This window comes from Notolepis coatsorum (genome assembly GCF_963971535.1).
Source record: "Notolepis coatsorum genome assembly, chromosome: 7".
Lineage (NCBI taxonomy): Eukaryota > Metazoa > Chordata > Actinopteri > Aulopiformes > Paralepididae > Notolepis > Notolepis coatsorum.
Window position 1 is genome coordinate 47,727,348 of NC_140171.1, and position 72,089 is coordinate 47,799,436.

The window sequence follows — 72,089 nt, forward strand, 5'->3', positions numbered from 1 at the left end:
CCCTGAGGACCCGTAAGCCCACATCAAGGGGTGCAGGGAGCCCTGTCACCCCATCCTTCCTAATGAAGGGGGGGGCGCAGTCAACTCCACCTGAGTGCGAACAAGAGGGAACTAGAACCCCTTGAACACACAGCACAGGCGGAACCACGTGTGGCCCATACCCACACACTCCTGCTACCCTACCAAAGGACGGGAAGCAGGAAAGGCCACAGACCCCAGAACCGCCTGGGAGACAGAACCCCCGGTCATGTCCATGAGGTAAAACCTTACAAAGGGGCCCGGGGAGGACCATGAAGCTGCAGCACAGATGTCCTCCACCGAGGCCCCACCCAGGAGAGCGGCAGAGGCAGCCACCCCACGAGTGGAGTGCGCCCTGATGCCCCCAGGGTGATCCTGCCCAGCCAATGTGTAGCAGAGGGCAATGCCCTCGCACAACCAATGGGACAGGCGCTGTTTCGACAGTGCCTTACCGGCACGAGAACCACCGTAACAGACAAAAAGCTGATCGGTAACCCTGAGGTCCTGAGTATGGCTGAGGTAAATCCCCAAAGCACGGACCGGACATAACAGGTGAAGGCCCGCATCTAACTCACTAGTGTGAGGAGGAGGACGAAACCACAATGAACCACAATATCCCGGGAGCGGAAGGAACTCCGGATATTCTTAGGCATGAAAGCAGGATTAGGTTGCAGAGTGGCACCGCAATCGGCCCGAAAAGACAGGCACTCTGGACGTACCGAGAGAGCACAGAGCTCACCCACGCGTTTAGCGGAAGTGTCAGCCAGCAGGAACGCGGTCTTGAAAGACAGCCGTTCCAACGGCGCCTGCTCGAGCGGCTCAAACGGGGCCAAGGACAACCGACCGAGGACTAATTGAAGATCCTAAGTCGGAGCCAAGGAGCGCTGCACCGGCTTAACGCGTCGAGCGCCAAGCAGGAAACGCTTCACAAGAGGGTGGCTGAACAAAACAGTCCCCTCAATTCCCTCATGATAGGAGGATATAGCCGCCGCATATACCCTCACCATCGAAGCCGACAGTCTACCAAGAAGAGACTGGAGATAACTCAGGACAGCATCCAGGGGCCAGGAGACTGGGTCCCAGCCCCCCGCCTTACACCACTCTTGGAACGCACACCATCTGCCCGCGTAAACCGCGACAGTGGAGGGAGCATGTGCACTCCAGATGGTCTCAACCACCGAAGGGTCCATTCTCTCCAGACTCACCCTCCCACCAGCCACACCAACAGCCGTTGGCCCAACATCGGAAACTGGAACAGTGACCCGTCGTGCTGTGAGAGGGCCGTCGCCGACCAAGGAATGACCCAAGGAGGAGCGACCAGAAGCTGGATCAAGACCGGGAACCACACTGACTTGCCCCGGTCCGGCGCGACCAGGATCACTGTCCTGCGCTCCCTCCGTATCCGCTCCAACAGCTGACTCAACAGCTGTACAGGAGGAAAGGCGTACAGAAGACCGGGCGGCCATGGAAAGGTCGAGATGGCATCCACCCCCAAGGGGGGATGATCTGCTCGACTGAGCGAGAACCACAAGGGGCACTTGTGAGAGCGTCGGCACGCAAACAGATCTACCGAGGCCTCCCCGAACTGATCCCAGATATGTCTGACTATGTCGGGGCAGAGTTCCCACTTGTCGTAATGAGGACCGCCCAGAGACATCATATCCGCCCCCATATTCTCTGTACCAGGAATGTGGAGCGCCCTCAGACTGCGCAGCCTGCGGGATGCCCATAGCCAAAGTTCGACCGCCGCCCGGAGCAGGCGGATGGAACGAGTCCCACCCTGCCTGTTGATATACGCCGCTGCCGTCATACTGTCTGTCCTGACCAAAACGTGTTCGCCTACCACCAGGTGGTCGAACCGTTTGAGGACCAGGAGGACCGCCTTCAACTCCAACACATTGATATGCGGGGTAGCTGGGCCAGCATGACCCGTCCAGCTGCCCCCCACTGCGTGGGTCCGACACGTCCCTCCCCAACCCGTGAGAGAGGCGTCGGTGAAGACCGTGACGTGTGAGCTCCTGCTGCCTATGGGGACCCCAATGGTGAGGATACCCAGCCTCCTCCAGTGGGCGAGATCTCCCCATATCGACAAAGGAACCATCAACCGTTTCCCTTTGTCCCTCACCGGATCTATTCTCATAGAGAGAAACCACCTCTGTATCCTCCTCATGAAGAGGAGGCCAAGAGGAACCACCGTGTGAGCAGATGCCATAATGCCTAGCAGACGCATCACTTGCAGCGCCGTGACCGTCCCTCCCAGACGGAAACCCCAGAGCGCGTGACGGAGAACCACCCGACGCTGCTCCGAGAGGGTTGCAATCATGGGCCTTGACCTCAACGTCAAGCCCAAGTACTCCACCTGTTGACTGGGAAGAGGGGTACTCTTCTTCCAATTCACAGCAAAACCCAGGCTGGTGAGGAATTCCACCACCAGCCTGGTATGAGACCTGGCAACCTCCTCCGAACGACTGAGGAGTAGAATGTCGTCGAGATAGAATAGAACTCGTAACCCCCGACGACGTAAGGGCTCCAGCGCAGTCGCCACGCACTTGGTGAATGTGCGGGGAGCCAGAGAATAACCGAACGGCATCCTCTGGTACTCGTACACTACGCCCTGAAACAGGAACCGTAGGAACTTCCTGTGAGGAGGGTAAATGGGGATGTGAAAATACGCATCCTTCAGGTCTATGGAGGTGAACCAGTCTCCCCTCCTGACAGCAAGCAGAAGGAGTTTGACGGTCAACATTCTGAACGGTCTCGCTACAATCAACCGATTGAACGTGGACAGATCCAGTATAGGTCTGACCCCCCCTGTTTTCTTGGGTATCAGAAAATAACGGGAGTAGACGCCTGACATTGTGTCCTCTCTCGGAACCACAACGACGGCCTGCTTTGCCAACAGAGATTGGATCTCGTCGGCCAGGGCTGTCACTGCTTCTGACCCTGACAATAGGGTCGGCACCAAACCTGAGAACGGAGGGTGGGGTTGTGCGAACTGCAAAACAAGCCACTCCCTCAACGTTCCCTCTATCCACCCATCCAGACGGCATTCTTGTCGCCATATGTGAAAATAATCCCACAGCGCACCCGCCGTCAACTGACGCTGGGCCGCAAGGAACAGTAGATAGTTGGCCCGGTCCCTCCCGCTGTGCGACGCACCCAAGGGGGGACCCTGACAGAAAGGGCCGGTTTGATACGGGAGAAGCTGTCATCAAACTGGTTGACACCCCCCCCCCCCCCCCCCCTGAACACCCCTCTAGCGCATGCTGAGTAGTTGTTCCGCAGCTAGACACGCAAGGCATGAGGACCCCATGGGCTCCTACATGCCGAAGCCCTGCAGTGATATTGCTACCACCCAAATCACGCTCGCCTCTCCTTTACAGACCACTGCCGCTGTGACGGGAGTGGGAGGCATCAGCGCGATACCCCGCCTGGCGAAGGCGAAGCCGGGGTAACCCTTGCTGTGCATTCAACAGAAGAGGCCTCGAGTCCCCCTGCTGACCACTGTAGCTAGTGGCAGCTGTAACACCAGGCTCATCCAACACACAACGTGTGGTGCAGGAACCACGCGACGGAACATTCTCACGGACAGACCCAGGCTCAGCCATCAACTGGGTGTCAGCCCCTGTCCCCATGAGAAGTGAAGAATGGGGCCGCATACGCTTCAAGGAAGGTTCGCGGCCCGCAGCCAAAGGAGAACGATCAGAGCCCCGCTTCCGTGGGTAACAGAGTGAGGATTGAACGGGGAGCGGGCTGCTCGCGGCAAAGTGATGGCGGCTTGTTTTACCAAACTCGAATTCACCCAAAATGGCCGATCCCTCAGCCGCCAAGGCTGTCGGCCTTGTGGTACCCTGTTGACTCTCCACCCAGGGCACCACTGGCGGGGGAAACATGGCCGCCTGTCGAGGATCTCGCCACAGTCGTTGACGAGACCGTGCTCCCACCTCTGGCTGCACAGGACCCAGATCAACAACCGCCTGCGCCTCCACAGAATGCCCAAAAAGACTATCTGTGGAAAAAGGAGTCGTGAGGAGAGAAAACCTATCCTCTTCCCTAAGAGGAGATTGCTCCAACCAAACAACCAATGTTGATAGCATCCTAATCCTCCCCGCAGTTATAGCTTGCGACTGAGTCAAGATCTCCATAACACCACAAACATGAACTATGTTTACAATGTCGGCTGGACCCAAAGTCCTACTACCCGACGCCAATGTGGATAGGAAACTAGCCAGCTGAGCCATAACACTGGCCGCCGCCAAATACCATCCTGTAGTGTCGCTGAAACATGCTCCGAAGATGCCAGGGAAAAGCAAACCTCCGGTAAGCTTTCAACATTACGAACTTTCGAAGAAGTGGTGGAGAAAATAAAAGCTAGCATATAATGGTAATGTCTGGTTAGGAGCGAGGGAAAATGGATGGATTATCCAATGGGGGGTTTATAGTGTCAATTGACAATGAGAATGGACAGATAGCAATAATTTTGTATATAGATTTAGCTCTACAAACACTCTCACGCATAGTTAAAACGTGTTATGATAATCTGGCTTTATAGAGTGGGGCCCGTCTAATCCACGTGGACGTCAATGTGTTAACATCCAAGGGCCCACATGTGGGCCCTCACGAGGATGATTTGCGATGCCACTTTGCCGACCTCTAGCGGCTCGGGTGTGCATTTCCTTTAATACAATATATAGATAGAATTAAAGCCCTATTTGTTGCCTGTCGATTGCCCTTTCAGATGACAAGATCCGTTCAGCGGTTCTCGAGTTACATGTGAGGTGTGCCCCAAAGTACGCAAAAGTACACATTACCACCCCGACTCCTGGGGCTCTAGTTCCGTCAATCATTTGGCGATCTCGTATTTCTTTGCACAGGGTTGTAGCCAATGAGTGTGGCTTTCCAATGATACCCCATCATATGATAATTGGGGATCTAATACGGTCTCTATTGATCGATTTATGATAAAGAAAAGCAGGGTCCCCCAATTGGGGGACTTTACGGCTTAACAGGTTAACAGGAGCACTTGGATTGGTCCCCAGGCGCGGCCCATGCCGCAGCCCATGTCTGCTCCCGACTGCCCTTGGGGGGAAGGAGGACGGTCAAATGCAGACACATTTCATCGGCGACTCAATGTACATACTGTGTGTGTGTTCCTGTGTGTCGCCCATCTCGCATGTGTGTGTTCATCTGCATAACAATTAAAGACTTCTAGGTTACCGGGAGCAATGTTGTCATTCCATATGATCATAGAATCCTGCACCATATTTTGCCTTATACTGTAGATCTGTGTTTCTGTGTCAACAACATGTGCTATGCACGCATGCTATATTATAATTGTCATCATCGGGCGTCATCAGGTCATGCTCCATCTCAATAACCAGTCCTCTGTGACACGGCCTGATGGGGTTTCAGCAAACAATAGAGGTGCTGTCGAACCCTCATCCTGCTAGAGTTACAGCGAAACATGAATGTTTGCCTGTCAACATGTAATTTTCTCTCTGTATTAGGCTTGGGCGATAAGATGATATTATCGTAGTAGGAAGACTCGCACAGCTAGCCTAGTTCCCAACAGTCACAGCACAGGGATTTCACGCATCATCTGAAAAACCCTGCTAGCTACTAGTCACAGTTTTATTGACGGAAGTTACAACAGGGCTTTTCAGGTGATGTGTGAAATCACTGCGTCCAGGCAGCAGTGGTTCGGCAAAAAGTAGTTCAGAGTATCTGTCATGGTTTTGGCCTTATTTCACCTTTCTGTGAGGGACAGCTGTTTAGTTCGTCTCCTGTGAGGGATAGCTGTCAATCACTGGCCTCTGTGGTTAATTGCCTCTTGGGTCGGCAGGTGTGTGGGCTTGATTGCACCTGATTCAGTGCAGCTGTGCCTATGGCAAAGCCGAGTCTATTTAAGTTTGAATTTTGCAGGGTTAACTGCTTTTTCATTTCCTTGTGTTGGCTATCCTTTTGGTCAGGCTTATTATATTAAAGTGTAGTGCTGCCCTATTCAGCATGTAGCCTTCTTTGTAGCCATCCTTGTTTTGGGCTACTGGCTTATTTTACACTTTATTTTATAGAGGCTGAGCCGTTTATGGTAGTGTTTTCTTGTGTTCTTTTGGAACTGTCCTTTGCCTATTATGGCACATAAACTCCCTTGGTTGAGGTTTATTGTTTTATGTTTTCAATATAAACTCTGTTTTTAGGAGTTGCCTTTGTGGCTTATTTATTTTTCTACAATACCTCTGCAGTACAGTATTGGGTGTTGTCCTGTTTTTTTGACTTTTCTTATTTTCTTAAATACTCACTTTGAGGCTTCCACCTGTAAATGTTGTTTTTTGTTGTTTGTTTTTCCCCTTCTCCTTGATGTCTGCATAAGCAGTTTAGTGGTTATTCATACACGGATAACTTAAAGAGTCCCTATTATCTGCTTGTGACCCACACACACACGCAGCCCTTACAGCAGTGGTTCTCAACCTGTGGTACGTGTACCACTAGTGGTACTTGGGCCCCCTGCTGGTGGTACTCGGAGGGATCCCTGGAATCTCAATGTTTTTCAAAAATTAAATAAAACCAGGCGGCTGGGTAGCGCAGCGGACTAAGCGCCTGCCTACCACCGCAGAGACACTGGTATCGAATCCAGCTGTCAGCGGGTGTGTATCCTGGTAAACAGCGCCTCCTACAGGTCGGTTGGGGTGCCTGCTCAGCGAGGAAGGGAACTGGGGGAAGTAGTGTGATCCTCCCACGCGTTACACTCCCCCAGTGAGAGTCCTCGCTGTCAGGTGAAAAGAAGCGGCTGGCTGACTCCACATGTATCGGAGGAGACATGTGATAGTATCTATCAACCCTCCCTAGGCCGGCAAGTGGGAGAAAAATGCGCGCAACGACCAGGAAGGGAATTGGCATAACGACTAAATTGGGATGGGAAAAAAATACAGAAAAAGGGGGAGAAAAAGTAGATAAAAAAAAGAAAAAAATTAAATAAAACTTTAAAATCAAAATACCAATACTACAATGAATGAAAATTAGCTTGAGATAATTGAAATTGGGGTTTAAAATAAGTTGTACATTTATTTGGTTGTTTTTAGATTTAGAAACAAAATAAATGTTTGTTTCTGAGTCTGATGTTGTTTCTGACGGACACTAGTACCTGTGGCGTGTGCACGATTAGCTAATGTTACAAGCAAGCTAGTGATGACTAGCCGAGGGATGTCGCAAAAGTTGCTCAAAACGGGAGATAATCGAAAGAGAATAGTGGAGAATATTTTTTTAACCAGAAGATTTCTTCACAAGAAAACGTGATGCACTGAATAAGCGCAAGTCCATGATTCAATCCTGCTGTACAACCACAGCCAAATCACAGGAAGCCTTGTATCGTGCCAGGGTGCCAGCATCCGCATAGCGAAAGCTGGTAAGTAGCCACACACTATACACACACAACGCCTCGACTACTGCAACGCACTGCTCGCTGGCCTCCCGGCCACTGCCACTAAGCCTCTTCAACTCATTCAGAACGCAGCGGCCCGCCTGATCTCAAACCTACCGATGTCGGCCCATGTCACCCCACTTCTTAGGGACCTGCACTGGCTCCCCATTGCTGCACAAATCCGCTTCAAGGCCCTCGACCTAGCATACCGTGCGGCAAAGGGAACTGCTCCCGCCTACCTCCGGTCAATGGTCTCTAACTACACACCCTCAAGACCCCTACGCTCTGCATCTTCTGGCCGCCTCAGACCTACTCCTATCCAAGCTCCGGGAGGGTCATCAAAGAGAAGTCGCCTATTCTCAGTCCCTGCCCCACAATGGTGGAATGAACTACCCACCCCAGTTAGGACAGCCGAAACACGTCCAATCTTTCGCCGTCGACTAAAGACGCACTTCTTCAACCATTATCTGAATTAAAAAAATTAAAATTAAAATCTAACCCTAACTAACCATACTGTCATGCACTTGTCCTAATAAACTAACCTACACTGTAGCACTCAACACTTTGATGAACATTGTTACTCAGCTGATAGAGTTGTGCCCTTCCTGATGGCTTGTCGTACAGAACTTGTAAGTTGCTTTGGATAAAAGCGTCAGCTAAATGACTAAATGTAAATGTAAATGTATATCGAGTGACTGAACACTTGTTTCTCAAAGCCGTCCGTCTCTTCTAAAATGGACTACAAGTGTTTTGTTGATTTACATCCACATCACTATTCATTCATCATTATGCTGTTACTGCTGTCGGATTAGACTTTATTTGATTGGAAGAAGATCCCTCGGGAAAGAGTCGGGATTTGATGCAGGATATCTGCAATATTATGGTAATTTTTTTTAACTAACCCGGCAGCAAATTACCTGCAAACAATAAAATATTTTTGTTTGATCGCGACGGCGGTTGACCGCAGGCACTCGCCCACTATGGATCAGCCCGCGCAAAACTAGTGTGTGTGTATGTGTGTGTGTGTGAGAGAGACAGAATGAGGGGGAGAGAGAGGGGGAAGAGAGAGAGGGAGAGAGAAAGGGAAGGAGAGAGAGGGAGAGAGAAGGAGAGAGAGAGAATGGGAAGGAGATAGAGGGAGAGAGAAAGAGAGAAGGAGAGAGAGAGGGGGGAGAGAGAGATGGAGAGGGAGAGACACAGTGGGGGAGAGAGAGAGAGAATCTGACAGACAGAGAAAGAGACACTTATTTATTTGTTTGAACTGTATTATCCCTCGCCTATTTGTGCATGTGTGTGAGAGAGAGAGAGAGGGAGAGAGAGAGAGGGAGAGAGAGTGTGTGTGAGAGAGAGAGAGAGAGAGAGAGGGAGAGAGTGTGTGAGAGAGAGAGGGAGAGAGAGATGGAGAGTGTTCATTCAGAGAGAGTGTTTGAATGAAGTACATTTGCTGAAATACAGTTAATTAATTTTCTCACTTGCTATGTGAGAATGTTAGTTATTATGTTCTCAATGCCCCTTGCATTGTACAGTGGCGGCCGCTGCCGCTGGTGCCTTGTGGGTCGCAGTTCACGTTAATAGGTCGAGTTGAAAATGTAATGCTCTGAGATGCTCAATGAGCAATCTCTCTCTGTCTCTCGGATCAATCAAATCAAATAATTAACACATGTATGTTGTCATTTTAAACAACTCACCATTCATTCATTATGCATCAGCAGCAGCTAAATAAATGTTATAGTTCACAACACAGCAGCGCGTTTTGAATCGCCAGCCTATTATCGTCTCAGCAAGCACAGTCAATACTTTTTTCCGTAGCCGCATTTCGCGGAGACAGCTGTAGTGTGTATAGCGAGAGAGAGAGAGAGAGCGAGAGAGAGAGAGAGTTACGTATCATGTATTAAACTAGAGTTAAGATCGCTAATCTACCTTGTTGTTGGCTTGTTGATAAAGTATATCCACTCTATGGCATTGTCCATCCAGCCTGTGTTGATGTCCATCCATTGTGCGCATCCATATAGCTTGTTGTTGAGTGAAGAGCTGTGTCTTTGTCCATTTCCGCCTCGAACAGCCTGCAAACTACCTGGCGTTCTATCGCCATGCTCTAAGACAAACTCTAACCATAACCAACTTTGAAAGAGTGCCTAAGCTTAACAGTCTAAAGAACTTGCAGTCACGGTACGCTCGTCTAAGACAAACAGCTGCCTGCATCATTCTCACAACAACACTATCTCCACCGATCACCAACCTAGGAATAATAACCTAGAAATTGGATTCGGCCAATGATTTGTCCGTCTTTCAAACGGTGTTGATTTGATGGATTTAACAGAATTATCCAATTCCATGGTGGTAGCTTTAGCTAACTATAAATCGAAATGAAAATACTCAGTCCTTGAATAAACCTGGCGCATTCTCTCTCTAAGCAAGAACCCGAGAAATGCGGCTATGGAAAAAAACTGGCATCGCGTCGGCCAATCAGAGCGTCTCCACGAAAATGCGGCTATGGAAATTCTTCACGGAAGTTCACGCTGCTGGGCTAGACCGCTTCAAATTGCGCTCGGATTCCAACATAATAGTCATATTTCAACGCACAACGCCGTATGCACTGATTGGCTGTGACGGAGACAGCGATCAAACTGTGACGCGCACTCAGAGCGCGATCGCTTCTAGCCCTCGGGCGAGAAATACGAAAAAATAAAAAAAACGTCACTTCCTGCTCAAGAAAACGATGTTTTTTTAATTTAGATAATAACGTTATATTGTGCATTGGAAATACAAACATACTTAAAATGAGTAAATAGTATTCATTTTAAACATGTTTATATTATTTATAGGGCTATAAAACACAAAAACGAAAAAGTTTTATTGTCTTCTTCTCTGATTTAACAGCAGCTGGCCAGCAGGTGGGTCGGCGCCCTTGCGCCCACTAGTGGCGAGCCGCCACTGGTGGCAGTGTAGATTAGTGTCGTAGGTGAAAATGGTCACAGGTGCAACAGGTCTACATCAAAGGGCACTGGTCTACATCATCATGGAGAGAAATCATCGTGGAGAGAGAAAAAGAAACCCTTCCATATGGTCAGTATTGATCACTTCTTAAACCATATACTGTATATCGATATTAACCCAGAGACATACAGGAGCCCCTTTGGAGCAGGAAAGACAAACAAATAAACAAGCACACTACATTGTTAGAATGTTAATTTAGCTAAAGAAAAACTATTTAGGAGCTATTTGGTTCCGGACAGAATTGCGTTCAGAATCAAGAAAACATCACACAAGTTCAGTTCACAACACAAAAGTATCACTTTTATGAATCACGTCCCGCCTGCCGCCCACTCCCGTTAAATTGACCCCCGTCCCGTGGGAATCCCGTGTCCCGCGGGATTCCCGACCAAATGTCAAGCCCTAGTCCACATCAAAGCCTTAGCGCGCCCCCACTTCCCCTCTAGCCATTTTCATTTGGAGGCAAAGAAACATGTATCAATATGACAGGGTTTTATAGTTTTAGCATTATGCAATACCTCTACAACAATTGACTTTCAGAATATACATTTGTACACGGACCCCCAAAGTCAAGCGCCTCTCTTTAAAAAAGAGGCACGTCGAAGTCGATTGGCGATTTAGCATCAGTTTCAGCTTCACAGGTTTGAGTTCAAGTTTCTTTATTAGTCACGTGTATGTTGTTAACACAAAGTTCAGCAGTAGTTGCACTAGACGCATTTGAGCACTAGTCATACGGTAAAATAAAGTAAGTTTTACTTTTGATTACATACCAAAAAAAACACGTATATGAAAATTAGGTTGTGTGTGTGAAAGTGACATTTCAAGTGCATACAACAGTTTTGCACAAGTGGAATTGGATATGAGAGAATGGAATGATATTTTAGAATGTCGCACTATATAAATATATGACAATGAGGATTTGTGTGTAAAAGTGACAATATACATCAGTATTGCACTTTACGTAAACAGTGCAGACATCAGGTAAGCAGATGTGCAAATTAAATTGGACATCTAGGTTTTTGAGTTAAAACTGCTTTGTTATGGGTGGCTGTGGTCCTTGGTGATGCTGTGAGCCTTTCCATGATGAGGCCCAGGATGGTTTGATTGATTGAAAATGTTATTAACAGATTGCAGAATGGGTACAATACAGTACAGCTCAATACACACAATTATTAAGGGGATGCAGACCAGAGAAAGACTTTTGTCTTGTTTACATCAGGGTCCCCCATTTTCAATTCATCATAACTGTAACTGAGGGGTACAATTCCCTGACTGTATTGTTAGATATGATATTTAATACCACTACCTCATGTACTTTAACTTCTGGCCACCCAGTACAAGATATAAGTATGATGAACACTTTCCCACCTGATGAAACGAATCCACACAAATGTACCAAATCGAAGGTTTAATACAGCAAAGGGTGTATACAACGATCACTTAATTACATTTATGATTTGAAATATGAAATATGCACTTTTATGGCAAATGAGTATTCGTAGGTAAATCAACGTTGAATGTCCAATCTCTGGTTACGCAGGGAGTAAGTATACAACCTGGAATATTTAGGAAAACGATAGCGATGGTACTTAAATGATTATAGCTGGATACACTAAGGGGGGGGGGGTCCCGCTGGTTGTAAGACAGTAGGAGGGGGGGGTTAGAGAAGCCGCTGGCGGTATCCCATCTGGCCGACGGTGTCTTGGGAGAATCCAAAGTCTTGGACACGGTGCCCACAGAACCTCGGACCGCAGACGAATACAGCTGGACCCTCTGTGGACGGTAGCTGCCGGTCCACAACGGAGAGACGTGAGGCGACCTCACTGGTGTCGAGCGCCGTCTCACCTGGAGTCCTCTCCGGGGGGTAGTTCCAACACTCCGCAGTGTTGGCCTTTATCCATGGAATAATCAAAGCACACAAAGCATAATCCAAGCCGTGGAAGGCTCGCCGTCGTCCGGGTAGAGTAATCCAATATACAGGTCCAGTCGCTCTTGGCCCGGAGCTCCTCGGATGCAATCACCACTAGGGGTCTGACCAGCCTGGTTAAGCGTCCAGATAACGTCAGGAACGATGGGGGTACTGATAACTTTAGAACTCTAACCGAACGATGCACCATACATAAATAGACTATTATTAGCTTAATAGAATACGTCCAACTCGACGGTATAGTGCCAAACTATGACTATTCAACTATTAATCTACACGATATCTCAATGCCTATTCTGGGGCCAAGTAGGCCTTACTACACCGCACGTGCGTCGTGGGGAGGCTTTGCGTCTGTCACTCTGTTGGAGTAGGGCTGGGCGATATGACGATATTATATAAATATCGGGTACAGTTCATTAACGATACACTTTTTAAACGTATCGTGGATATCGTGATGTTTTGCCCAAGAGGCTTGTGTCGCGTCAATCTGGTCCACACGTTGACACTTTTGAACAGCGCCGCCCCACACACACACTACTGCATCAAAAGTGACTACTTATGATAACAAAGGCATTCGTTTTGTGGCATTAACGTTATAATAATAATAATGCAGGACCTGTTCAGAGGTCTCTATATAGTTACACTTTCAATAACATCAGCGTATTTACATAGTGCCGACCGAGGTCGACCTAGATATAGCAAGCTCGTTCATATCTCAGCCCGTGCTGACTCAGTTGTGCCCATTCTGCGGTCTGTTAATAAAGTTTTCAATCAGACAGATGTATGGAAATGCTTTTATTATAACATCCGGAGTAAAATCATTATGCGTCCAGTCGTTTAGTCCTTCTGCGGAGCTAAAAGCTAAACATCGGCCGCGGCGAGCTGCCATTGTTATTGTCATTGAGCTCTCCAACGGCGGAAGTAAAAAATGAATACGCGCTTTCCGATTGGTGCTAAGAACAGCAGGGCGGGTGCAAGCGATGTGACGTAATTGGCAGACGCGACTGTCAATCAAAATGATTCTGTTTGCCGACTGAATGAATGAGAACGTTATTAAAAGATTGCAGCAGGGGTACAAACAATACAGTACAGCTCAATACAACAACAGTCAACAGCGGACTGGAGGATGCAGACCAGAGAAAGACTTTCGTCTTGTTTACATCAGGGTCCCCCATTTTCAATTCATCATATTTCATATCTAAATCATATAATATCTCATTGCTAAATATAATGCAATATATAATCTAATAATCCAATAATCTAAATCTAATATATAATATAAAAATGCTAAATGCATGGGTATTTTATTTTGTCTTTAATGTTAGCTTGCAAACTCAAATACTGTCTTGGTAAGCCTCATAATGAATTTTGGGGAAAAAAAGAAAAACATCGTGATGCGTATCGTGTATCGCCGAAAGGTCAGAAAATATCGTGATATCATATTTAGGCCATATCGCCCAGCCCTATGTTGGAGGGTAAAGAACTGGACTAAAAGAAAGTTCTACTTTACTTGCGCCATATATATATGCGCTATGAACAAATAGTACCACTCGTATTTCGCCCGACATATTCCTGCGCGGAACCGGGGCTTGCCACGACATGTTAGGCGGCTAAATATGAAAGGGATATTCAATGCATATTGTACAAGGAATATACAGGGGATATCAAACGATATACAAATACAATTAAATATATATATATAAATAAATATACATATTCGGTTTAATCTGATCCTTCACAACAGCCGCCCCCTAATTAGTCCCACCTAATTAGCTAAACAGAGACAGATTAACCGCACTGTCTACCACTCAAGGTCCGCTGTAAGGGTCAGTCAACTCACAAAGTCATGGGGTCATGGTCATCATCGATAGTATCTGGGAGTCGGGGCAGTTCTATGAGCCTCGCCACGGGACGTGTGTAAGTGCGCCCTTGGACGAGTACTTCAGCTGCTCGGACCTTGCCATCGGCACCGGTGATCACTTTGCTTACGCGGCCAGCCGGCCACATAGCTCTGGGTAGTGACTGGTCAATAATCATGACGACTGTTCCTTCTGTCAAATTGTCTCTCTCTTTTACCCACTTCTGGCGGGTCTGTAGAGACGGTAGGTAGTGAAGTAGGAAGCTGCTCCAAAACTTGTCAGCTAGTACTTGGCTGTACCTCCACATTCTTCGGCCGTTCGCTTCTTCAGGCCTGTACATTGTCTGGGGTAGCGCGGGGTCCAGCCGCCCCATTAGGAGTGTGTTGGGGGTGACTGGGTCGACATCTGCTACATCACTGGAGACGTAACCGAGGGGCTTTGAGTTCAATACTCCCTCGATCTCCGTGAGGACTGTCATTAGGACTTCCTCCGCCACAGTCTGGGCTCCGAGTACGGCGTACAGGGCTGTCTTTATAGAACGTACTTCTCGTTCCCAGGTTCCACCGAAGTGGGGTGCGTTCGGGGGATTAAACTGGAAGTCAATCTGGGCTGGAGCGAGGTGGGTCTTAAGTTCTGGGCCCATAGCTTGGAAGCTCTCTCTCAGCTCTCTTTCTCCGCCTTTGAAGTTGGTCCCGTGATCAGACAACAATGTAGACGGTTTTCCTTTCCGTGATGCGAATCTCCGGAAGGCCATAAGGAATGAGTCTGTGCTCATGGTCGGAAGGAGCTCGATATGTATCGCTCTGGTGGTCATGCATTTGAATACAATACCCCACCGCTTCTCGGTGCCTCTTCCTTTCTTTATATACAACGGGCCAAAGCAGTCCATGCCTGTGGAGTGGAATGGCTTGTCGCCGATTCGGAGGCGACAGGGGGGTAAGTCAGCCATCCGTGGTATGCTGGGCTGCGCGCGCCACTTACGGCAGTCTAGACAGGTTCGCTGGAAGCGCCGTACTGCTTCTCTCCCTTGCAATATCCAATAACGACGTCTGATCTCCGCGAAGACTCTCTGCTCCTGCGTGGTGTACATCCTCGTCGTATTTCTTTATGATCAGCTCTGTGACCTTGTGTCGGCTGTTCAAGACGATCGGGTACTTAATGTCATCTGGTAGATCGGGGGCTCTCCGCAGGCGACCACCCACTCTGATGAGATTATGGGCGTCACTCTCTGGTGCCAGGTGAATCAGTCTGCTGTCTGATGGGACAGGGTTTCCTCCCTGTAGACAGTCTAGCTCATCGGGGAACGAGTCTCTCTGGGCTCGTTGTAGTAGAAGAAGTTCTGCTTCTTCGTAGTCAGCTGCTGACATGTCAGTGGTGGACTGAATCTCTGGGTGGTGCCGCAGGAATGTTCTTTGCTGCGCACTCTCTAGGGTAATGCAGTCATCTATGTTGGGGTCTGTGGAGGCGACAGTGCTCAGTCCACAGAACATAGGTTTCTTGTTCTCAGCCTCCTCGTTACTTGCTTCCCTCGGGGTGGGCGTAGGCCAATCTCCTTCCGGGAGCTTGAGGAATGCTGGTCCGTCACTGTAGATGTTGCGACGGGTTAGGTCATCCAGAGACATTCCCCGGGTGATGACGTCAGCTGGGTTGTGTTTGGTGTCCACATACCGCCAGCTTGCTTCTTCTGTTAACTCTTGAATCTCGGTGACTCTGACTCCCACGAAGACTTTGTATCTGCATGAATCAGACTTGATCCATGTGAGTACTGTCGTGGAATCTGACCACAAGATTGTTCTATGCACCGGAATGGTGAGTTCACGTTGGATTAACGTGGCTAGATGCGCTCCTGCGAGGGCTGCGCAGAGCTCTAGACGTGGGATAGATTGTTGCTTACGTGGGGCTATTCTTGAGCGGGCCAGGATGAAAGCAGTGTGTATCTTTCCTCCCATCTCTTGGGCACGCAAGTAGGCCACCGATCCGTAGGCTACTTCGGAGGCGTCGCTGAAGACGTGTAGCTCAATCTCGCATGTCTCTGGCCTCACTGTGGATGGGAAGTAGCTGCGGCGTATATTGACACCTGGGAGTGAGCGGAGTTCCGTCTCCCACTCTCTCCATGTTGAGGCAAGGTGTGCGGGTATTGGGTCGTCCCAGCCCTGGTCCTTGTCCCATAGTGCTCGTACAATCATCTTTGCCCTGGTGGTGTAAGGTAGAATACATCCCAACGGGTCATATTGTCTGGCGAGTGTTCTGTACACACTCCGTCTGGTGCTCGGTATCGCAATGTATGACGCCGTGGGTGGCGGATACATCGGCGAGCGTTGGGGGAGAGGCCTCCTAGGCGAGTCTCCTCTTGCGCCTCTCTGTGGGCTGGTACCGGCAGGGCACCATAGCCAGCTGGTCCAGGTGCTATTCCTCGGGGCTGGTCGTGCGTCGTGCTCACCCGTGAATAGAGTCGGGGGTCTGTAGCGCAGCGCCGCGGGAGTATCGCCTGGGCTGTCCTGGACCTCCTGGTCCGGTGGAGTACTGTGCTGTCGTCGGGCTTGGTTCTCCTCCTCTCCCTCTTCTTCCTCTATCAGATCTTCCAGATCCTGTAGTGGTTTATCTTGCTTCTCCGCAGTGTATGCCGCTCCTTCCTTGTAGCTGGGTCTCGCTTGGACCGGTCTGGGAAGGGGGTCTGCGGGGGGTATAGGCTTTGTCTGTTGGTCAAGTTCAGGGTCGCTTGCTCGTTTAGGAGGCGCTGCTCTTGACTGTTGTCTCGACGAGTTCCTTGAACCCCTGGTGGAGGGAGAGGGTGTTGCCCTGGGGATCATCAGCCGCTTCCTTAGCTGCGCCATTAACTTGTCGCGCTCGGCTTCGCGCTGGATGAGATCTGTGTTGCGCTCTGCTTCTCTTTGGGCATAGTCAGCGGCGCGCTGGGCTTCGGCGGCGGCGCGCTCTGCTTCTCTTTGGGCATAGTCAGCGACGCGCTGGGCTCCGGCGGCGGCGCTCTCTGCTGCGGCGGCGGCGCGCTCTGCTGCGGCCCGGTCTCTTACCATATTAATTTCCGTCTGAAGGCGTCTCATCTCCCGGCGTCTCATCTCCCGGCGTATGCGCTCTTCTTAGCTCCGTCGCTGCGCTTGGAGGCGTTCTCTTTCAATAGTAAAATGTTCGTGCTCGCTAAGCGCCTGTGCTTGGAGACGGTCGCGTTCACCCTGAAGTCGATCGCGTTCGGTAGAGGCTGTCAGGCTGACGAGGAACGCCTGTCGTAGCATCCTCGCCGCTTCTCTGGGGGAAGGCGGTTGTGGAGGTGAGCCGCTCCTGCGTGAGCCGCTCCTGGGGGTACTCGTTGGGGAGTCCTGGAGCTCTAGTTCCTCGGCGCTCTCCTCCTCTTCTTCCGTGCAGAGTTCTCTCTCTGTAGGGTTGTCTTCCTCCCGGGGCTGGTCGGGGACTACTTCTTGGGTAGTGGCGGGGGGTAAAGGCATGTCAATTCCCTCCTGGTCCCCACCGTGAGCTTGGTCAGTTACATTAGGACCTACTAGGGCCTCTGTGGTCGGGGAAACCTGGTCGTCAAGGTCAGACATAACTTCACTTTCCACTTTCACCGCATCTACCGTTTGTCGAAGGCTAGGTAGTTGACTGACAGTGTAAGCCTCTAAGTACTGAGGTGTCTGTCGTCTGCGCCGCGGGCGTTCTAGGTTAGGAGGATCGTTTCGTGGAGTGTTCATCATAGGCCATTTCGATATTAATAACACTATATTAATATTACACTAGTTACCATCCGGCTCGAAGGACCAATTGTAACTGAGGGGTACAATTCCCTGACTGTATTGTTAGATATGATATTTAATACCACTACCTCATGTACTTTAACTTCTGGCCACCCAGTACAAGATATAAGTATGATGAATACTTTCCCACCTGATGAAACGAATCCACACAAATGTACCAAATCGAAGGTTTAATACAGCAAAGGGTGTATACAACGATCACTTAATTACATTTATGATTTGAAATATGAAATATGCACTTTTATGGCAAATGAGTATTCGTAGGTAAATCAACGTTGAATGTCCAATCTCTGGTTACGCAGGGAGTAAGTATACAACCTGGAATATTTAGGAAAACGATAGCGATGGTACTTAAATGATTATAGCTGGATACACTAAGGGGGGGGGGGTCCTGCTGGTTGTAAGACAGTAGGAGGGGGGGGTTAGAGAAGCCGCTGGCGGTATCCCATCTGGCCGACGGTGTCTTGGGAGAATCCAAAGTCTTGGACACGGTGCCCACAGAACCTCGGACCGCAGACGAATACAGCTGGACCCTCTGTGGACGGTAGCTGCCGGTCCACAACGGAGAGACGTGAGGCGACCTCACTGGTGTCGAGCGCCGTCTCACCTGGAGTCCTCTCCGGGGGGTAGTTCCAACACTCCGCAGTGTTGGCCTTTATCCATGGAATAATCAAAGCACACAAAGCATAATCCAAGCCGTGGAAGGCTCGCCGTCGTCCGGGTAGAGTAATCCAATATACAGGTCCAGTCGCTCTTGGCCCGGAGCTCCTCGGATGCAATCACCACTAGGGGTCTGACCAGCCTGGTTAAGCGTCCAGATAACGTCAGGAACGATGGGGGTACTGATAACTTTAGAACTCTAACCGAACGATGCACCATACATAAATAGACTATTATTAGCTTAATAGAATACGTCCAACTCGACGGTATAGTGCCAAACTATGACTATTCAACTATTAATCTACACGATATCTCAATGCCTATTCTGGGGCCAAGTAGGCCTTACTACACCGCACGTGCGTCGTGGGGAGGCTTTGCGTCTGTCACTCTGTTGGAGGGTAAAGAACTGGACTAAAAGAAAGTTCTACTTTACTTGCGCCATATATATATGCGCTATGAACAAATAGTACCACTCGTATTTCGCCCGACATATTCCTGCGCGGAACCGGGGCTTGCCACGACATGTTAGGCGGCACGATTGAACTTGGACCTAGGGGTATGGCAACCTGGCGCCAGGTTCTCGTCCAATGGTAGAATGAAACTATTATGGGCTGTTTAGTAGACTAAAGGGATATTCAATGCATATTGTACAAGGAATATACAGGGGATATCAAACGATATACAAATACAATTAAATATATATATATAAATAAATATACATATTCGGTTTAATCTGATCCTTCACAACAATAACATATATGACATACAGATAGATAGTACTGCTACTGTACATCTAGACATTTATGACATACCAGATCTACAAATACAGTACTGTTTGTGATACAAAAAGAGTCTAAGAAAGAGAGTATATACATTTGAGGGGGAAGAAACTGTACATTGGAGGAGGTTGGGTCAGGGGGGGGGGGGTTGTTGGGTAGGTGGGGTCGAGTTTAGAGGGAATGATATAGTGTTGAATGTTGAGCTGTAATCAATGAAAACTTTGAAAAGCGTTCTCACATAGTGTGTTTGTCTTTGTCCAGGTGAGTGAGTGCGTTGTTGTGTGATGCCAGGGAAATGGTGTCGGGAAGAGAGGAGCAGATGTGGGTTTTGACTGGTCGCTTAAAGCACTTCATGATGACTGATGTCAGTGCGACAGGATGGTAGTCGTTTAGGCGGGAGGCCATTGGTTTCTTGGGGAGGGGGATGCCAACTGCCAAGATGGATTGATGGACTTCTGGAGGTCATATCTGGCTTATTTGTAGGTTTCAGGGTCGCCTGATTCCTTTTACCAACGCGTTCGTGTTTCCGGGTTCCCGCTTTGCGCTCTGATTGGCCACGCACGTTTCTGGGCGTGTGACGGCAAGTTATTTCCACGGTTAAGCTTAGGCACTCTTTCGAAGTTGGTTAAGGTTAGAGTTTGTCTTAGAGCGTGACGGCAAGTTATTTCCACGGTTAAGCTTAGGCACTCTTTCGAAGTTGGTTAAGGTTAGAGTTTGTCTTAGAGAATGGCGATAGAACGCCAGGTAGTTTGCAGGCTGTTCGACGCGGAAATGGGCAAAGACACAGCTCGTCACGCTATTGGGCGCACATGTCACATGACCAGAACGATCAGTGCAAAACGGGAACCCGGAAACACGAACACGTTGGTAAAAGCATAGATGCGTCAGGGTCACCTGAGTTGAAGGCGGTGGTCCACAATACAGGTGTATTGTACTATTTTACAGGTCTGAGTTACGGGTGTATAGTACTATTTTACAGGTCCAAGTTATAGGTGTATATACTATTTTACAGGTCTGAGTAACAGGTGTATAGTACTATTGGTTATATTTGTTGCTTTAATTATAATGCATTATTCCCTCAAGCAGTCACTGACACTGTCAATCAATTATCATTAGCTAGTTAGCCATTCTCCTATGCAGAGAGTTGGACGACGTTCCACTGTCAAACATCTCTGCCCAAAAAGGAGTAAAGTAAACTAACCGTTGCTACCTTTACTCGTATTAACTAGCTAGCTGAATGAATGAATGAATGAGAACTTTATTTAACAGATTGCAGAATGGGTACAATACACAGTTACACACAATTGTTAACACATTGGGCGCCAATAACGTCGTACAACGTGTTTCAAGGCCATGCTAATTCTGCCATTCCACGGCGTACGACATTATTGAGATCATATTTCATTTTTTCGCCATGGTGTTCATAATTCCCTCACCCAGCCTCGGCTGATACAGTGGGAGCCTGCACAACTCTGCAACGCTTCAATACTGCCGCCTGGTGGATGATCGGCGAGTTACAACCGGAAATGGATCTCTGGTGATCTCCGTGCATCTGGGAAATGCGTCCGGCACTCACATATTGTTGCGGGACTCTAGACACACATCCGTGTATATGGATCGCTGCCATAACTCAATAATCGATATGATTTGGGCGTTTATTATTATTATACAAACCGGAAATGGATCTAGTCGATCCACGTCAAATAAGTGGGATCTTTTTCCTCCAGTCTCATCGGCGAACGGTAAGAGGACGCTGACGTCATTTTCAGCGTGATTGTTTATTATTATTAATGCAAACTGCTCTGATCAATATATCACCCATACTACATAAAGCATTTACTGACGATCACGGAATTATAAACGACCCCCCCGCTCATCCGCGCATGATGAGTCATAACGTTTAGGATCATGTACAGTTGAAATTTTGTATATAGCGTGTATCGGCAACAAACGGCAGTTGATAATCTATATATGCGTTTATGCCTATAACTCACGTTCTAGGAATTACTGCAGAAAACGATAAAAACATATTTATATTCTAGACGGTATTTTCGTATGAATCTATGAATGAAAAAGTATAGCGTTCCTACATCCTGAACGATAGATAATCGATGTTGAATGGGCCATAGTAATGTCAATTTAGCAATACAATTTAAAAAGTTATAGCTAGGCCTGTCACGATAACACATTTTGCTGGGCGATTAATTGTCCCAGAAAATTATTGCGATAAGCGATATTATTGCGGTTTTGAGATTTTTTTTTGAGAAATGTATTTCCCGAAAGTTTTCAATTAACCTTTTTATTTTTTTTACTAATATAATAATAGCATAATAATGCAAGGAAACAGTTTCAAAGTGCAATAAACCTTTATTTAACATTGGAAGACATTTTAAATATCCTAAATAAAGAAAAATGCTCTGTTTGATTGTTTATTATAAAACAAACTGAAACTGGAAACAAGCCCTCTGTCTGGCTTTTTGTGTCATCCTTTTAACATGTACATGTATTATTAATGTACCTTGCGGTACCATGTACAAAATGTTAATATAGTATGAGAAAAAAACTGTGGAAACGTAATAAATAAAAAGGCAGTGAAACAATAATCAAATAAACACCGAAATATATACCATCTCTATTGGAATGGAGACTTCAGCACAGGATAAACTAGGGATGGGCAAAAATAATCCAGATCGGTTGATCACATGATGTACTCGTGGAGGAAAACGCTGTACAAAATAAATGTCTTTTCCGGTGTTTTAGACTTTTATTTTGAAACCCACCGACCGGAGCAAAAGTATTGTCGTTATTATCCTAGCAGAACGTATGAGCGGACAATTTGTCTCGTCCGGTTCTGTGTTTTTGAGCTAATGATAAAACAAATGTTGAGATTGTTGGTGAACAACTAACTTTAGGTTAGTTTTAACGTTAGCTACTAACGTTAGATGCAGCTACTACAGGCAATCAACGATGAGGAGGAAGCCCTCATCGCCCTGTGGTGCGTAGGCACGACTCGAAACTACCTGTTATAATAAATTAATTCATGTTTAACTTGTCCCCGTGTCCAGTCCTTTGACTAGCCCCACCCGTTCATTGTAAACAATGATGCATGTAATTGTATTAACGTTATTGTGTGTTGTAGCTATGCTATACATTGTATTTCGTTTGTTAGCTATTTAGCTAATGTTGATGGCATTGAATAGCATCAACGCTAGATCTTTAATCTTTATTTAGCAGTCCAGTTTCTACGGGCAGTAGCGAGTAACTACTTGGGTCTAAAAATAGCTACACTACAAAGAACGCTACTTGGTTAAAAGGAGCAACACTATTGAGAAATGTAGTTAAGCTATGTGGCGTTGCCCCCACGGAGCTCCCGTGCTGTACTCTGTAGTAACGCCAGCGGCCCCCCACACGGAGAGTGACTGACAAGGGGTACTGGTTCCGCCTCATTAAAACAAACGCGCAAATAGCAATTAATCGCGCCCGTCAAAATCATTGCATTAATTGTAATTATCGCGCTGATTAATCGATTTATTGATTATCGCGGCAGGCCTAGTTATAGCCCTGCAAAGAAGGTGAACATCTCCATAGGCTTAGAGTGGTGGCAGAGAGTGGTATGAGACGGGCAAACTCTGTGGCAGTTAATGTGTTAAGGGGATGCAGACCAGAGAAAGACGTTTGTCTTGTTTACATCAGGGTCCCCCATTTTCAATTCATAGTGACATTTATGACATACACAACATGCATGACATTTATGGCATAGGGACATACATGACATACAGGTATTTAGTACTGTTACATTTGTGACATATACGATATGCAAATATACAGTACTGTTACCCATAGATCCTGACAGAGTATATACATATGAATGATGGGGAGGGGACTGTACATTAGGAGGGGGTGGGTGGGTGGGAGAGAAATATACATACGGTGGGGAGAGAATATATACATACGGTGGGCAGGAGACTGTACATTAGGAGGGGGTGGGTGGGTGGGAGAGAATATATACATGCGGTGGGGAGGAGACTGTCTATTAGGAGTGGGTGGGGGTGGGGGGGGTTGGACATTTACGGTGGCCAGTTTCAAATTGCAGCCTCCCGTAGGTGCTCTTTAAGAGCGGTTTTGAATGTGGGTAGGGATTCACATTCACAGCTAATTGTTAACCAGTCTACATTAGCCACATTTCCCATTTGTCAGTGTGGTGAGGTGCTTGAATGGTTGTTAAAAGTGATAGATATTCAATGGGTTATCAGCTAACAACATCAATTGCTAACTTATAGCTAAGTGAATTGTCTAGCATTGTTTACCAAACAAAAGAAAGTTTAGTTAAGGTTCATTTAATATTTAGGGTATGCAAGATTGTATTCCAAAACAAGACATTGTTGTCCATGAAGGGTCCTGTTAAATTAAATATTGATACTTGCTGACTGTGAATGTATTGATATAATATTAGCACACAAAATATTGCGATATATTGCTGTATACACCCCCCCCCCTACTAATTATGGAATCTTTAATATGATTTTTTTTTTCACCCAACAGTCATACATCAAAAATCCTCCAGCATTATTGGTTATTAGTATTACCACTAGTCCAATGCCACAGACCGTCAGCAACCCCCTGGGCAGAAGAAGAGGGTACCATGATGAATACATGAAGCCAAACGGCGTGGTTAGTGATCACACCACAGCCACAGCTTTGCTTAATGGAGCCTGTGTCAACAGAGCCTTTCCAGCTGTTGACAACCCACCTGTTGGTGAAGTGAATGGTGCTGAACCATGCAGCACGGCCAATGGTACCAGGCCAGCCATGCACATAAGAGAACAGCGCTGCAGAAACATGCACATGGGTAAGAGTACAGCGCTGCAGAAACACTGCTAGGAAATGAGAGAGAGAGAGAGACTTTGACTTTTGATATTCTTTATTAAAACATCTCCAGTAGAGACAAAAACCTCATGGCATTTTCATAAAATCAACTCACACACGCTCGCTCACCTATCCTAACATTTTCCTTCAGCACACATAAACACACTTGACAGTCAAATGCATATCCTCAGCCCCCCACAGTACATAGTGCTGCATTCCCCAGTCCCCAGGCAAAAATACATGAACTCCAACCTAAGGCGTGCAGAGATCATTCCCCTCAACATAGGCACTGATTCCATAGGACCAACGCCCCTGATCCTATTCCTCCGGGTTAGCCAAATGGCTAACTTAGCCTGACCATATATAAAGTTCAGTAATACACTTACAGCCTTATTACGTAATGAATACGTATGCCCAAGGATGAAACTCCCCACACAGAAAATATCCCCCAGTTTCACACACAACCCTTTGAGGAAACAACACTTTGACTATTTGGCATTATAGGAAAGCATGGGTAACCTCTTAGGAACTGGCTGCTTATAATAATAAAAAAAACTCCACCTGAAGCTTGCAGTGCTGCCATCACCCAGCACCCCCTGCCACTGATGCTGACTGACGTCCTGCAGGGACCTGATGTTCCTGACCTTCATGCAGGTTATATACAGAGCCTTGCCACATGCCAGGCTAAACTGCCCCAAGCTGGGGGTGGTAAATGACAATAACCCCCCGCCCCTCCTGCGCTGCCAGACTCCATTCTCCATAAAACCTTCCAGCAGTCTCAACGATGTCAGTCCAGTCTGAAAAGCAAGCTCCTGGGGGGTCTTCCTATCCCCTCTCTCTGGTGACAGTAGATGTGAACGTTTTATGATGCCCCCTCTCATGAGCCGCTGTCTCAGGGTGGCGGAACACACCGACCCCAGGGGAAACAAAATGTTATAGAAGAGAGGCTCCTTCCATACCCATGGTCCTTGTGCTACATCCTCCCCTCATGTCTTTCTCAGCAGCCGCCAAGCCTTCAGCACAGACAGGTAGAACGCTGAGATCCCTGCAGTGTTCAACTCCTCCAGCTCAATCAGGAACAACTGGAGGTCCAGCCCTAAACCACCAACCTTCTGCAGCAGTGCACATGCTGGTCCCCTCCAGCATATATCAGTACTATATTGCAGCTTCTGTGCTGCCTGGAGTCTGAAAGCAGTCATCCTGCTCTCTAGGTCAATAAGGCCTTGTCCCCCTTCCTGAACCGGCAAATAAAGGACTGCGGCCCTCAGCCAGTGATGTCCAGACCAGAAAAAAATCCACCAGCTTCCTCTGGATGTCTGCCAGGAAGCCTCTGAGGGGGTTAAGTACAGCCAGCCGATGCCACAGGGATGAAGCCACCAGGTTGTTTGTTAATGATGAGCACCCTCCCTCTGTAAGATACCTGCGGTAGCAGCCACTTCCACTTCCACCTCGACAACATAGCCACCAATGGACCATGTGACGTGTCCATTGGGTAGATGCAGACAGCGCCTCTTTTGTTTTTCCTCACATATTTTCTTCTCCAGGCCAAAGAAAAAAGAGCTAGGAGCATCCATCTCTCTCAGCATGGTGAACCTAGCTCTCACAAGTGCACCACTTGCTCTGTCCTGGAGGAAAACCCCCAGGTCCCTGTGTAGCTCTGACAGAATCTCCCGTAGCCCCCCACTGTCACCCCCACTAGCTCAACCTCCACCTGTCGCGTGCTCTGCTCCAGAGCCTCCAGGGCCCTCCTGTACTCGGCTGAGGAGAAGGCGGTGTACTGTTGACAGAAAAGCCTTATGTGTGCTTTACCTGTATCCCACTATTGCCTTAGAGACTCAAACTCTCCCTCTCTCTGCCTCACCTCTCCCAAAACTCCTGGAAACTAGAGCAAAAGGTGGCATCTGCAAAAGCTTTACATTCAATTTCCAGTAAGCAGAGCGACGAGGCCCTGATGACATGGCTAGATGTGCTATTACAAAATGGTGGTCTGAGAAACCACTGTCAAAGCTTCTTTCTTTCACCATAGGTTTGAGGCCTCTGCCAAGAACCTTTGCAAACTGCATGCTACCATGTCCTCCCTCCTCACTCCCACCCCCTCCCCCCTCATCTCTCATCAAAAGCTGTCAGTGCTCGCATATACAGCATACAAGCTCTCCCTAAACTTCACGGTGAAACTCACATTTAACGTTTTGGTCTGCGTTCTTTAAATACATAAACACTTGCCTACGTAACAAGAGTACATGTTTCAACATTTTATTTTCTCCCCCACCACACATATTAGGATTGGAACAGAGATTCAATAAGAACCAGATTCGATGAGCAGAATCGAAAATAATTACGTTCCCAAAATGTTTCACTGTGCTCCGAATTTTTTCATTTAGGAGTGGCCATGTGCTCCTTGAGAAATAAGCATTCTAGCATTTCTTTATATCGAATTTTAGTATTTGGTAAATTCCTATTTTAGTCTGGTATCACTTCTATTTTACTCTGGTATCAGACCTGTTTTAGCCAGGTATCGGATCTATTTGAGCCTGGTATCAGGCCAATCTACGATACCAGTATCAATGCATCCCTACTTTTAACAAAAATGTAAGAAGGTAAAGAAAACAGAATATAAGGATATCATAAAAGGAATCTTTTAGTTCTATTTACATTATATTTGTGAAAGAGGATCCACCATGAAACACTGTGGCATCGTAAAATGTGCAAAATCACATGGGAGTGAATGTAGAGGGGAAAGAAAGACATCTTCATTCTCCACACAGAGACCACAGAAGCTACTGGTGAAAGTGAGTGGTAGTATATGGAATGTTCTACTAAACGTCCATATCGCTTTAGGTGTCACTACTGGCTGTGAGGCATCCGTACAGAAGAAGAATAGGAGACGAGGAAAGAGGTGCTTTTGGAAGAACAGGTGCATCCGTTTCATCATTGAAATCACTGAAGCACCATTTGTTCCCAATAGTGTTCAATCAGTACCAGGCAGCAAATATAATCTAGCCAGTTAGCGAAGATATGTCTATTAATGCTCTAAAACATTGGAACTGAATATCTTGCTGTCATAGGAACAAGGCTTTCACCTGCACACCACCGCCACCTGAAGAGAACCCTGAGGCGGAGAACGTGGAGGTTCCACCTGTTAAATTGGGACAGACATCTTATGGGACCAAACCCTATGGTAAGGAATAAAGGTGGAGCAAACAATTTGATAGTCAATAATACACTGTAATAATTCACTTCACGATTTTTTGAACACAATTGGCAGTGTTAGGGGTGGGAAAGCTGGTGGGGTGGGTCCTGGTCGTTGTAAACAGCGACTCCTACAGTTCGGTCGGGGCGCCTGCTCAGCAAGGAAAGCGCCTGCTCAGCGAGGAAAGGATCTAAGGGGCGTAGTGTGATCCTTCCACACGTTAAAAAATGGAGTTAAGAGGTTTTGTCCCGCCAGCAGCGATATAATCTGTTTAGGTATGGAAAATCACATTAGATAATCCATCTGATGCTTGTCATACTGGACTGCAGGGTAATGGACAGTGTGATGCAGTATAAAAAATAAGCAACTAATTTTCAATTGACATTCTTGAGAAATCTGACTTAATATTTGCTTATCAGCATTTATTTAGACAACAAAATTGTGTATCACAATTACAATATATATAAAGAAATAAACGTTAGCTAACACAGTAAGACGGAATTAGATCAACTTGGGTGTAGAAGGTGTACAATTTTCTCCATGGTGGACATTCATAAAGCTGTTGTGATGTCATTCAGGGTTTCCAAGCCTCTAATCCACCCCAAAATGCAATGTGTGGAGCACTTCTTTGGTGGTATGATATTGTCCATATCTGCTTTTGCACCTACTTAAGTTGATGTAAACATTGTGGTTTTTAGAGCCAGTTCTAAACACCACATCATGTATATTCAACAAAGAAACAAGAAACAAGAGGCAATATGAATCCTAATACGGAAGGGAAAATCATCCATCATTTGATGAGATGTAAGGACAGGAAAGAGTTAAACCATAGCTGGAGACGGTTTTTCATCCTTCATTGGCAAAAAAAAAAACAGTATAGGCAACAGAGTTCTGGGTGGGGGAGGGGGCGGGGGCGGGGGGTGGTGGTAAATGGCTGCATTTATATAGCGCTTTACAATTTGTTCCTCACATTTTTACCCATTCATTCACACACCGACGGCAGAGGCAACCATGCAAGGTGCCAATCTGCTCATTGGGAGCAATTAGGGGTTAAGTGTCTTGCTCAAGGACACATCGACATGCTGCCCGGGAGGAGCGGGAATCGAACCGAGAACCTCCGGATTGCCAGGTGACTGCTCTACCTCCTGAGCCACTGTCGCCCAGGGGATAGTGCCCGGGGCTGGGCTGTCTCTGTGGTGCAGAGTTCAGCATGGACTTATATCAGGTTAAGGAACATATACCGTCATGTTCTATGTTCTACTAAACTTCCATATCGCTTTAGGTGTCACTACCCCATCGACAGCTGCCGTGGTGAATGGTCGTAGCGTTCCAGGTGAAGTCTTGGCAAACGCTACCATGGCTCCAGGTACAATTGGTTTGCCCAACAGTTCTGACCTGGCGGCACCAGAGAAGACTGGCTGTGAGGCATCCGTACAGAAGAAGAATAGGAGACGAGGAAAGAGGTGCTTTTGGAAGAACAGGTGCATCCGTTTCATCATTGAAATCACTGAAGCACCATTTGTTCCCAATAGTGTTCAATCAGTAAATGTTACCAGGCAGCAAATATAATCTAGCCAGTTAGCGAAGATATGTCTATTAATGCTCTAAAACATTGGAACTGAATATCTTGCTGTCATAGGAACAAGGCTTTCACCTGCACACCACCGCCACCTGAAGAGAACTGCGAGCCGGGGAACGTGGTGGTTCCACCTGTTAAATTGGGACAGACATCTTATGGGACCAAACCCTATGGTAAGGAATAAAGGTGGAGCAAACAATTTGATAGTCAATAATGCACTGTAATAATCCACTTCACAATTTTGACAAACTGATACCAGGAATCAATGAATGCTTGAAATAGTGCTTAAAAGTCGGAAAGATTGTTGAATTTCATGTAATGATAAATGGCATCATATGGTAGCAGCAAATCACAATAATGTACTGTGTATCACAAAACTTTCAGATTCACAATGCTATTATATTATGACCCAAATATCACAATTCAATAGGAGCTCTCAGACTATTTCTTTGACTATTTAGAAACTGAGACATTCATCGTGCAGCATGGCTAGATCAGATTAAAAAGTAATGACCTTGGGGGGGGGCAGGTGGCGCACGGAGATTACGTTCGTCACCAACACCGGGAGACACTGGATTCGCCTGTTCGAATCCAGCTCCCGGCGTTGCTATCAGCTTGGCTGGCCTCTCACACTGATACAATTGGCTGTATCAGGGGGTGGGAAAGCTGAAGGGGGTGGGTCCTGGGCGTTGTGGACAGCGACCCCTACAGTTCGGTCGGGGCGCCTGCTCAGCAAGGGTTGGAACTAAGGAGAGATAGTGTGGCCTCCCACACGCTACACTCTCCCCGGTGAGAACCTGCGCGGCCAGGTTGGCCTGCCCCAGGCTGCACATGCGTCGGAGGAAAGCATGTGACAGTCTCCGGTCTCCCGGACCAACAGTAGGGGAAAGTACACAACAACCAGGAAGGGTGGGATGGGAGAAAAATTGGGAAAAAGGAGGGGAAGAAAGATATAAAAAAAAAAAAAAGTAATGACCTTGATTAAGTTGCCTAATTTGTTCTTCAGCAAACTGTAAGTAGAATTGAGTGATATGGAGAAAAATAAATTATCACAATTATTGCTGTCAATCGATAAAAAAATGTAATCTGATTAATCGCATGATTGTCCATAGTTAACTCACGATTAATCGCTAATTAGTCGCATTCTTTTTTCTTTTCTAAATATACCTTAAACAGATCTTTTTCAAGTTTTAATACTCTTATCAACACGAGTCAACAAATGATTGCTTTATGCAGCCATTTAACACAAAAGGATGACCCTCATGCATTGCAAATTTGCATCAAATTCAAAACGGAGTGATCAGTGATGCACAAAATAACTTAAAAGAAAATAATAATTTTTTTTTTATCCACTTTTTCTCCCATTTTCTATATTTTTCTCCCATCCCAATTTCGTATCATCCAATTCAACCCTCCCCTGTCACGGACGCTGTTTCTTGCCTCCCACAAGCCGGCTGCAATGTGGACTAAGTCATACATAGCACAAGTCCCCTCCGGTACTTGAGGTAACAGCAGTCGCATCTTTTCACCTGCGCAGCTCGATCTCTCAGTGGCGAGGAGTAACGCGTGGGAGGCTCACGCTGCCCCTGACACTTCCTGATTCTACTGCGCAGGCGCACCAACCGACCTGTAGGAGTCGCTGTCCACAACGCCCGATCCCCACCCATCAGTTTCCCACCCCCTAATACGACCAATGTGTATTAGTACGGACGACCAGCTAAACTGAAAGCAAATGTGGAGCGCTGTGCTCGAACTGACGAGCCCAGCGTCTCCAGCATTTTATGGCGAGCGCCTTGCCCACTACGCCACGTAGCCGCCCAAGAAAATAATAATTTAAAACAATGAATAAAGTGTGCATGAAATAATAGGGGAAAGCAAACGTTAGGAACTTGTTAAATTCACCCACACAAGGGCTGAGGACCCTCTCTCTCGCTCTCACACACACACACACACACACACACACTTTGAGTCAGAAACAAACATAGTATCAATGAGAGTATCAATAATACACCTGAGTGAAGTGAAAATTTAGAAATCTGACTTAATATTCGCTTATTAGCATTCATTTAGACAACAAAATTGTGTATCGCAATTCCAATTCATATAAAAATTAAACATTAGCTAACACAGTGAGACTGAATTAGATCAACTTTGGTGTAGAAGTTCTAAAAAGCTGTTGTGATGTCATTCAGGGTTTCCATGCCTCTAATCTGCCCCAAAATGCAATGTGTGGAGCACTTCTTTGGTGGTATGATATGGTCCATATCTGCTTTTACGCCTACTTAAGTTTATGTAAACATCGTGGTTTTGAGAGCCAGTTCTAAACACCACATCATGTATATTTGACAAAGAAACAAAGAGGCAATATCGATGGCCGAAGAACAAAACCTCTTATCTGCATAAGAAAAGTGGGGGAAAACCTCATATCTGCACTTTGCGAGGCACTAATACCTGCTCGGTATTATTAAAACATAATAGTCTAAAAACAGTGTATTGTATTGGGTATCCTGCAAGAAAACAACACTTTCTCAAAAATGTGCATTTTTCAGATAGGAGTAGGGATGCTCGATATTGGCTTTTTTACCGATATACCGATATTGTCCAACTCTTAATTTCCGATACCGATATCAACCGATACCGATATATGCAGGGTTTCCCCCCCCCCCCAAAAAACGGAATAATTTCAGGTAATTAACATTACATATCTCTTGTCGTGTAATTAACACACATTATGCATACTTTGACCATAAATAAAATAATAATTTGTTCTTACTTGCTTGCCTGGGTAAATAAAGGTTAAATAAATGCAATGTTTTTTTTGAAAACCGATACCGATATTTTCCGATATCACATTTTTATGCCAATATCGGTAGGCCGATAATATCGGACATCCCTAGATAGGAGGTTTTGTTCTTCGGCCGTCGAATCCTGTATCAAGCGGCTAAAAGCCCCTAATATGGAAGGAAAAATCATCCATCATTTGATGAGGAGATGTAAGGACAGGAAAGAGTTAAACCATAGCTGGACACTGCATTCATCCTTCGTGGGCTAAAAAACATGAGTCAGTATATTATGGACTTATATCAGAGTATGGAATACAGTCGAATGTTGAAGTCTCAAACATATGAAGTCTACAGAACTTCCATATCGCTTTAGGTGTCGCTACCCCATCAACAGCTGCCGTGCTGAATGGTCGTAGCATTCCAGGTGACGTCTTGGCAAACGGTACCATGGTTCCAGGTACAATTCGTTTGCCCAACAGTTCTGACCTCGTGGCACCAGAGAAGACTGACTGTGCGGCATCAGTACAGAAGAAGAATGGGAGACAAGGAAAGAAGTGCAACAGGTGCATCTCCTATGTTTTATCATTGAAATCACAATAGTGTTCAATCAGTAAATGTTACCAGGCAGCAAGGGAAGACATATTATTTGAACAAAATGGATTATTTCAGGCTGTCCTGAGAGTAGAGGGTTGAATCGGAATCTATTCATTCAAATCACCTTTTAAATGGTAATTCATGGCCTGGGGCACTACAGACTAGTCCTGCAGCCTGTCCTCCCCTGCCAAACTACTACTTATGAAGAAAAGCACCATATACCACACACAAGTCAAATCGTCTCTAATAACAGGTTATTAATATATCAAAACCACAGTAATATCATAATAGCTGAGTCCATACATTTCTTTGTTCAAATAACTTTCAGTCATATGAGGTTTAAAGTAGGGATGCAGGATAATTATCGGGCCGATAATTATCTGGCCGATATCAGCAATTATGACGTCATCCCGATAAACCCGATAACGTTATTGATAGCTCCGATAATATATAATACATTTTTTGGTTAAAAGAAATCCGGTGTGGGTGGATTTGGATGAAGGGCGCTTGTTTTTATTATAGCCTCCTCCCGTTTTGCCAGTACTGTGGTACGACTGACAGCGTGTGGTTTAGGAACAGGGAGTTTTTCACAAATCCAGCGCTCCCTTTCTTGGCTGTGACGTAGTCACGTTACATTTGGAGGCAGACAGTTAGTCACGTTACATTTGGAGGCAGACAGTCGATCTGCCAATTACGTCCCACCACTTGCACCCACCTCTTCTTCTTACCACCAATCAGAAGCTCTCGTTCGTTTATTTACCTCCGGATTGTCGGCCATTATTCTACTCGGAGCTCAGGCTAATAACGTTAGCTCCCCGCCAGCCACATTGACAAATACCAGCGCTTATACATTACTGGCAAATGTCTTGTTGCACTTGTGGCAACGAGCGTTGTCAGCATCGACTTTAGTAAAATAGACCCAGACTTTTGAACGTTTCGTTCTGTCCGCCATGATGAGAGCAGAGCTGTCTGTACTCGGCAGCACCCGTGTGTGTGTGTGTGAGTGAGTGTGTGTGTGAGCACAGCCCCCTCCTCGCGCAGGCAGAGACACCGAGGCAGGAGAGATATAGAAAACGGCCAACAAGATTAGTTTGCGACGTTTAAATTCCTCAAAAAAAAATCCATAATTTCTCGAGTACCGATAGCAGTACCGATGATGTCGGAGCTTATAAATACTAAAAAAAAAAAATTGATAAAAAAAAAATATATATATATACATTTAAAAAAATATATATAATACAATAAATATCGGATATCAGTTATCGGCTTGAGGAGCATAAAGTTATCGGTATAGGTGTCAAAAAATCAATATCGTGCATCCCTAGTTTAAAGTAGGCTTGTACTCTGCAAACTGCCATGATTATAAAAAGTCTTGAATTTAATCATCAGAATTTCAGGCCTTACAATAAAAAAATAGGGCTAGGGCTTAACTCTTTCAGCGCCAGCGAGTCTAGCCATCTTTGTTCCTACTGCGCCACCGCTCTAAGAGATAGGGATGCGTGGCGGTGTTTGCAGGGCTATATCTATATTCTATATTATAGCTATGGAGACAATACTATGGCTCATTTGACATCAACTATCCATCGTTCAACATGTGAAAAAGAATAAATGTTTTCATGTATACGTTCACGTGTTATATTGTATAGTTTCAGAGTGATCCTGGCTAATTCCTGAAAACGGCGCTATGGAGCAATACGTGAATTTTGCTAAAAGCGTTGGCGTTGCTCGCCTGGACACGCTATTATTTCCAATTCAAAGGTATATAATGGGTATTATGTTTCATCATGAATGCATGAAAGAGGGGGGGGGGGGGTCATTTTTTGACCAACGGCATACGTTTTGGAGTACGTCACATATGATCGTTGCGATCTATGTGAAATCATGGTTGGATCAAAGTAGGTTTGATGTCATATAGTCCTTACCTTTACTAGGAGGTATCCCAAAAAGAATATTCCAATTGTCTGATCGCGATTTCCAGTATTGGTGTTCATTGTCCCCAACATAATCCGGCACAACACATGCATCGAGGGGCATTGGACGCGTTTCAATGTGATCGGGTGAACCGCTAGACTTGCCTGAACCAAAATACTGCGCCCGGAGGGAATTAAATGTAACACCCGGTGTGAAAAAAGGTTTCAAAGGGTGGGTGATAGGGCGGCTAGGTGGTGCAGTGGGCAAGGCGCTCACCTCCAATGCTGGAGACGCTGGGTTCGAGCCCAGATCTCCACATTGCTTTCAGTTTGGCTGGTCGTTCGTACTAATACATTTGGCAGTATTAGGGGGTGGGAAACTGATGGGTGGGGATCGGACGTTGTGGACAGCGACTCCTACAGGTCGGTTGGTGCGCCTGCGCAGTAGAATCAGGAAGCAACGGGGGCGGCGTCCCTCCAAAGCGCAGACCCCTGACGCTGAAAGATGTGCAGGTGAAAAGATGCGACGGCTGCTACCTCGAGTACCGGAGGGGACCTGTGCAATGTATGGCTTACACGTCCACATTACAGCCGGCTTGTGGGAGGCATGAAACAGCGTTCGAGATAGGGGAGGGTTGAATTGGACGATACGAAATTGGGATGGGAGAAAAATAGAAAATGGGAGAAAAAGTGGATAAAAAAACAAAGGGTGGGTGATACTGCCACCTAGCAGGATGCGGCCGGTGTTGCACTCTAGCAATCTCAGAATAATTTCCTATGGTAACCCCGAGGTCCGTGTGCCTGAAATGAATAAAAAAAATCGATTAAAAGAAATAACAATGAAAACCCGACTATACTCTGGTATGGCGCTCAACCGCTGGCGAGATAACCCGACTATCCTCGGGTCTGGCGTCCAATGAGTTAAGAGTTTAAACTAGGGATGCTCGATATTGGCTTTTTTACCGATATACCGATATTGTCCAACTCTTAATTTCCGATACCGATATCAACCGATACCGATATATGCAGGGTTCCCCCCCCAAAAAAACTGAATAATTTCAGGTAATTAACATTACATATGTCTTGTTGTGGAATTAACATAACATTATGCATACTTTTGACAATAAATAAAATCTGAATTTGTTCTTACTTGCTTGCCTGGGTAAATAAAGGTTATAGAAATGTATAAAAAAAAAAGAAAAAACTATACCGATATTTTCCGATATCACATTTTAATGCCAATATCGGCCGATAATATCGGACATCCCTAGTTTAAACAAACTTATTGTTACCAAAAAACCATTACAATAACAGTGTTGTGATCGTATAGTATGCATTAGTTCCCATTACGGTTTCACCCATGCAATACAATGATAGTTCTGCACACAAAAACACAGAATATATTTCCAATCAGTTACAACGGTACAATCAAATACAAGGTAATGTTTTTGGATTAAAGTTACAAATCACAAGCCTTAACTCATTCTGCGCCAATCATGAAAAAAGTCGGGTTATCTCACCAGTGGTTGAGCGCCAGAACCCGAGAAAACTCGGGTTTTCGGTCGTTTTCATCGTTTTTTCTTTTATTCGCTTTTAATATTCTATACAGTCTCACGGACCTCGGTGTATCATTGGGACTCTTTCTGAGACCTCGAGATTGCAATGCAGGCCGAATCCTGCTAGGTGGCAGTATCGCCTACCCTTTGAAACCTTATTTCACACTGTTACATTTTATATGGTCCGGGCGGAGAAATGGTACCCGGGCGCGTCTATGCCTTCTACAACGCTGTTCGGTTTCCGGGTTCCTCTGATTGGCCACTAAGCCCACGTGACCCTACGCTAGCACGCCCCCCTTATCGCCGCCAGTTATCGCTTACATGAGCTGCGACAAGCCCCTTCAATGACAGAGCTCTCATATTTGCCAATGCATAAACTATATCTTAAATTATGTGTCTAATATGGCCGTCGCTTATCAATAACTTGTTTTGTTTACATCAGGGTGAACGCTGTGGTATTCGCTGACCTTTGGGAAGTATTTTGACATGTACATGGGTACCTGGGTGGTGTAGTGTATCTTGTAGACCAGGCCCATTGCAAGTTGCTGTACTCTGTCGTCTACTCCAGTGGTTCTCAACCTGTGGTACGTGTACCACTAGTGGTAATTGGTGGTACTGCTGGTGTTACTTGAAAAAATTAACAAATATATATATATTAAATATATTTTTTTTTGCAGTCAGGCCACTGAACTTAGAAGCAGGCCAGTGTTTCTAGTTGCGGCGGCGCGATAGTTAGATAACCTAAGTGGGGAACAACCAGGAGATCACTGTGACTGAGAGTAATGCAGTCTAAACAGTCATAAATCTTTTATTCAACTTCAGCCCTGATCATAACCATTTTTATTTTTAGATTTTTTTTGTAACGTCAGATAAAAAATGAAATACTCCCACTTTTCTGAAAAGAGTTGTTAAATCTGACATTACACAAAACAAAAAATCCATCAAAATCTGTGTTGTTGCTAATCATTTACATTTACATTTACATTTAGTCATTTAGCTGACGCTTTTATCCAAAGCGACTTACAAGTTCTTTACGACAAGACAGCAAGAAGGGTACAACTCTATCAGCTGAGTAACAATGTTCATCAAGTGTTGCGTGTTACAGTGTAGGTTAGTTTATTAGGACAAGTGCATGACAGTAAGGTTAGTCAGGGTTATATATATATATATATATATTTTTTTTTTTTTTTTTTGTGTGTGTAATAAATCATTTCAGATAATGGTTGAAGAAGTGAGTCTTTAGTCGACGGCGAAAGATTGGACGGGATTCGGCTGTCCAGCCTAATCCCGGCTGACACATGCCTAGCCTGTAATAATCCCCCCCAGAAAAATGTACTTTGCATTTGATATATTGAAAATATTTTACTTTTTGTGTTTTTTTAACAATAATTTGTGATGCCATCACACAAACTGGCATTTAAAGGGTTACAATTCGAAAATGTTGTGTGTGTGTGTGTGTGTGTGTGTGTGTGTGTGTGTGTGTGTGTGTGTGTGTGTGTGTGTGTGTGTGTGTGTGTGTGTGTGTGTGTGTGTGTGTGTGTGTGTGTGTGTGTGTGTGTGTGTGTGTGTGTGTGTGTGTGTGTGTGTGTGTGTGTGTGTGTGTGTGTGTGTGTGTGTGTGTGTGTGTGTGTGTGTGTGTGGGGAGAAGGAAGGAAGGACACTTGCTTGCTGTGTGAGAGAGAATTAAGTACATTTGCTGAAATACAGTTATTCATTTTCTCACTTGCTATGTGAGAATGTTAGTTATTATGTTCTCAATGCCCCTTGCATTGTATGAGTTGTGTGGAAGAGTTTGCTAGTTCTAGTGCTACCCCTTTGTACATTGTGGCTGTGTCTGACAAAAGTTAACAATAAATAATGGTATTAGGAATACATTTGCCTCCTGCGTGAACTGTGCATAGCTGAATAGACTGTATTTTAACATCGGTCATATGGTGGTACTTGGAGAGCCAGCTACGTTCTCAGGTGGTACTTGGTGTAAAAAGGTTGAGAACCACTGGTCTACTCTATGCTATCCTAGGTTGTCAAAGTGGGCAGGGGTGAGGTGGGTTCTAGGAGTAAGGTCGAGCAGTAGTCTGACCAGTTTGTTTTGAGATGTTTGTAATTTTGTTTTTAGCGCCTTTGAGGCATAGTCATAGTACCCTTGAATGAGTGCTCCTGCCAGAGTCAGGGTATTCTTGTTTACCAGAGAGGAGATCCGGTACAAGAATCTAGTTCGTTGGTTGACTTTTTTGATTACATTGGATGCTATTTTGTCACAGGAAAGATTTGCCTCTAGGATGGAACCCAGGTATGTAATTTCATCTTTCCTTGTGACAATATTGTCACTAGGGCTGTCTTAAATACTTCGAAGCTTCGAAGCTTCGTTCGATGGCATGAGCTTCGAACATTAAAAAAATAATCGAAGTGTAAAAAAATAAATAAATTTTTTTTGCCTCCAAAATGCATCTCCAAGGGAATATCCCTTGGAGTTGTACACGACGGCGACGCCACACAAAAGATTAATAAGGCTATGCCTATGCTGCTATGACTAATGTGTTACCAAGTTGGCTAATTTAATTGTAATCATCTGCTTTTGTATGTGCATTGTCTGATATAATTATAAATTAAATATAATATAATTGTTTGCTTGATAGACGAAGGTTGCAACATAATTATGTAATGTCATGTCGTTGGCTGTGAGAGCAGCCCCACTGCACCCAGGCGCGTCTATACTTCCCACAAGCAAGTTGTCCTTCCGCGTTCCCGTTTTGCGCTCTGATTGGCCACGCACGTTTCTGGTCATGTGACATGTGCGCCCAATCGCATGACGAGCAGTGTCTTAGCCCATTTCCGCGTCGAACAGCCTGCCAACGACCTAACGCCTAGTTTATCACTGGTTAAGCTTAGGCGACTCTTTCGCAGTTGGTTAAGGTTAGAGTTTGGAATCAGGGCTGGCGTTCTATCGCCATGCTCTAAGACAAACTCTAACCTTAACCAACTTCGAAAGAGCGCCTAAGCTTAACCGTCCAAAGAACTTGCTGTCACACGATTGGGGCGCACATGTCACATGACCAGAAACGTCAGTGGCCAATCAGATTGCGCAAAAGGACAACTTGCTTGCGTAAAGTATTCACGCCACCCAGGCAGCGCAGCCGAGTGAAACCTTGTTGGCTGCGTCACAGTCACGAAAGGGGCTACTTAATTAATTAATCCAATCCACTTTATTTATAGAGCACATTTAAAAACAACAAAGTTTACCAAAGTGCTGTACAAGTCCCACAACATAAGATAAAAAAAAATATATATTATAATAAAAAAAAAAAAAATCTCTTAAGCTTCGAATTAAAATCGAAGCTCTGCCCCGAAGCTTCGATTGCCAAAAAAAGCTTCGAAGGTCAGCCCTAATTGTCACCCACTGTAACTGAGAAGCCGTCGGTCTTGCTGAGTTTGTTGTTTGAACCGAAGAGAATGGACTCTGTTTTCCCCAGGTGTAATGATAGTTTGTTATCAGCGAGCCAGGTGCAGATTCTGCCGAGTTCCGAGCTGAGGGTTTTTTTCCACCTGTAACTTGTTCTTGCCAGAGACCTGCAGGGCTGAGTCGTCCGCGAACAGGAACAAGTTGCAGTCACAAGCGGACGACATGTAATTTGCATAAATTAGGAAAAGTAACCGAGTATGCTTCCTTGTGGAACACCACAGCTCACTGAGAGGGGGGGGGGATAGGGTACCGTTTACCTCCACCATCTGTTCTCTCCCCTCCAGGTAGGATTGCATCCAGCTCACTGATAGACTATCTAAAAGCATGTCAATCAGAATGGAGTGATTGACAATGTCGAAGGCCTTTTGTAGGTCCAGCATGACCATGCCGCAGTATTTGCCCGCGTCCACCTCTTGTTTGATGTGGTCGTTCAAATAGAGAAGGCATGTGTCAGTGGAGTGGGATGTTCTGAAGCCAGATTGGAATTCGTAGATTCGATTTTTTTCCGCAAGGTACTTTTCGACCTGTTCGTATACTATTTTTTCCATGACTTTCGAGATGGAGGTAAGAATAGAAACAGGGCGGTAGTTGCTTGGGTCCAATTTGCTGCCCTTTTTGTGCAGGGGGGTTACTCTCGCAATTTTGAGGTCTTTGGGTACGTGTCCCTGTTTTATGGAGAGGTTTATTATGTGTGTGATGACTGGGGCGATGGCGGCTGCTAACTCATGATGATGCCTTCATGATGAAACATACCTATTATATACCTTTGATTTGGAAATAGTATCGTGTCCAGGCGAGCAACGCGAACGACATTCGCAAAATGCACATCGTGCTCCATAACTCAGCTTCCAGGAATTAGCCCGGATCACTTTGAAACTATACCATATTCACCACGGGATAACACGCAAACGTATACATGAAAATTTTTACAATTTTTTACATGTTGGACGAGAGATAGTGACTGTCAAATGAGCCATAGTATTGTCTCCATAGCTATAATATAGAATATATATAGCTCTGCAAACATCGTGATGCACCGTGAAAATCTTTTAAAGCGTGGCCCATTGACAGCAGGGATGGGGATACACGCTGGCGCTGAATGAGTTAATGAATCTGCAGAATATGCCCCCCAGTCAAGGCTAGATAAATATCCTTCCTATCCCACCATGCCTATAACCATCAGTTTCAGCGAAGATGGAAGGAAACACAAATAAACTGAGCTAAAGCACACAGGTGTGTGTGTGTGTGTGTTAATAATTTTTTTTATAAAATCACTGACCCCCACCCTACTAAGAAGAAATTACATCCTTCTCTCTTTCAAAATAGCAAAATAGCTTCCCTCGCTGAGCCAGTCCAGTTAGCCATTCTGTTTGTAGTTTTCGATATTAAAAAAACGTTGTCTCTTACTCCCTTTCGTCTGAACAATATACAATTGCGGTGTCGGCCTTCCATTTTCTTAAATTTTCAATTGTTGTTCAAAATATTAACTTCATGAAATCGTTCACTATCAGAAACTCTACATCAGTACATCTCCGTCCCCATCCATAGTTTAGAAGCTAGCTAGAACGAAGGCTATGATGACGTTTAGCTTTTAATGCGATTTGATGGGTCTGAAGCCAAATCTCATCTGCTTCCCTTGGTGGGTGTTTTGATGTGCACTGGCGATGTGGAGGCATTGGTGGAGGTGTTTCCTGTTTCATAATAAAAGTTCTCTGTGCTACGAATTTCATAATAAAAGCGGCCGCTATTGTCATAGGAAAAAGGTACATAGTGTTAGATCCTGATCAATCTGGCCAGTATTTCGTCTTCTTGTGTTATCCTCTCTCCATCCACTCCTCTGCGTTGTGTACTTTTAATGGTCCTGACGTCTCATATACTGGCTGATACAATCCTTATCTCTCCCCGTTAGTGTGATCCGCAAACCATAATAATTCTCCACCTTCGTAAGAATTCGACACTTCGACAACGTACTACCTTACAAGGAAAAGCGTTGTTTATTTCTATAAACAGAAACCTCAGCTCAGATGTTAACAGATTGTATTGTCCTTGAAAAGTCTATTCTAATGATCTTTTGGTGTGTTCAGTCTACTCAGTCCAATGGTGGTCAGGCCTGGTCGTAGCCAGAACCCTTCTCCCGTTAGCCGAAGCTAATGATGATGTGTCATTCCTCCCCCCCCCCCCTCTCCGTGATGAGAGGAGAGAGTCTCTCAGTCCTAGTCAGATTGTAGTCTGCCCTTAGCCGCTCTTGGTCTGCCTTACACCCGGAACCACTGTCCGCTTTATAGGATCTTCGTCATAGCAACGACGCCCCGCCCCTCTTCTGGTTGTCATGCGACGTGCTGTCATGACAACGGCTAATAACCTTTCATACATTTCAAAACGTTTCATTACTGTCAAAACCTCCCATCGCGCTCTGCCTCTGTGTCTCCTGCCACATTATCTTTGTTGTGTCTTAGATCGGAATTCAAAACATTCACCCTGCTCGGTCAGTGTGCTGCTATTCAGTGACTCCTGCTCGCTCTGAAACCTCTGGTTCCACCACCGTCTTTATCATCCCGTGATGATAATGGTATTACCCTCTTAAAGCGTCTCTTTATATCAGTTTATAAACCAAATATACATTGAAAAACCACCGATTTCCCTCAATAGTATGTTTTCATTTTCCGTGTTTGATTAATAGAACTTTGCAGAGACAAATAAAAATTCCCCACATCAGGCCCGGGGGCCGCTTATTGGGAACACCTGATATACAGTATACATATCATACATAGAAACCGCCAATAAATAATGTCTGTTTTTTTTTTGTTTTTTATCTTTTTCCCCCTCCTTTTTCCTCCGATTTTCTCCCATCCCAATGTTAGTCGTTATGCCAATTCCCAATCCCCTTCCTGGTCGCTGCGCACTTACCCCCCACAGTCGGTCTGGGAGAGTGGAGGCTATCACGTGCTTCCTCCGACACACGTCCAGCCAATCAACCGCTTCTTTTCAAACGGCAGCGCAGACTCTCACTGAGAGGGTGTAACGTGTGGAAGGATCACACTACCCCCCTTAGATCCTATCGGCGCTGAGCAGGCGCCCCGACCGAACTGTAGGAGTCGCTGTTTACAACGACCCGGACCCACCCCGCCAGCTTTCCCACCCTCTAATACAGCCAATTGTATTAGTGTGAACGGCCAGCCAAGCTGGTGACAACGCCGGAGCTGTGAGCTGGATTCGAACAGACGAATCCAGCGTCTCCGGTGTTGGTGACGAACGCAATCTCTGCTACGCCACCTGACCGCCTTTAAATAATGTCTGTTTAAAAAAATATATATATAATAATAATAATTTAAACACGAGAGGTTGGGCGGCCCTCGCAAGTGGAGATAGACCGGCCCGGCCCACTGGGAACATTCCCAAATTTCCCAATGGCCAGTCCGCACCTACCCCTCACTTACTCATTCACCCCTTGCTCTCTCACTCACTTACTCATTCACCCCTCCCTCTCTCTCTCACTCACTCATTCACCCCTCCCTCTCTCACTCACTCATTCACCCCTCCCTCTCTTGCTCACTCATTCACTCCTCCCTTTCTCGCTCATTCATTCACCCCTTCCTCTCTTGCTCATTCATTCACCCCTCACTCACTCATTCACCCCTCCCTCTTACTCACTCATTCACCCCTCCCTCTCTCTCACTCATTCACCCCTCCCTCTTACTCACTCATTCACCCCTCCCTCTTACTCACTCATTCACCTCTCCCTCTTACTCACTCATTCACCCCTCCCTCTCTCTCACACTCATTCACCCCTCCCTATCTCACGCACTATCATCACTATCAATTGAAAAAAAGTGGTGGCTGAATGAGATTCTCAGCTGGTTGGTGTATTTAATGATAAACTAGTTTGAGAATTTGTTAGTTAGTGAAGGAGTACATTGTTGTATTAAATGATAAAACTAGTTTGAGAATTTCCTAGTTAGTGAATGCTTACATTTCCTGGAGAGGGATATTATTGTGTAACACTACTGAAATAAATTGGTTGCAGTTCAATTTGATCACATTCACAAATCGGATCAACTCACTCACTTAAAAGTGGTCCTTTTTTCATGATTCGTCTGTGAATCGCACATTGCTATATGTAATGTAGCCAGTTAGCAGAGTTATGGATATAATTGCTCAGTGACTTCAGTTTTAAGGAAGTAAAACATTGGAAACTTGAATTGGAAACCACTCTATATTTTTGCTCCCAGAAAAACGAGGCACACACCACCACGACCTCAAGAGAAGGAGGATTGGGATGCGGAGATTGTGGAGGCTCCACCTGTTAAATGGGAAGAGATATCTTTTGGGACGGAACCCTACGGTAAGGAATAAAGATGGAGCAAACAGTTGATGCACAATAATAAACTGTAATTCCTTAATAATGAATTTTGTATTGACAAACTGACATCAAGAATCAATGAATGCTTGAAATCAAATCAAATCAAATAGTGCTTGAAAGTCTGAAAGTTCTTGAATTTCAGGTAGTAATGATAGATGGCATTATGTGGCAGTATCAAATCACAATACTTAGTGTAATCAAAAAACATTCATATTCCCAATGCTATCGTATTGTGACCCAAATGTCATAGCACAATGGGGGTTCTTAGGCTATTTCTATTGCTAGTAAGAATCTCAAGCTCCAGCAGCATGTCTCTTGCCCCACAAGAGGAGACAAGATATTAGACCATGTTTACACCAACATAGCTGGGACAATCTGACCACCTTTGTTCCTGTTACCCAAGTAGACCCCAATCGTAAAATGTGTGAAACCATCGGTTAGAACAGCTTAAATATGACCTGAGGGGGCAGACTCTGAACTGCAGCACTGGTTTCAACACACAGACTGGAGTACATTTGCTTTGCCACCCGGTTCACCCTGGACTCCCACACAGATATTTCTACACCCTCCTCGGTTTTGGACTACAGCAACTCTAATATGGTGTGACCACCCTCAACCGGGTTACTACATTCTCCAATTCAGGAGCTGTGGATGAGTCACCACAGCATAACGTTTTGATTTTTGCATCAAATGTAGCTTTTTTTTTCTTTTTATCTGATTAATCGAACTAATAATTGATAGATTCATTGATTATCAAAATAGTTATTAGTTTCAGCCCTAGTTCAGTTAGCTTTCACACTGCATCTTGTCAAGCGCACTAAACATTGTAAACAAATGTGAAATGGATGAAATGGTCGCTTGTCTATTGGACAGAATATCCCAGTGAAACTCGCTGACACTTCCTGGTCTCAGAAATAATGGAGCATCACATATTTATGCGGCCTTGGGGTTTCTGGTCTTGATGTACGTTTACTCGTGTTGCCAGGATGTGCAATAATATTTAAGTATAGTTTATGAAGAGGATAAGACTGTTTCGCAATCTAATCTGGCAACACATATCCTCCATCCAAAGTCTGATTTCATTCATGTCACTATACAACCTAGATAAAAAAAATAACATTTTGGTAAACAGGAGATTATATATGTGGACAAAATACATCATGTGACCTCCACCTTGGCTTGCACAGGCTAAGCTACCGTCACCTGATTTATGCATGCAAGGTATTTGTTTAATATCACAACATTATTTGGCTATTTTTTACCAGCTGTGAAATTAATAACATTATCATGATGAAAAATCACAGATTTTGAAATATACAGGAAATGTCAACAGAAACATCAGTTTTCCTGCAAAAACAAAAACACTATCATTTTCAAACAAGAGGCTACTAGAGATTAATGCAGTTTGATCAGCTTGAGCATAGAAGGTGTGCAGTTTTCTCAATTGAACTGAATTATCAATAGCAGCCACATTTTACATTTAGCTGACGCTTTTATCCAAAACGATTTACAAGTTCTAGTACAGGTCAGCAGGAAGGGTACAACTCTTTCAGCTGAGTAACAATGCGACAGCTACAGTATATAGTTTGTAAGCTGTCCTCGGCGGGTCATGCTTGATATCTAACATCCCAATACTTGACATAGGTTACATGGACCCAGATGCATAAAATCTCTCTTTGAGTTATCTCAGCCCATGTCACAATTTACAATGCAAACCATATCTGAGGGTTTCAAAACTGGCCATGGCAGTTTGGGGCACTGCACTATTGTGTAATGACTACTCCAAGTTGCAGGCTCAAGTCCAACTCTTCCCTATACCTCCTCCAGGTCCAGAGGACAAGCTGGGCTTTGTCCCACAGGGGTTGGAACTGTGCCACATGGTGGCCATTCTTCCACAGACGGGTAATTACACCCCGGCCTGGCACCACCCGCGTCCCATCGAGTGGTCCCGCAGGCTGCGCATGCGCTCTGAGCCACACCAGTTTGCAGAAAGAAATGAGCAAAAGACATGATGGTGTTTTCCCGAATGCTGGATAGGCAGGTATGGTCTCCCTGCCTACAGGACCTGGCAGCCCACAAACTGTTAAATAGAGATTTTCTTTTGTATTGGTTTCAATATATGAGTTCCTGTCTATCCGGTTTAATCTCAAGCTGATTGACGGACTGAGCTCAGCTGAAAATGAGTTTCACATGTGTTCTAGTGTGTAAAAGGTTTGTTCACATTGGTAATTGTTAAAAAATATATGTATATGTTATTAAATTGGTAATTGTTAAAAAATATATGTATATTTTATTAATTTTAGTTAGTGTTAAAAAAATATTATTTATTTTTTATTCTTATATATATTTTTTTAATCTTTTTATTAAACTATAATCATTTCAAACACATGTATCCATCGATTTGTGTGTGTGTGTGTGGGGGGGGGCGTTATAATAAAAGATAAATGAATAAATAAAATACAAAAGGAAAAAGACAAGAAAATTATAACGTATATATAAAAATACTCTAAAAAAATCTAATTGAATCGTGGCCCGAAAAACAAAAGTCAAGTTTCTATCAAATAGCTTGATTGGCACCCGCTGTTTGACGTGAAAAGTGCACACAGCGTTTTAAAGGAGAGTCACCAGAGGGCAGAAGGGCACTAAACTGTACTCTCTAACCCTTTATTTTCTCTTTCCGACGGTGTGAAGGGGAAACTGCAACTGCAAATCATTCTGAACAGCTTGTTTAGGCTTGTTAATCTGAAAATGTCAAACTGTGGCCAAAAAGCAAGTAGTATCTGTAATTTCCCCCAGCACCTGAATAATATTTCACACTGCCAATCCATACAGTACAAAGCCCATTTTCCATAATATGTCCCCTTTAAGAATTTAAGAATGTTGTGTGGACAGTCCAGTCAGCCAGGAAGTGACCATACTGTACATCCAGGAAGGTACATCAGACAACCTCTTCTGGCTCAGTGGCATTCCCCTTTAAGACTCTTAACATGTTTCCGGTCATTAATGAAAGCCATCACATTATAGCAGAATTGTACTACTCTGGAAGTTAATTTACCGGGCTGAGGCTTTTTAACTGTTTTAGTTCCAGAACCATATGGTGGCGTTTCAACTAATGCCCTCTAATTCCAATCACACTGACTCAGCTAAATCTGTTTCCTTTCCTCTGTTCACCAGATGTGATCAATTGTTTTCTTGCAGAGCACCCACCCGAGAAACAGCATTATGCCAACTATCGAAGCTCAAATTCTGGCTCTGGGGGTCGGGCCAAGACACAGTTTGAATGTCAACCAAGCTAGCCTACTTGGATGGCTCTTGTGTGTCACATTGCACCAGTTTGACCTCTTTGTTTCGTTATTAGGTTAAGAAACAATGCGTTTGTGGCCACAAGCTTGTTGTTGACAGTACTGTAGCAAACTGCCAGCTATTACCACAGGCTTTAACTGTGCTTTCTCTGTGACCTGTCACCCAAAACCCTTTACCCTGGCTGCATTCGGACTGGGTCGAGCGACAATAAAAGGAAACCAAAGGAACCTTTTTTAGGACTGGTACTACTGGAAAGAAATGGCACCGGTGAGACAATGAAGCACGTAGCAGCGTATGTACGCTGTGCCGACATGTTAAGCTAAGACCAGACTTTATTAAACGGCAGACACTGTCCACCATTTTGAGAATGCTAGGAAGTGTTTTTAACTTATTACTGGCAAGTTCCCGTAAACAAATTCACTGCTCTAGATTTACTGTGTCTGTGTGAGGTAACATTTCCAAAGGCGTTGTAACAATGCTGCCATCAGCTATTTTCAACATTTACATTTTGTACATTTACATTTTGTCATTTAGCTGACGCTTTTATCCAAAGCGACTTACAAGTTTTGTACAACAAGACGGCATTAAACTGGAGAGGATCATTCTGCCATTACGGGAATCCTTCCACCCCTGTTACTATGTTTTTGTTTTGGTTAACTCCGGCTGTGGTTAGCTAACCACAGGCATCTTCCTGTAGCCTGCCAGCATACAGTACCATTACCATAACCATCAGAGGGCTAAACACAAAATGACCGGACACAATGAACACAGATGAAAAGGCCATAGATGACTGTGATTCATGGAGGAGAAATGTGGACCTAGCTCTTATCGGAGCTGGATATATAGTCCTCCTTGTTGGCACACATTATTGTATGCTTTCCCCTGTTAAAAGGGAACTTCACCAAAAAACTATGCTGAAATATTTTGCACATAATCTCACGCTCATCCAAAAACCGGTTTGCATTAGTTATTGAGAGTAATATTTTTTTTAATATGGCCACCAGTGGTGTCATCGGGGACATTGAATCCTTGTTTTGTGTTAATTACAGCACCATGAATCAAATCAAAATCTATTTGTAAGGCCCGACAACACACGTTAATGTCCCCATGGGCCGGACACGTCTTCTTTAACACTTTGAGCGCCACTCACGGCTAATCTCAGGTTTACGATTGTGACGTTGAAAGCCACGTCACAGCTTTTCTCGGATTTTTTTATTTACATTTTTTTATTAGCGATCTGAAATCATATTGCATCACGCGAGCCTACCGTTGGAGATCCAGGGGCCGCCGGCGATCAGATGTGAAAAAAGCGCCCCCTATCGTCTCCCAGATGGTAAATCACCCTTTTGGAATGGACTCAATGAAAATGGATGGGGGGAAAAAAATATTCCAGTCCACATTTTACTTCTCACCCATGCAGCCGGAGTTCATTCTGGAGCCTCTGAGCCGCGGCGATCATGGGTTATACTGTACACACGTTGGATCAATATACTTATCGATTTTTTCGAATGGTGATCAGGAATTGGAATATACCATTTGGATACCATCTGATGTCAGGTAAGGAATCTATGTTATCAGTGTTAGGATAATCAGACTCGTTTTCATGGAGATATAAGCGTTTCCACTATATGTGATATGGCTGTTTCACTGTAAAAGCCATGAGGAAATAATAGCAGCGATTATCAGCGCACGGCACGAGCGTGCGTGCGCACACATATACTATCGACCATCTAGCGTTTATTTGAAAACTATTCATAAATAGAAATAGGAAATGAAGCGATAAAAACACAATCTGCTTTGCCAATGTTGACTGGAAAATGATTATTTGATAAGCGATGGGCAGATTAGACACATAGCATAATTTAAAACATAGATTAGGCGATATTAACGTTAACATGGGCCGTGTACCGTGGCATCAAGGGGGTAAAAAGGAAAACCCGGCGTGGTGCTCAAAGTGTTAAACAAGTCAAGAAGAAACATAACAATAAGTCAAGAATAAAACAAGAACACCATAAGGTCCAACTAATTTAAAATAAATGCAAATGAATGAATGCAAGCACTCCCAGACATACATGAAATGATGTAGATGAAAAAATAAGAGCAATACCTCATCTCATAGGGACTACTACCTTATAATTTAATTGAGCTGTAATTAAAACACAGATTTGATGTCCCAGATGATCACTGGTGGCCATATTCAAACTAATTTAATTAAACTTTTTGGTGAAGTGCCCATTTAATATATTTCAGTGAATAAAATGGTTTTACTGGTCCATCACCCTCTTGTACTGATGCCTTGTATCAGAAAGCCTACTGATCTGGAATAACTAATCACCATTGGTGATCTCCATCATTAGGAGCTAACAGGCTAACCTGATTTTATGTCAGCATTCCTAAATCTGAGACTCGGTTTTGATAATTATGAGCTCTACAATGGCTCAGTAGATTGCTGGCAAATTTGGTTGCTCCTTGTAAACTCATAATTGTGGTCAACTTGTATGTAGAAGGTGATTGCATTCAGGTGCTTCTTTTGGTCAGACAAGTAAGGTGACACGTGTATCTGCTTTGTCTGGGTACATGAAAGTTGAATCCCTCTTTGGGAATCACAGGCCAATATATTATAACTGAGGATGTTTTACAATAATTTTAGCAAATTTGCCATCACACAGTAAGAAAGGCCCAGTTACATGTTAGTCAGGTCTCATGGAACCAGAATTTATCAGCTGTAATTATGACTTGACTGGGCAATTGAATGCAACTTCCAATTGGTAAACCTTACCAGTGTCGTAAATTGAAGTCTTGTAGCTAACTTGTTGTGGTAATTCCTACGGCATGGAGGTCTGGTTTTCAGAGCAACAAGCAGGAAGCTTGGAGCAAATGGTCTGATGAAAAGATGATTTAGTCAGCAGGCAAAGCAAACAGCAGGCTCATAGCACAGCAGAAAAAGGTCCATCCTCGACACAGCCTTGACTAGACTGAGTCCCCAGCAATGGTCAATCATGGTTGTTATATCTAAAATGTTGACCCCTATTTTCATCAAAATGATCTGGTCCAAGTCACACGTATTACAAAGGTTCTTTTGATAAACAGGTTCTAACAACAATGGTCTTGTGACCAGGGGTGAATCGGGGCTCCACCACAGATGGTAATTTGGCTTTAGTCTAGAGCAGCGGTTCTCAAACTACGGGTCGCAACCCCAATTTTTTGCGCATTGACAAAAATAAAATAAAAACGCCGAAAATCCGCGAGCCCAACTCAGATCGAGTTTTCTACCTGGCCACTGTGTGTATTTGCCATGTCTCGCCCCTGCATCAACGGAGGCACAGTATTCCAATACACATCTCATACATCAGCGCAGGTATAATCACTGAGGCCACGTCTGGTCTTTTGTCTTTTGTGAGGAGCGCAAAGTGCCGCGACGTGCATGCGCGAGCGTGCGTGACAGCCCTGCGCAGGTATATCGTCTGGTCTTTTGTGTGTCAATGTGTACTCAGATATTTGTGATCGACACTGTCTCGTAACTAAAGCACTTCCAGGGGGGGGACTTTCCAGGCCAAGCATATAAAGCTGATTTGATTCATTTAACCTGGACACTCGCAATGGATAGGTTTGTTGTAAGAAGCGGTGCGTCACGTGCGTGTGTTCCAAATGCTAACAAGAGAAAGGCAGAATTTAGTAGTAGTGATACCAGGACTACTACGAAACGGAGTAAAAGAAGTTATGATCCTAAATACTTCGCATATGGATTTACTTGGACTGGCCAAGAAGATGACCCGAGACCACAGTGCGTTTTTGTGTTACGAATGTTATGCCACCCAGTCTTAAACAGGTGCCTGACGACGCAGTCCGCATTGTTAATGCAGTGAAAACTAGCGCAACTAGTTCTCGCATATTCAAAGTGTTGTGTGATGAAATGCGCTCAGCGCATAACCAGCTGCTTTACCACACTGAAGTGAGATGGCTATCTCGAGGCAGAGTATTAAATCGCCTTTTTGGACTCTGAGAAGAAGCGCAGATTTTCCTTGCAGACAGAAACAACCCATTGGCAGATAAATTTGCCGATAGTGAATGGCTGGCACAACTGGCATATCTAGCCGACATCTTTGAACAGCTCAATACGTTGAATCTGGGACTACAAGGTCGGGACACAAACCTGTTTGGACTTACAGCTAAAATGGAAAGCTGGATTAAAAAACTCCGTTTGTGGCACTCCAAGACCATCAGCGGAGATTTTGGGGTGTTTACTCTGCTTGATTGCTTTTTGGAGGAACATAATGTGGCACAAAATGATTTGAAGCCCATCATCTGTAGCCACATAGAAGGGCTCATTGATCAATTTCGGAATTATTTCCCCGAAAGAGAGCACGGACAATTTGAACAACTGGATCCAAGATCCGTTCATTGCGCATGACGCAACAGGCCTCTCACTGTCTGAGCAGGAGGCGTTGATCGATCTTTCGTGTGACGAGCTACTGAAAGTCAAGTTCACTGGACAGGCCCTCGCAAAGTTCTGGATATCAGTCCGGAACGAGTACCCGATGCTGTGTAATGCTGCGCTGAGAAAGCTTGTCCCGTTTGCGTCAACATACCTCTGTGAAGCGGGATTCTCGACTCTGACATTAATCAAAAATAAATACAGATCTCGCCTCAGAGTAGAAGCGGATCTGCGCCTCCTTCTCAGCACAACACAGCCACGTATCATGGAACTATGTTCAAATGTACAAGCACACCCTTCCCATTAAGTCTCGTTTTTGTTTATTCTTGAAAAGCGCATGTGAACGCATTAAAAAAAAAGGCTAAATATGCCTAGATCGTTTTATAAATGTGTATACAGAAACGATTCCGTTTGATAATATTCATTTCATTAATAACATTGTGATGTAATTTCATTTTCTAATAAATATGCATGATCAAGTTCCAACAACGTGTCCTTTTATTTTGATATTCATTATTTCCATGTTGAAATTACGCGATACATTAACACATTGAGTGCCAGTGTGACGGATCATCTTGGTCTGCGTTGTGTTTGATGTTAAATGAGAGTGTCCCGAGGGGGAGTCGAACAGGGGGCTCCCGCGTCCGCAGGCGACGACACAGGCCGCTGCACTAAGAAGTGAATTCACTCCTAACTACTAACTATGCGTCTGTTAACCCTGTTATGGGCAAGTGAGTTTAATTTACCAGCCCGCACTGCCACAGTCACTCGTCAACACACCTGTTTCCGTGACTGTGGACATACCCACAGGCTTCCCCGTTACACCAGCAGGGGGCGCACTATTTATCGCTTGATTTTATCAGCCTTTTGGGACTGATTTTCCGATATTTCATGATTTTCGCGGAGCTATTTCTATATTCTATATTATGGCTATGTGTCTAATACGCCCGTCGCTTATCAATGACTTGCTTGCAGTCAACATGTACGAAACTGATTGTTTTTTCATCTGTACATTTCCGTTTTATACCGTTTTGAAGAACTGAATTTTTTGAAAATATCTAGAAGATAAAAAAGATTCTGCAGGAATCGCCCTTTAGTGTAATACACACAACATGTTGTCATTTTCCGGCTGATTTATTAATCGTTTTCAAATAAACGCTAGATTATCGATAGTATATGTGTACTTATGCACGCTAGAGAAGCGGGCTGAAAAATCGATTATCTATGACCTGGTCAGCGCTAACGTCATATACACACATAGGGGCACACGTTGTGAAATATGTGAAAAAAACATACGATTACCCCAAGACTGGTAAAATAGATTCCTTACCTCAGATCAGATGTTCTGCAAAAAGATTATTCCAATTCCTGATCGCCATTCCAAATATCGATTGCGTTTATTGATCCAACATTATGTACTCGAAACACATAATCCACGCTGCTCTGAGGGTCCCCAATGAATGCAGTAGTCTCGGGTTACATGCCTGAGAAGTAAAATGTGGAATCCGGAATTCCCCGACCCGGTGGCCATGTGCCGCATGTCTTCTCCTGTTTCACCCTCTCTTCTCTATCGGTCCTGCGTGGCCGCTGTCGGTCCTGCGTGGCCAAAAGGTCCTGCGTTGACCAAAAAAGCTGAAAATGCTATAAATAAAATCTTAATTTTTTTTTTTATCCGTCTGCTCTCAACTAGCCATTATGAGTATGCTATAATAGTGTCTAATAACCATCAAAAATACACTACACCAGTTTACAAGGACCAACGAAAGCAAGATTATTATAGAATTTGCTACTGAAAAGGTTGCCCCCATCCTCCAAATGTCTTTCCTCTGGTCAGCTCTGGCAGTGGTTAGTTAACCAAAGGTGTCTTCCTGTCCGAGGCTAACACAGTATTACTCGGAGAGCTTCAGAGATGAAGAGACCATAACTAGAGGTGATTCAGATATAATAAGGAGCTTAAGGGCCTTTCCTGGTTTACTAAACAGTATGATGACCCTCCCACATGGCCTATTGGTTTCTTAATATCAAGATTTTGTAACCCTTATTTAACTATGCACGCTGACTTAAGAGCACATTCTCATTAACACTGACAACCTTGGTGTGTAGTTGCATCTTAATGTCCGCAGTGGTTCTCAACCTGTGGTACGCGTACCACTAGTGGTACTTGGGCCCCCTGCTGGTGGTACTCTGAGGGGTCCCTGGAATCTCAATGTTTAAAAAAAATTAAATAAAACCAACTTTAAAATCAAAATACTAATACTACAATGAATGAAAATAAGCTTGAGATAATTGAAATTGGGTTTTAAAATAAGTTGTAAATTTATTTGGTTGTCGGCGGCTAGGTGGCGCAGTGGGCAAGGCGCTCGCCACCAACGCAGGAGATGCTGGGTTGATGGGTTCGAGCCCAGCTCTCGGCGTTGCTACCAGCTTGGCTGGTCGTTCATACTAATACAATTGGCAGTATTAGGGGGTGGGAAGCTGGTGGGTGGGGATCGGACGTTGTGGACAGCGACTCCTACAGGTCGGTTGGTGCGCCTGCGCAGTAGAATCAGGAAGCGACGGGGGCGGCATGTCCCTCCCACGCAGACCCTCGCTGCTGAGAGATCGCGCTGTGCAAGTGAAAAGATGCGACGGCTGCCTCCTCGAGTACCGGAGGGGACACGTGATGCAAGGCTTCATCCACATTGCAGCCGGCTTGTGGGAGGCATGGCCTAACAACGTTCGAGACAGGGGAGGGTAGAATTGGACAATACGAAATTGGGGAAGGGAGAAAAATAGAAAATGGGAAGAAAAAGTAGATACAAAAAAAAAATTTGTTGTTTTTAGATTTAGAAACCAAATAAATGTTTGTTTCTGAGTCTGATGTTGTTTCTGACGGACACTAGTACCTGTGGCGCGTGCACGATTAGCTAATGTTATAAGCAAGCTAGTGATGACTAGCCGAATAGGCCAGAAGATTTCTTCACAAGAAAACGCGATGCACTGAATAAGCGCAAGTCCACGATTCAATCCTGCTGTACAACCACAGCCAAATCACAGGAAGCCTCATATCGTGCCAGGCTGCCCGCCTCCGCATAGCGAAAGCTGGTAAGTAGCAACACTCGTTTCTCAAAGCCTTCTGTCTCTTCTAAAATGGACTACAAGTGTTTTGTTGATTTACATCCACATCACTATTCATCATTATGCTGTTACTGCTGTCGGATTAGACTTTATTTTTATCGGAAGAAGATCCCTCGGGAAAGAGTCTGGATTTGATGCAGGATATCGCCGATATTATGCTCATTACATTTTTATTTCAACTAACCTGGCCGCAAATTACCCGCAAACAATAAAAACATTTTAGTTTGATCGCGGCCGCGGTTGACCACAGGCACTCGCCCACTATGGATCAGCCCGCGCAAAACTAGTGTGTGTGTGTGTGTGAGAGAGACAGAATGAGGGGGGGAGAGAGGGAAGGAGATAAAGGGAGAGAGAAAGAGAAGGAGAGAGGGAGAGACACAGTGGGGGAGAGAGAGAATCTGACAGACAGAAAGAGACACTTATTTATTTGTTTGAACTGTATTATCCCTCGCCTGTTACACTTTGTGCATGTGTGAGAGGGAGAGTGTTCATTCAGAGAGTGTTTGAATGAAGTACATTTGCTGAAATAGTTCTTAATTTTCTCACTTGCTATGTGAGAATGTTAGTTATTATGTTCTCAATGCCCCTTGCATTGTATGATAATTGTGTGGAAGAGTTTGCTAGTTCTAGTACCCCTTTCGTACATTGTGGCTGTGTCTGACTAAAGTTAACAATAAATAATGTTATTAGGAATAAATTTGCCTCCTGCGTGAACTGTGCATAGCTGAATAGAGTTAGACTGTACGTTAACGTCGGTCATATGGTGGTACATGGAGAGCCAGCTACGCTCTCAAGTGGTACTTGGTGTAAAAAGGTTGAGAACCACTGGTCTACAGTATATGCTTACAAAACTCTTGTCTTGATGCCAAGTTGATATTGATTGCTTGCTACACAAAGGTCATGCAAGATTTGCAACAGTAGAAAGAGTCTGGTGAGCAGATCTTGACCCATAACCCAGATGCCTGCATGCCTAGTAGCCCACTGTGGGGTTCATATAGGCCAAATCAGCAGAGATCTCCCACACAACTGTACATTTGTCCAAACTCAGGATGTGGTGTAGGGTCCTCTGGGCCACAGGGTATTAATCATTTACCAGGATTTCAACTGATATTCGACACATCATGTTTCAACAATGCACTGTTGATACAACCCACGCATAACATACCACATGACCATCAGACCTGCTGCCGCATTCAAGGGAAGATCCACCCTAAAACTAAATGTACATGTTATTCCTATAATCCTGGTGACGGTTCAATGTAGATTTGTGAACATGAACAAGTTTCTCCCAAAACTAGAAACAACAGACATGGCGCTTAAGGTTTAAAGTGGAAAATCGGCGAAGTGGCCCTTTAACAAGGTGATCTGTGCAGAGTGAACATATCAACCACTAGGGCACCATGGGTTACTCAGAGACAAATGGTGGATCTTCTCCATCTGACAGGCAATGTGAGACCAACAGTCTTTGGGAGGAGGTATAGGAAAATGTTCAGGTTCATAACCATTACCATGCAAGATTATACAAATAAATGTATTCAAATTTAAGCCATTTGCCTGTAAGAGCTCAAAAACATTTAATAGGTTCAAAATGTCCAATTCATTGTAGCAGCTCCCAAGTTTTGTTTCACATTTGCAAAGATTCAACTGTTTCAGGTCAAAGGAATAATGTGAATTCTGGCCCATAAGATAATAATAATGTATTGGATTTGTATAGCGCCTTTCAGGAAACCCAAGGCGCTTAACAGAGGGGGGCAACTAGGGAAGGAGCAGCTAAGGGGAAGGAGATCAGAGGAACAAGGTAACGACAAAGCAAAAAAAAAGAGGGAAATCAGGCAGTCGTTTATAAATTTGGTGAAGAGGGGAGATTTGAGTTGGGATTTGAAAGAGTCCAGGGATGTAGCACTGCAGATGTTTGGAGGGAGGGAGTTCCAGAGGGTGGGTGCAGGCGTGCGGCAACAGAAGGCTCTGGGACCGACGGTGCGCAGGTTGGTGGTGGGGATGGAGAGGAGACTGGAGTCAAAGGACAGCAGCCTCCGGGGTGAGGTGTAGGGATGTGTGTGTGTGTCTTAAAAAATACAGATTGTACTGTCACAGATCATGGCCCTACTTAGATTCTGTATACAAGTGACTTGCATTTTTTTCTCTATTTTTTTTTCTCTTCTCTTCATGACAATTAGATTCAGGTGAAATCAACAATGCAACCTATAGGTTGCACCTGGTCGGTCTATCACACAGACAGATCAGTGTGAAATAGATTGACCTGTCCATCTGTCTGTTCTTACTCAGTATCTGTATTTCCCCTCGCCTGCCTCTGTTCCTACACACAGTGTATTTCTCATTTATGTCCCAGGTCTAAAAGGGTTTTATTAAGAGTCCCTGCCTTTACAGTATGCATCCCCACGCTGTCATTCCCTGCCCGCAGTACCCCTCCAGGCCCAGATGGGGGCAGTGTTTATCAGCCATACAGTGTTTGCATGCTGGTGGCCCCTTGAGATGCAGGGCTCGTAGCTTGGCTGACTGCTGTGCACTGGCCTGTGACGACCTGCTTGTCTGGCTGCTCTACCTACCTGCTGGCCTGGCTGTCTGCCTGCTGTCCGCGCCCCTGCCTGCTTACCTGCCTGGCCGTGCTTGTCTTCCCACCTGCCTGGCTGTATGTCTGTCAGCATTCATGTCTGTCCTTCCTAATTACCACTCTCTCTGTCTGACTGGCTCTGTGTATGTCTGTCTTCCATCCTAACTGCTCGTCTGACTCTCTATCTGACTGTTTATGTGCAGTATGTATGTCTGTCTTAGGTATGGTATGGGCATGGCAATAGTAGAACGACATAAATATAGGCAATACAATTATAGTAAGGCAGTAATAAGCAGTGTAATCAAAGGTGCAGATGAGGGTCTGTATGCCCCATCAGTTAAATTATACGTTACAATGAATATGGGCAATAAAACACTTCTGAATAATCTGAATATATACTATGAGTAAGTCAAGTAAACCGTATACACAGGTGCAGTATACACAAGGTACCCTAACTGGCATGATATATGTTATATGTGTGCTTGTCTTCCTACTACTCTGTCTGCCTCATGGACTGTCTGCGTTCCTGCATGCCTCCATACCTGTCTAGTTGCCTGGCCGTCTGTTCTGTCTGTCTATCTGCCTGCCTGGTTGTCTTTTGCCTTTTTAACTGTCTGGCTCCCCGGCCATGGGATGTCTGGGTCAAGGTGCTGGATAACAAGTGCCCCACAGAGAGAGAGGGAGAGAGAGAGAGAGAATGAAAAGAAATGGAGAAAGACTGAACGACAGAGGATGACAAAGGACGGAGAGCGAAAGAAAGACTGGACACATGAAGAGAGACATAGAGGCATAAAGGAGGACAGAGAGGGAAAGAGACTGGGCACAGGAAGAGAGACATAGAGGCATGATGGAGGAGGGAGAGGGAAGCTGGAGAGAGTGGGAGGCAGGTATGGACAGTCACAGGGGAGTGGTGAAAGGAGGGACGGAGAGTGGAATGAGCGGGAAAAAATAGGGAGAGGTTGATGGGGAGACTAGGTGCGTTGCCTATTAAGAGGCTTACACTTCACTGCTGCTTTATTGAATTAACACACAGCCGTACTGTTAGTCTCTGTGACACTGCAGGGACCACACACCGACAGAGACAGACACACACACACACACATGTGCACATGTAGATGCTGACAGACACGCATGTAGGTGGACATGTAGATGCAGACACACCGGAGTACCCAGACACACGTGCACATTCTCTCTCTCTCTCTCTCTCTCTCTCTCTCTCTCTTCTACACCACATGTGCACTCACACACACACAGACACGCACAGTAAACCCTTGAGTGTCTGCCTCTGGATCTCTGCCTACAGTGGTTGTGATGAGACCTGAATTTGAATTACAGATGAGATGGTCTGGCGTGAGGCGCTCTAGTCAGAGTTACAAATTCACAATGTATTTGTACAAATCCATAACTTTGACTAGTGAATCACTCAATGTGGGCCAGTAGTTCCTCCTGCAGCATCATCCGCAGGAACACGCTGTGCTTCGACCTCATTTGGAACATGTGTTTTGGCCTCACTGGAGAAATAAAGCACAATTGAATTATGAATTGATCCTCCGCAACCCACTGTGTTGGATAATAATCAGTAGGACACAATAGACTCACCAGATTCGATAGTCTTCGATGGACAATTCGCTTATTGACCCAAACAGCCTTACGTAGGCTGACATGCTGTTTGCTCGTAGCATTAGTAGTGTATGTTGTCTCGTTATTCTGTGTGCCTGGAGCAGTATTAGCCTCCGTGTGTGTTTCTTTAATCGGTGGGGCTGAACCCACCATCCTCATTCTCCACATTGCTCTGTGGTGTGATAAGAGGAGCGCTATAGCTAGCTTACATCTCCCACGCCCCGCGCTACAGTGTGTACACGCACACGTCCGCATACACACACACATAGACACACTGTCATTTAGGAATGTGTTCTTTTTAAGATGAATTACTTTCAATTTAGCTTTCTCTCTCTCACATACACACACAGAAACTCAGCCGTCCTGTCCATCCAATCAGACCAAATTCCCCCTGCTCTGTCCAGGCCTATCTGCCTTCTTTCCATGCCTTTTGTAGCTGTGGTCGGTCAGTGAAGGCATCGTCACAGCTGTATCCACAGTCCTCGCTGACTTTCCAGCAGGGAAGGCCCATTGGACAGCACATAACAATGGAATGTTGGGCTGGTTGTCACACAGCTGATTGAGATAGCTGTGGCCTTGTGTGTTAATCTGTGCTACAGCAGCAGGTGGGGAGTTCAGCCGTTTCCCCCCCCCCATTCATTACAGTAATGAGTAATGACTCATACGACACAAACCAGACCTTATGATGTTACAGTATTACCAGTGAGCCTGTTAGACTCGTTAGTGTCCTGTAGTGTCCTTGTATCTCTAATTGCTATCTCTAATTGTTCTTCTTTACTGTCGTAAAAATTACATGACAAATGACTGACATTGTCAGCAGGGAAATACAACACATTTTTCCAATCCCTGAGAAGTTCACAAGATTCCCGGAGGATCCTGATATAGTGACCCTATTCGATGGCACGTTTTAGCTATAGAATGTCGTCCTCCTGCGTCTCTGCAATGGTTTCTAGGTCTTGTCCCACTGCCAGGTTTAGGTGGCACAGCACGCATCCTTTTGAAGGTAAGTTGGACTCTTTTTGTGTGGTGGAGTCGGCTCTTAACACTTTGAGTGCCAGCAGGGGGTGCCAGAAATAGCGCTTGAGTGCCAGCGCTGTAGTCAGTTCATATTTGCGAACGTATAAACTATATCTTAAATTATGGCTATGTGTCTAATACGCCCGTCGCTTATCAATGACTTGTTTGCAGTCAACATTGTCGAAACTGATTGTTCTTTAATCAGTTCATTTTTCCGTTTTATACCATTTTGAAAAACACTCGTTTTTTTAAACTTCCAGAAAATAAAAAGATTCTGCAGGAATCGCGCTTTACTGGAATACCCAAAACACGTTGTAATTTTTCGGCCTATTTATGAATAGTTTTCAAATAAAAGCTAGATTATCGATAGTATATGTGTACTTATGCACGCTAGAGAAGCGGGCTGAAAAATCGATTATCTTATTTCCTGATCAGCACACACACACTCACAGCCACACACATATGGGACACGCTGAGATATAGGTGAAAAAAACTCTGATTATCCCAAGATAATGACATGGGAGATAGCGGGCTTGGCTCGGTGGGGGGGAGAATCGGTCCCTCTCCTCTACTGGGCCTGGCCCAGTTGATTCAAGGAACCCGTGTGGCTGGGGGCCCGGCTCCGCGCACATCGGCCTGGGATATGTGGGAGTTCTACGGGCTTGGCTCGGGGGTGGGGGGGGGGGGGGCATCGGGGTGGGGGGGGGGGGCATCGTCTCTGCAGTTTGGCCTGGGAGAGTGGGGTCTCGTGGGTTCGTGGTGCGTGGGGTGGGGTGCTTGGTGACATGGGAGGTAGCGGGCTTGGCTCGGTGGGGGGGATTAACTCCCCTCGCCCCTCTACTGGGCCTGGCCCAATCAAATCAAGGGACCCGTGTCGCTGAGTGCTCGGCCCCGCGTGGGACGGACCTGGGATGTGGGGGAGCCCGGTTTCTAGGGGTGGATGGCGGGAGGGGGGGGCCCCTCTTATGGGGGTATAAGCGGCTGAACGACGCCATATTCAAGGGACCCATATTTGTATATTGTTATGTTAGGGATGTCATTGTAAGTATTGTCTAAGTGTTGTATGTCTATAAATGTTAAATAAAAATTTAAGTAAAAAAAAAAAAAAAAAGTGAATTCCGGACTCTTTTTTTCCCATCCATTTCATTCAGTCCAATCCAATGGGTGCAGACGATAGGGGCGGTATTTTCCCTGTTCGAGCTCAGACAGATCCCCACTGGTAACGTGAGGCTAGATTGATGAAACATTTATGGAATCGATAATAAAAAAAATAACGATTAAATAACGAGATTTCTCAAAAATAACGATTAAATAACGAGATTTCTCGTTCTTGGCACTCAACGCATGGCATGAACTAACAAGATTTCTCGTGGCTGGCACTCAAAGTGTTAAGCAATTGTTTAGTACAAGAAAATGCATCAATATCTGTTATTAATTTAATTTCAAGTGATAATTTTAGTATGTGGGCAATGCACCTGGCATTGGACATCTAGTAGACCATCTATTAGGCCATGTTGTGTAGACCATCTCTTAGGCCATATTTTAGACCATTTATTAGACCATATGTTAGACCATTATTCCTTCATTCCAAATACTGGGATCTTTTTTTCATCCAATTCACTCAAAGGATTTGTTCAAAATGTGTGGGTCATTCGCAAATCCCACATCACTTACTAAAAAGAAAATAATCCTAATTCACAGCTTCATATTTAGTTTGCGGCCACCTCCCCCCTCAAGACGTCACATTGACGTCGACTAGAGGGGTCTTTAGGTGGACGCTGGTTGGCACAGTTTGGGTACAACAGGCATCTGGTGGAACAGCACCTCTGTGCCGATGGTGGCACAAGTTGGCACAGGCCACAGAGTGGCACAGCAGGATGGCAGGTTATTGTGCAGGCGAGCGGAAGAAGCAGGCGCAGTATCCAGGACGAGCAAGGTCGGCGGCAGGTTGATTGAGCGCTCGTAGGTGTGGGTGACCTCCTTCGTTTCTCCTCAGCAACACAGAGGAGGGCGGAGCTCCACTGTCTGTCCCACTTTCTCTCTTACTCGCTCTCTCTCTGTCTTTCTCTCTCACTCGCTCTCTGTCTTTCTCTCTCTCTTTCTTGCTCTCTCACTCGCTCTCTCTCTGTCTTTCTCTCTCACTCGCTCTCTCTCTGTCTTTCTCTCTCACTTGCTCTCTCTCTCTGTCTTTCTCTCTCACTCGCTCTCTCTCTGTCTTTCTCTCTCCCTCACTCTCTGTCTTTCTCTCCCTTTTTTTTAGGCCAAAACCGACCACACACCCATACCCATATAGGCTGTTATCAGTTAATAATAATAATAATAATAATAATAATAATAATAATAATAATAATAATAATAATAATAATAATAATAATAATAATAATAATAATAATAACTTGGTTTTATATAGTGCCTTTCATAAAACCCAAAGTCGCTTTACATAAGGGGAAAAACAACATTAACAAACGTGGACAGACACAGCATTCAATGTAGGACGTTAGGGGTCAAATGCCATGTTGAAGAGGTGAGTTTTGAGGAGTTTTTGAAGGAGTCCAGAGTTGGGGCGTTGTGGAGTTCTGCTGGGAGGGAGTTCCAGAGGATGGGGGCTGCCACGCTGAAAGCTCTGTCCACAAAGGTCCACAGTCTGGTTCAGGGAATGGAGAGCTGACCAGTGTCCGAGGATCGCAGGGACTGTGACTGAGTGTGAGGGTGGAGGAGGTTAGTGAGGTACTGAGGTGCCAGAGCATGGAGGGACTTGTAAGTTATATGAGCAGGAGGGTTTTGTAGGTAATGCGGGATTTGATGGGGAGCCAGTGGAGATGGATGAGGGAAGGTTCATGTTAATGTTACTCACTTGGCACTTCAATAAAGCAACATACTATTATCAGCCAAATATCCGCTATAAAAATGCAATCAGACCAATACTAAATGCGTTTTTTTAAAGCCCATATCAGCTATACCAATGTCTGCCCATGTCAGTGCATCCCTAAGCATGCGTTTCCAGTACAGTAAAAAAATATTCATTCACCTATTCCAATAAAATTCTACAAGCTTCATTGGCATGAAGTACATTGCATTTTATTACCAAAGCTTTTGGTTAATCAATCAATAAATTATCGATTTAAAGGGGAACTATTTGACTATTTCTTTCACTATTTGGGCACTTTTACACAATTCCTGTGAGTCTATGGAACACCTCTGTAAGTTTATTTTGTTTTAAATTCATTGTTTTATATTTCTAATCAAGTACTCAAAAACAGCATTTTTCTACCTCAAGATCTTAAGCCGTTTTGAGGCTGGGCTCCAACCACTGTGTGGCCTGGTGCCAACTACCACACCAACTGCCACATTATTATGCAGATGAGAAATCTCTGACATCACAGATATGCACATTTTCAGATGACTCAGTTCAGTGAGGGTGAATATTGTGAGAGGAGAATTGGAAGAATGCGCCAATATGAGAATTAGAGACATAGATCCTATTAATATAAGTCCACATAACCAGAAAACAATGCTAAACACTGAAAAAGGCCATTTATAAGATAGTTCCCCTTTAAAATTCACTTTATTTGTGTGTGCCTTGGGTTTTTTGAGTCTACCAATACAGATACACAGTGCCTTTTGTTCAGACTGTGTTATGTACATTAGCACAAACGATGGTTGCATCACAGCGATGGACCAGCACTGGTCAAGTTAAAGCACCGTGACGTGCGTCAAGGGGTGCTGCCATTGAAATGTATCATTCAGGCTCAAAGACCAGCCATCATGTAGGCTACTGGTGTGAAAGGGGATGGGAGGGGCTTCTCTGTGGAGGCGGTGGTGGGAGAGAATGTAGAGCTGTGTTTTACCTTGGGGTCAGTAGCTGCATCATGTCTGATTCATTGGCCTCTTCTTCTCCCTCTCCTCCTACTGTAGTTCCACAAGCACAAACCACAAGTCTGTGGTGCTCTGTATTTGTCTGTGTATCTCTTTTAGTCACTCTCATTTTGTCTCTCTCTCTTTCTCTTTTTCTCTCGCTCTCCCTTCAGGTCCTGGCACCAGTTTGAAAACTCCCACACTCCACTTCTGCTGACCTCCATTACACATTACATGAGTCTTTTTATCTGAAAAGACACACACATACACACACGCCCTCGCACACACACACGCATACACAGTTAAATAATGAGTAGGGTTCCACCATCTGTTTGTAGTGGTATCTTGGGGAAAATACTTCCATCTCTGCTTCACACATACACCAGCAGCTATCTGCAGGCTGTACACTTAGAACTACGATGGGGATATACGTACTTTGTCCGGCATATGGCCCTCCGGATGCTTCCAACAGATGCCCTTTGACACCCACACAGATATATGTCTGCAGAGATGTGTGTGTGTGTGTGTGTGTGTGTGTGTGTGTGTGTGTGTGTGTGTGTGTGTGTGTGTGTGTGTGTGTGTGTGTGTGTGTGTGTGTGTGTGTGTGTGTGTGTGTGTGTGTGTGTGTGTGTGTGTGTGTGTGTGTGTGTGTGTGTGTGTGTGTGTGTGTGTGTGTGTGTGTGTGTGTGTGTGTGTGTGTGTGTGTGTGTGTGTGTGTGTGTGTGTGTGTGTGTGTGTGTGTGTGTGTGTGTGTGTGTGTGTGTGTGTGTGTGTGTGTGTGTGTGTGTGTGTGTGTGTGTGTGTGTGTGTGTGTGTGTGTGTGTGTGTGTGTGTGTGTGTGTGTGTGTGTGTGTGTGTGTGTGTGTGTGTGTGTGTGTGTGTGTGTGTGTGTGTGTGTGTGTGTGTGTGTGTGTGTGTGTGTGTGTGTGTGTGTGTGTGTGTGTGTGTGTGTGTGTGTGTGTGTGTGTGTGTGTGTGTGTGTGTGTGTGTGTGTGTGTGTGTGTGTGTGTGTGTGTGTGTGTGTGTGTGTGTGTGTGTGTGTGTGTGTGTGTGTGTGTGTGTGTGTGTGTGTGTGTGTGTGTGTGTGTGTGTGTGTGTGTGTGTGTGTGTGTGTGTGTGTGTGTGTGTGTGTGTGTGTGTGTGTGTGTGTGTGTGTGTGTGTGTGTGTGTGTGTGTGTGTGTGTGTGTGTGTGTGTGTGTGTGTGTGTGTGTGTGTGTGTGTGTGTGTGTGTGTGTGTGTGTGTGTGTGTGTGTGTGTGTGTGTGTGTGTGTGTGTGTGTGTGTGTGTGTGTGTGTGTGTGTGTGTGTGTGTGTGTGTGTGTGTGTGTGTGTGTGTGTGTGTGTGTGTGTGTGTGTGTGTGTGTGTGTGTGTGTGTGTGTGTGTGTGTGTGTGTGTGTGTGTGTGTGTGTTGGCCGGAGTGCCTCAACATCCTCAGAGGGGTCATTGGGGGCAATCAGTGTAAACAGATCTTCGTGGGCATCAGCAGCGTATAGCGCTCTTTATCGTTCTAACCATTGCTCTCTCACACAAACACTTTGTTTCTGTCTTTCTGTCCTGCCCCATGTCTTTCTCTCATATACAAAGTTCAGTTCAGTCTCTCGCTCTCTCTCCCACTGTCTATAACTATCTAGCTATCTTTTGCTCCCCCGCTGTTTAACTTTTTACTCCCTCTCCAAGGGGCAGGGGGGCTCTTGCTTACTTTACTGTTTCCAGGAAGTCGGTAAAGCCAGTCTTGAGTTTCGCTCCCCACCACTGCGAGCTTCCAGGTGGAGAAAATAGACCCCGCTGTCACCCTCGTCCAAATCCGTCCCCTCGCAGGGTTGCCTGCCCAGTGCAGGGGGACATGATGAGAACCCGTGGACCCGTTAGAGCCAGGGGCTCAACATGAGAAATGTAGGCTCTCGCTTCAAGGAGCCATCCCTGTGTCTCGCCATTCATTTTCTCCTCTAGTTGTCACTCATTCATCACAATGTTCCATCTCGCAACAAGCAAGGCAGTAAGTCTGTCATCGTGACTTCAGTTCTCGCTCACATCACACCCTGTTTTTTATACTTCATCTCGGCCTCATAAATCGTCACCATGCTTGAGCTGGAAAGTGGATGACAAGCAACTACAGGTCTTTTAGGTTGCTTTCAAGGAAAGATAATAAACAATCCATTTCCAGGTGTTTTCTTTTTGTCATGTAAATCAGAATAAGATTTCGTACACTTTTAATTTTCAAGAATACAAACTCTGTTCTAAATTTAGCCGCATGGATTCTTGGAGGGAAGCGGATGCCAGGTGGACACTTCCTGGAAACCGCCGTCAATCATCTGACATCATGATCGACGCTTCTCCTCAGAAAAACACCCACTGCCACCCGTCCATTTCCACATCAGAACGACGTCTCGGCACAGTCTGGAGAAATGCAGGCACGCCGCCAGGAATTACTGGCTTAACGTAGAAATATGTCTACATGAAATTTGTCTATGCGAGATGTTTTGTTTCGATTATTCCTGGGGCCCATACACTCCCTCGCTGTCACCGCAGAGCGGCACAGGGTTGTTGAATCTGGAATGGTTTCTCCTCTCGGTTACTTCTGAGTTTACAGTGCAGTGGATACCTGCCCAGAGGAAGATGACATAGTCTGACTGACATAATAGACCATCCTGGATCTGTCAGTGCGTTACCTCCTCCTTTTAAGTGATTTTTTCTTTTTTGTCAAGCTATCCAGGTTGAGAAATCTCTTCACCAAAAGGTTCCATATTAAACCCCTCACAGCTTGCAACATGTTGATAGGTCTTCAATCTTTTGGCATGTCTGCTTGCTGTGTCTGATAGCTGTGCATTTCAGGAAGGCTTTCTTTGCCAGCAGGCCTGAAACAATAGTGTGGTTTGCTCAGCTTGTTGCCTGTTGCTGCTCTGTGTAAGACTTTGCCTGCGAGAGGGGAACTCCGGTTGCGCCTCCTCCCTCTCCTCCTCCCCTCCTCCTCCTCTTCCCTCTCTCCCTCTCTCTCCGATGACTCAGAGAAATGTGCTTCTGATGACTCAGAGAAATGTGCTTGTCTTGGCTCCCCTGCCAAGTGCAAACCAAGGCCTGATGAAAGCGGAGTGATATTATTGACAGGAGATTCCTTTATAAGAATCTGGCGGGATTAAGGCCTTTAGCTTTTCATATAGATTTTTCATATGCAGTTCAGTACAGTACGAGAGCATACAGTAGATGGGTAGGCCTAGCCAGACACTTTAGCTTTTGCATGTGAGCCTTTGTTTTCCGTGGACTCTCTCGCCTGTTGGATTGGCTTCAAGTCCCATCCTCCATCCATGATTGTCCAAGGGAATCAACAGTTGTGATTCGAGGAAAGAGGATGGGGCTTGAGATAGGTCAGTTGCATTTGAAGACATTGTAACACTACACTTGAACTATATGTTCTTTAGATAGATAGATAGATAGATAGATAGATAGATAGATAGATAGATAGATAGATAGATAGATAGATAGATAGATAGATAGATAGATAGATAGATAGATAGATAGATAGATAGATAGATAGAGTGGGCGGCTGAGTGGCGCAGTGGGCAAGGCGCTCGCCACTAACGCAGGAGATGCTGGTATCGAGCCCAGCTCTCTGCGTTGCTACCGGCTTGGCCGGCCGTCATACTAACACAATTGGCAGTGTTAGAGGGTGGGAAAGCCGGTGGGTGGGGATTGGACGTTGTGGACAGCGACTCCTACAGGTCGGTTGGGTGACGCCGGTGGGGCGGAAACAGGAAGTATCGGGGGCAGCGTGAGCCTCCCACGTGTTACGAAATTGGGACTGGAGAAAAAATAGAAAATGGGGAGAAAAAGTGGATTAAAAAAAAGATAGATAGATTGTCTTTGTGTTTTCCCTGTAACTTTCCTGGTCATGTTAACGATCCTTGCCAGTTTGTTCTTATTCTTGGAGCCAAGGTTTTCATACCAGGTTGAGATATGAAAAGTTATAATGCGCCACGGTGGCGCAGTGCTAGTTAGCACTGCTGCCTCACAGTAAGAAGGTCCTGGGATTTGGGTGGAGCAGGCTACTGTTGCAGCGGATAGTCAGCTCTTTGGTTTTACTAGTATTTATGACTGGTGTGCTGTCTGTACACTAGTTGATCAGCTCACCAATATGTCTAAAATATGACTCTTCAGTCTTGATGTCACCCTCCTGCAATAGTCTGATCAATGCCATATCATCAGAATATTTGTATAACTGGAATGTAGAATCTTGGAGTTGCATTTTGTTGGTATAGAACTATAGATAGAAAGTAATCTTGGTGATAAAACGCAACCTTGCGTTGTTTTAGCACAGGTGTTTAGAATAACAGAAGGTGCCATTAACAGAGACTTTCTGAGGTCGATCAGTGAGAACGTCTTTGATCCATAATAGGGATGTCCCGATCCGGGGGGGGGGGGGGGGGGGGGGAATCTGGAGTAGCCTACATTTAAAAAAAATTTAATTCTTCAACAAACATGACCATGTTCACGTCTTAAACTCATACTGAGGCCTTAGTTTTGGTTTTAAATTACATATCATCATTTATTTATTGTCGCACAGAGCAGAAGAATTTGCCAAAACAAACGCATTTCCTTTGATTTACACCGTCGCACGACAGTGACGTATGCCGAAACTAGCAGACCTACAAGCTCACAACGCGTCGCTCCCGCAACACCGGCAGTTTATGTCCACCTGATGACTCGGAGCAGCTAGACAAAATGTCAGAAGTTTGGAAGCATTTTAAAATTGAAACCGAAGCCAGTCCAATAGCATAACCAGTTGCAATGTTTGCAAGGCGGACGTTCCGCGTGGAGGAAAGAACAGAGCTGCGTTCAACACGACCAATCTAATACGCCACCTGCGAAACAGCCACAAACAACAACAAAGGAATGGGGGAGGCGGCTGGTGCTTTACCAAACAGCTGTATTGATTGCAATGCCTCGCTTGTATGAAGTTAACGTTCACCTGGATAACGTCAACATTCGCTTTGTGAGGATTATCGTCTGCGTTTCAGACCAAAATGGAGCAAATCATTACGTAGGTCGAACACTGTGAATGTATACTAATGTGCAAACAGATTGAAACTTTGAATATTTCTTGTATGAAGCACATTCTCAGGGTGAATGTAATGTGAGCCACCATGCTCAAGGGGCTATTGAGGCAACAGAGGGGCTTGTCTCGCTTCGCCAGTTTCTGACAAAAATGCGTCAAATCAGTTACTAATGTGAAAGATCGGATCGGGAAAGATCGGTATCGGCAGATGATCGGGATCGGATCGGGAGCAAAAAAATGCGATCGGGACATCCCTAATCCATAATATAAGTCCATCATTAGTATCAATATTTAGAAGCTGTTGAGTTTATGTGTTAATATGATAGTATGTAACTGCTTAACTGTTTCCACAAGAGGGAGCTGTAGGCGCAAGGAGACGTAGCTATTGTAGCTGACGTCAGGTAAGAGGGTATATAAGGGATTGTTCCCTCCCCCTCGATCTCTTCCTCATCTACCTCTTACAGAGAGAGGTCTCATGGTGCATATGTAATGTGAAATAAACCACGCAGATTAAAGGCTAAAGAAGGACCTTGTCGTCATGAACCCATTATTGTTGCTCCCCAGGTGACTCTGTCAACAGAAGCCTTTGCAGTAAGATATGTGTTGTCATTGTGTTGAATGCTGAACTAAAATCTATAAATAAACTCTTGCACAGCTTTTAGACAGCTGTAGATGTTTAGTGATTGTGTTGACTAGTGTGATGGTTGCATCCCCAGTGCGTGTGTGTGTGCGCGCGCATGTGCGTCCAGGTGCGTGCATGCAGGTTCTTGCATGTACTCATGTATGTTTGTGATTGTATGTATGTGTTTTTGTGTGTGGGTGACTGCGTAGCTGCAGAGTGAATGAGTGAGAGGCTGGACTGTCTGTTACCAAGCCAAAGCTCCACTGTAGACACTGTAACCCTAACCCATTAATATGTTGCTCTACAATTTGCAGACTCCTCTTCTCCCCCTCTCTCCCTTTTCTCTCCACTCCTTACGAGTTTCGCTTTTTTTTCTCTTTCCTTCTTCCTCCCAAAATGCACTGTTCTCTTAAATTACTCTCTTGCTCTCTCAGAACTAAGAGTAATCGGTAAGCTATCTAGTTTGGTCTGAAGATCTTTCTGTCTTTAGTTTGTAATCTTTTATAATCTAGCTCTCTTTTATTATTCCTTGCCCTCTCTTTGTTTACAAATGCTTCTCTGATCTTCCGTCAAAATACTAACGCTACAAAAACCTGCCAGTTATGTTCTATTCTCTCAGGACTCTTTCGTCTTTGTGAAGAAGAAATTTGGAGCAAACTCCAGATCCCTCAGATAAAATATCAGAACACGCTGCACCCAGATGTTTTAAATGTGCAGATAATGGTGCAGTGGACTTTCTTGGCAGTGCTTTTTAATGTATTAGGTTTAGCTGTTGGCTGTAATGTAGTTGGCAAATACTGTAGCCCCTTTAAGGCTAGTATTGTTGAGGGGTCCCCCAGGGCTCGTGTGTTGGCCCCACAATGTTCTCTCCTGGAATAGCATCTGCTTTCTTCTCTGCTTCGAGGTATCATCCCTCAGATCACCTATCCATCTTGTACAGCTCTTAATAGCTTAAGCTTTTGGCTCCCTCGCATGCATACACAGTCACACACAATCGCACACAGTCAGACACACATACTCACTCATAAACAATCACACATGGTAACACATACAGAGCTACATGCGTAAGCTCTGCTCACATCGCCCACCTCTCCGCTCACATCGCCCACCTCTCCGCTCACATCGCTCACCTCTCCGCTCACATTGCCCACCTCTCCGCTCACATCGCTCACCTCTCCGCTCACATTGCCCACCTCTCCACTCACATCACCCACCTCTCCGCTCACATTGCCCACCTCTCCGCTCACATCGTTCACCTCTCCGCTCACATCGCTCACCTCTCCGCCCACATCGCCCACCTCTCCGCTCACATCGCCCACCTCTCCGCTCACATCGCTCACCTCTCCGCTCACATCAGGCCACGTGAGCGGATCGGCGCGGGCGAGAAATCCGCTCTTCGCTCTTTAAAGCTTGGTCCGCTCCGCTAATCACTCATGTTGACCCCGCCCCCAAGTCGCTCTCCGCTCGCTCACCGCTCACCTTGAATCGAGCGCGCCCCGCTCATCGCTCGGCAGATTTTCTTTTTTTTTGGAGCATGGTGTAAATTAGCTCAAACTACAACAGTCTACACCCCCTGGGCCCCTTAACAATTGTTTGTATTGAGCCGCATTGTAATTGTACCCATTCTGCAATGTTAAATAACGTTGTTTATCCATTCACTAGCTCTATTAAGCGATGATAGCTAGCCGAGCCACAATGCTATGGTCGCTGCCATTAACGTTAGCATGTAAGCTAACGACAACAACAATGGCGTCGATACTTTTTCTAACAGGAGTGAGTGACAAAGCCTGAACAGGATATCACAGGTTCACCCTTCTCATTGGTTGAAAATGGCCTTCATGTTTGTACATCGCCATCTGTTGCTTTGGCATTGTACTACATGTATATTACATCAGTGTTAAACCACTGTGAGCGGCCTGGAGTGGATTGGAGCGGAGGAGAACTCTCGCTCCGGACGTCGCGCCGACCCATTTTAAAACCCACTCCTCGCTCACGTCAAAACCGCCCGCTCCGCTCACATGGCCGCTCACATGGCCTGGCTCACATCGCCCACCTCTCCGCTCACATCGCCCCCCTCTCCGCTCACATCGCTCACCTCTCCGCTCACATCGCTCACCTCTCCGCTCACATCGCCCACCTCTCCGCTCACATCGCCCACCTCTCCGCTCACATCGCCCACCTCTCCGCTCACATCGCTCACCTCTCCGCTCACATCGCTCACCTCTCCGCTCACATCGCCCCCCTCTCCGCTCACATCGCCCACCTCTCCGCTCACATCGCCCCCCTCTCCGCTCACATCGCTCACCTCTCCGCTCATATCACTCACCACTCCAAAAAAAGCTGTGTTGTATTTCTGCATTGTAATCAAGCCTAGACAAAAAGTAAAACATTTCCAAGGCTGTCCAACTACATGTGTGAACACCTCGATGCCATCAAGGACGCAATAGTATAACTTACTTGGCCAGAACCTAAAGCACCATGGCGGATGCAAAGTAATGCTTCCCAAACATGACCACGGTGGGTCCAGTAACGTTAAAACAAAACCTCCACTCACCCTGAAGTTGTTCACTCGCTGAATTAATCAAACACTGAGGATGTTTTTCAACACAAGCAATATCTATCAACACCCACCAGAAGACAGTTGTCAACACCGGCATTAGCATAATCCAAAATGAAGGCCAGTTATCACTCAGGCCAGTTATCATTGAATGACTGTATCTCCCCCAACCCTTTCACTACCACACTACCGTCTGTAGTGTGGTAGTGAAAGGGTTAACC

At 45.3% G+C, this 72,089-nt stretch overlaps 1 protein-coding gene across 1 annotated transcript; it reads left to right on the top strand.

Moving 5' to 3' along the window:
* Positions 1-28,833: 28,833 nt before the first annotated feature.
* On the top strand, positions 28,834-45,731 carry LOC311231647 (uncharacterized protein; the record flags this gene model as incomplete). The annotated part of the gene is made up of 5 exons (XM_084318275.1): positions 28,834-28,940; positions 29,117-29,229; positions 32,213-32,402; positions 43,589-43,701; positions 45,547-45,731. The coding sequence occupies 5 exons, from the start codon at positions 28,834-28,836 to the stop codon at positions 45,729-45,731; spliced, it is 708 nt and encodes a 235-aa protein (XP_084174401.1).
* Between the last annotated feature and the right edge of the window lie 26,358 nt (positions 45,732-72,089).